Source organism: Haliotis rufescens, unplaced genomic scaffold, assembly GCF_023055435.1.
Source record: "Haliotis rufescens isolate VD_foot unplaced genomic scaffold, xgHalRufe1.0.p SCAF_13, whole genome shotgun sequence".
In the NCBI taxonomy this organism is placed as follows: domain Eukaryota; kingdom Metazoa; phylum Mollusca; class Gastropoda; order Lepetellida; family Haliotidae; genus Haliotis; species Haliotis rufescens.
The window spans coordinates 26841700-26897579 of NW_025963813.1; the positions used below are offsets into that span (position 1 = coordinate 26841700).

Below are 55880 nucleotides of genomic sequence, written 5' to 3' on the forward strand. Positions count from 1 at the left end.
ATAAATTTAGTATTGCAATCGTCTATAATGTCTGAATGATTCGTATCTTAATTGACTTGCGGTGCAATAGGAATGTGTTCTGGCATTACAGCCCCCTGTCTGAGACTTCGCCAGTAGTTTTCCCGTTATAGAAAGTTAATCTAAGATGATATTCTCGGAGTAGCGGAACTCATGTATGAGAGTGTGCACATTCATGTATGGAATATAAATTGTCAATGCCAGAGAATGACCAGTCCAGATTATCCGCTGAAATAAATTCCATTTGGCTTTCAGGGCAAAGAAGCTGTGATATTATATGAATGGACCACTGGAATTGAGTCATGACACCGGGTGTTCGCGGCAAGGAGTGGAAAGTGGTAGGAACGTATGCCAAAAACGGGGAAGGAGCTCGGCGACTGAGAGTTCAAACCCCAGTATCTTCCCCCATCTCTATAGAATGCTATATGTAAGTCATATATGTCAATTGTTTTTCTTGGGGGTTTTAAATAACGTGAATGCTGGGAACAGTTTGTTTACAACCGATGCTACAGGTGTTGTGCCGGATACAACAGAGTTATATCCCACTTCCCCGTCAGTACAGTTCAACGTTGTACCGAAATAAGGGAAACTATTGCAATAGGATCCTTTCTCAATACAAGTTTACCATAATTATTTATCAATATGTGCTGGTGATCATTTACCAATAAAGGTTTGGTATGATTATTTCTCAATAATGTGCATTATAATACTTATCAATACCTGCCCGCCTCCGTGGTAATCGACTAGTACAAGCACACACACACACGCATGCACACCCACACGCATGCACACACCCACACACGCACGCATGCACGCACACATACGTGTGTGTGCATGCATGTCGCTATATAAGTGCAATAATCTTGAAGAGGTCGTTAAACCCCATTTCACCTCACCTTTATCAATACATGTTCAGCATGATCAAATATCAATGCATGTTTTGTGTGATCATTTATCAATACATGTGCATTATGACCATTTACCATATATGTGTAGCGTGATTATTCCTCAACGCCTATTTATTAACATCATTTCTCAATACATGTTTAGTGTGATTATTTCTCAATACATGTTTAGTATGATCATGTCTCAATACATGTTTAGTATGATCATTTCTCAATACATGTTTGGTGTGATTATTTATCAGTTAAGATTATTTATCAATAACGGTGCAGTATGACCATTTACGAATACATGTGATCGTTTACCAATACATGTGTAGTGTCATTTCGCTGTATTTATTCAGCAAGGTTAATAGCTGTGCAGTTTTGCCATTTCTGAACACCTGTCCTGTAACCATCAACGTTTAATGTAGACGGTGAACTGTTCAATGATTATTCAATGGCGCATATAAATGACGAGTGTTACACAATTATGAGATCTTTTACAAATCTGAGGGATTTTCACAAATTCGGTCTGTCATCCATTTATGTATGTTAGAGTATCTATTTTCAAAGTAGGGCAAATTGTGGAGTTTTATGCACAAGTCACAAAACCCCGATTGTAATGTAGTCAATTTGCTGGACAACTGAAAAAGTGATTTGCGTTTAAGAAGATGTACATACTCTGTCAAATTCGTCTCGAGACTGAGTAGGTACCGAGCAAGATCGGCAGGTCCAGCGTAGTCGGCCGTGTTGATATAGGTGCCGTGAGGAAACAGGGTGCCGTATTGTGCCCCTCCCCTCACAACCGGGATAATGTCGGTGTGGAAAGTCTGGAAAAGTTCGTCTGTGATATAATCAACACATAAATCTTTTTCGAACGCCAGGTAAAATTTGTACTTTTGTTGTAACGTCATGAAGTTGGTTAATCCAGCATGAGATGCATTTGATTCACTACATGCAGCGTAAACATCGACGGTAATGTGTCGACGAAGTTGCTCTACGTACCTTTCTCTCATCGATGGAGTATTACAGTCATTTGTCACCCATAATACTTGTCCCGTTTTGCGTTGGAACATATCTCCGAAATCTTTCTTTTTAGTGGGATTATAAAACAGAACGTTACTTGGTATCACGATGTCCGAATCAAGGCGATAGGACATTGTCCAATTGAATTTGTCGTTCCACAGTGTCAGAACATCGGAAAAATCATACTGCCTTGGTGGATGGAGGCTTAAGAGCACCCACGACTGGTGGCTCGGTTTATTAGGAGGTTTCACACCACGTAAGGTCAACAGATCAAATACCACAGCATCTGCTGAGAGAACATCTTCTGATATTTCACAAGCCTGTTTTGCGCATGCGCCGAGACCTTTTTCAATATCCGTTGCCGATATCCAAGATGGTGCATCAAGAAAGACGATTCGTTTCTTTACTGAATATTTAAATTGTTTTAATTCCTCCTCATCTTCATGAACATCTATGTTGTATAAAACCTTCGCCCGGTATTCGCCATTGGGTCTGGATAGCACGGGGGAAAGAAAGAATGGTCCAATGTGGTCAGGGTAAAAAACCAAGGGTGGTAGTTCACCATCAATCTCGACAATGTGGTGGATGGTCAGATCATGATCAGACAATCTGGTGATCAGAAGTAATATAAACAGTGTTAAACCAGCCACACAGAGACACACGGAGAACCTTCCGGAACGATGTCGGCAAACCATCTGAAAATGTAGAATTAAAGTTTAAGTATTTGTAATATGTTGTTGTTTAACGCCTCAACACGCAATATTTCCGCTATATGACTGCGGTCTGTAAATAATCGTGTATAGACCAGACAATCTAGTGACTGACATCATGAGCAGGGATCTACGCAGTTGGGATACGATGACATGCATCAACCAAGACAGCAAGCCTGACCACCCGATCCCGTTACTCGCTTCTTACGACAAGCATAGTCGCCTTTCAAGGGAAGCATGGGATGCTAAAGATCTATTCTACCCCGGATCTTCACAGGCATATATAACATAAGTATATCTCCACACGCTCATTTTGCAATGAAGTTTGTCTAGTTATGACTATGCCTGTAATATAACACAATTATATCACAAAGTAATCAAGTTTATCAAAAATAATATCACAAAGTATGTTTGTTTTATTCGTACAACTTGGTAACATGAACAGCACACTCAATTGAAGGATGAGTGAGTGAGTGTACATGCCCGGACCTCAATGAGTTCTTTATATGTACATATTTTTAATTATCATAGTAAATGTATCACAGATTTTGTGGTCTGAACAAGACAATCCAGTGATCGACATCATGAGCATCGATCCACACAACAAACTAAACAGGATCGGTGAGACTGACAAACAGAAACTGGGGGCTTCGATGGCATCACGACTGACGAGTATGGGACGCCATACAGTAAATTGTAGCGCCTCATACCGTGCCCTCTGATATATAACAAGTGTTAACAGCAATTATCTGCCTAGTTTAACTGAGTACATTTCATGAAAATACGGATATTACAAACAATTATCAACGTATACTTTGGTGGGACAAGATACGATCGGTTAGACGCTTTCAACAATGTATGTTGAAATATCTATTTTCAAAGTAGGGCAAATTGTGGAGTTTTATGCACGAGTCGCAATATCCCGGTTACGCTCGTATTGACGCTTTCAACTTTTAAAACGAAGCTGTGGTATAAGGGAGACAACTCCTGAAAACACTAAATCGGCTTTTGCCTATATTTATTTACACGAGTTGGCATATGATTAACGGAAGGAACATAATCGGGCGAACCGATCATAGGTTTCTCGTGTGCCGAAGGGACGCAACTCTGCACAGCAATATCCTCACTCATCCATCTGCAGGCAATAACCACACTCATCGATCTACACGCAATAACCTCACTCATCCTTCTACACGCAATAACCTCACTCAACGATCTACACGCAATAACCTCACTCATCGATCTACACGCAATAACCCCACTCATCCATCTACACGCAATTACCTCACTCATCGATCTACACGCAATTACCTCACTCATCGATCTACACGAAATAACCTCACTTATCGATCTACACGCTGTAGCCTCACTCATCGATCTACACGCAATAACCTCACTCATCGATCTACACGCTGTAGCCTCACTCATCCATCTACACGCAATAACCTCACTCATCCATCTACACGCAATAACCTCACTCATCGATCTACACGCAATAACCTCACTCATCCATCTACACGCAATAACCTCACTCATCCATCTACACGCAATAACCTCACTCATCCATCTACACGCAATAACCTCACTCATCGATCTACACGCAATAACCTCACTCATCGACCTACACGCAATAACCTCACTCATCCATCTACATGCAATAACCTCACTCATCGATCTACACGCAATAACCTCACTCATCGATTTACACGCAATTACCTCACTCATCGATCTACACGCAATAACCTCACTCATCCATCTACACGCAATAACCTCACTCATCCATCTACACGCAATAACCTCACTCATCGATCTACACGCAATAACCTCACTCATCGATCTACACGCAATAACCCCACTCATCGATCTACACGCAATAACCCCACTCATCCATCTACACGCAATAACCCCACTCATCAATCTACACGCAATAACCTCACTCATCGATCTACACGCAATAACCTCACTCATCCTTCTACACGCAATAACCTCACTCATCGATCTACACGCAATAACCTCACTCATCCATCTACACGCAATAACCCCACTCATCCATCTACACGCAATAACCTCACTCATCGATCTACACGCAATTACCTCACTCATCCTTCTACACGCAATAACCTCACTCATCTATCTACACGCTGTAACCTCACTCATCGATCTCCACGCAATAACCTCACTCATCGATCTACACGCAATTACCTCACTCATCGATCTACACGAAATAACCTCACTTATCGATCTACACGCTGTAGCCTCACTCATCCATCTACACGCAATAACCTCACTCATCGATCTACACGCAATTACCTCACTCATCGATCTACACGAAATAACCTCACTTATCGATCTACACGCTGTAGCCTCACTCATCCATCTACACGCAATAACCTCACTCATCCATCTACACGCTGTAACCTCACTCATCCATCTACACGCAATAACCTTACTCATCGATCTACACGCAATAACCTCGTTCATCGATCTACACGCAATAACCTCACTCATCCATCTACACGCAATATCCTCACTCATCGATCTACACGCAATAACCTCACTCATCGACCTACACGCAATAACCTCACTCATCAATCCACACGCAATAACCTCACTTATCAGTCTACACGTAATAACCTCACTCATCAAGCTACATGCAATAACTTCACTCATCGATCGCAGAATACGCTCAACAATGACACAAGCTTACAACCCAAAAGACTTCAACTTTATTGTCAGACATAACATCATGCTGCTGAGACGATTGTCAAGTAAGTTCATTCGAGGTATTTCATCCCCGTACAACCATTAAGGCAAAAACGTAAAGGCAATAAATATATACTGAACAGCAAAAGAAACGTCACCATGGATACATATATAAGAAACCTTTTTTGTCCAAACACTGTAAACATACTTTGAGGTCTATTAAAAAGATGAAACTTGGCAAAACTGATCATCAAGGTTGCAATTAAAGTGTCAAATGTCCTTAAAGTGAAACATAACACAGTCTCTGAGAAAATGGTATCACAAGTCAGTATGTCGTGTGTCCGCCATGTGCATTGATGGCTGTCGTGCAACGTCGATACATGAAATGGATGAGGCGGTTGATGAAGGCCATAGGCACTTAAGCCCACATTATGAGGAACGCCTAATGCAGTTCAGCTGCAGTTGTCGGCCTTGGTCGGACGTCATTCAGCGGTCTTTGAATCTCGTCCCACAGGTGCTCAATGGGATTTAAATCGGGACTAAGGGCATGCCACTGCATGGTTCTGATGCCATTCTGCTGAAGATGTCTCTTGTTGCTCTCACAGTGTGGGAACGGGCGTTATCATGCTGAAACTCGTGGTTGAGGCGACGTGCCAAATGAGGTATGGCGTGTGGTCTCAAGACTTGATCAATGTACCGAGCTGCTGTGACACCATTGCCTCTCCCTGGACAGATGTTCTGGAAGACCACAGGGCCGACGCTCTGTGCAAGACCAATTCCACCCCACACCATGATGCTCCCCACGAGTCTCTCCCAACAACACAAGCATCCGAATAACGTTCCTCATGGCGTCGCCAGACTCTTTCTCTGCCATCTACTGTTGAGATACAGTAACGACTCTCGTCCGAGAAGAGGACTCTTCTCCACTGCTGGTGGCTGGTGTTGCCAACTGAAGACGGTCCCGGCGATGACGTGGTGTCAGAATAGGTCCTCGGTGTGGCCTGTGACAGTGGAGGTGTCTGCTCGTCAATAGTCGACGCACGGTGTCCGCACTAATGTGTCGCTGGTGTGTCCCCATGGTCTGTCGAGCAGTTTCCGCAGCAGTAAAATGCGATCTGGAAGATGCTGTCGCACAATCTGACGATCCTGGCGTCGGGTGTTGACCCTTGGTCTTTCACTACGTGGTCGGTCATCTGTTGTGTTGGTGGTCTGCTACCGTTGCTGGAGCCTGTATATTGTCCTTACGTAGACTTGTAATGCATTGGCTACTTGCCGGGCGGTTTGTCCAGCTTGCAATCGTCCAAGGGCTTGGTGTCGCTGATTTCCTGTCAATCCTGGCATGTGGTAGCAATTCAAAAACGAATGAATGTTATCAGATCTGGGTGGAATTTTATAGGGCAAGAAATGGGGGAACGCATGTGCATTTCAATTTGCATGGAACTCACGTGCATCGGGTTACCATAGCCGTTGCCGTGATGCGTTTGGGCGACCGACTTTATTGTCACCTGCTTTGTTTTTTTATCATCAAATTTCATTTCTCCGGACAAGGTAATGTTAAAGTTTAGAAACTTTGACAAAAATTACCCAGATATTTATATGACAACTTTTCATGCAATGTTACTTGTGGTGACGTTTCTTTTGCGGTTCAGTATATTAACTTATTACTCACCGGAAGTATATTCTTCTGAGCAAGAATCATAGTTGGAAACAAATTTCAAAGTGTCCTCTGAAATGTGTTCGTAACATTTTACGTTTTTCTGCAGTTTTTTTGCGTTGATAATCAGGATAACAGATATAGTACTTACACTTCGTAAAATTGATGAACACACATACTATGATTTTCCTTTCGTTTGTAAAAACAGATTTTAAAAATAATTCCTATCTTAAAATTTACAAGTAATTTCATGCCAACGCTTTTAACTGTTACTCTATTAAGAACTTTGAGCTTTATAAATCGGAATATTTCATTCAAATTAAAAAACAAGCCATTACACCACGCGGCCGGGTGGAAGGTGCATAATCTCTTGACATTGATTGATACCTTGCCAACACTGACAGGTATACGAGCTATGTGTAAGCACGTGAAACTCGTGTTTGTGGTTCAGGGTAGTCCTCGATATTCCATAATAACCCGTACAATGAAATTTTCAGCGTCATGAACCGAGTCTTTTTTTATTAACAAGACTGAATTTTACTCGTTTGCTTGTTGTTTAACGCCGCAATCAGCAGTACTTCAGCTATATGACGGCGGTCTGGACCAGACAATCCAGTGACTGACACGAGCATCCAACCACGTTACTGAGTGCAATAATATGTATCAGCGAGCCTGACCCCCGATTCCGTGAGTCGCCTCTAACGACAAGCATATGGGTTGCTGAAGACTGATTCTTACCCGGATCTTCACGGGTCATGGATTTTGGAGAAAAGATAAAAACATTTTCGTCGAGCGGTTGGTCTTGAAAAAGCATCATTGGTCATTGGTTGACTTGTTCGATCATTTCCTTGGGGACATTTCCTAAGCTGATATCTAAAAAGATTAAACCAGTTTCACACTTCACTTACCCGCGTGTTTATCCCGACGTTTCAGTGGACGTGGAATAAAGTCATCATCATTCCAAATAAGAACGAAACATTCTAAAAATCGATCGCCTTCCATTTCCAGGTTTCGTCCCAAATGTTGGCAACTTGAGACTACTAAGTCACTCTCCTCAAACCCCAAAGGAGTTTGAATCTGGTGCATAGTTCGGGACAACAAACCATATTCTCCATATTCAAATCCATGTTCGAAACATATACTGACACATGACTTCTTTTAGTTCCCTTACAATGCACGCTTATCTCGTTTTCCTGCGTTTCGGCAAGCTGTCCTCTCTTTCGTAGTCTTCTGCACTACTTTTAAAGGGATTTGACATAACATCTTCGTAGGTTTCATCAAAATATTGGATTATTTAAAATCGTGTTTCGTTATGTTTCATTTGACAAGAGTATAGTTTGGACAATGAAACCTCGGTAATTCACGGTTCAGAAACACCCCAGCCTCGGTCATTCTCACCAACACACCAACATGACAACACGTTCACACCTACCCGTTCAGTGGTATTAAGCGTCATATTTGTTTTTTGTTGTGTGACGTTGCACTCAGCAATATTCCAGCCATATGACGGTGGTCTGTAAATAATCGACCAGACAATCCAGTAATAGATATCATGAGCATCGATCCACACAATTGGGATACGATGACATGCATCAACCAAGTCGCCTCTTTTGGCAAGCATCGTCGTCTCTTGTGATTAGCATGGGTTGCTGAAGACCTATTCTAGTCCGGATCCTCACGGGGCAGAGACGTTTCTAAGAGACTGGTTGGTGATATTGATTGTTTCAATAGTCTGGTTAATCGATATTCGAGTACATTCTCTCCCTATCAGTTGTGAGTCCTCTGTACTGTATATTTTGAGTGATATAAATAGCAAGGTTAAAGAGTCTGACTTATACGTGTAAATAGCCCCATATTTCCCCATAAGGAACAGTTACTTGTATTTCAAAAGGATGATTGGGTGCTGCCAGCACAAGACATGTCAATATATGGCAGAACAATAATACCTCAACGTTTTGGCACACATGCAGTACATGACACAGACAACGACACAGGACATCGTGCCAAGAGGTGCTCGCTTTGAGAACGCTTGAGCCTCACATAGGTGACGCCTGGGTCATTCTTGTGCCATTGGTTCTTGACGTATTGCACAGGCGTGTGTATCGGGAGGTAACCGTGTGACATTCGTGTAGCCAGTGCAGATCAGGGAAACAAGCGCGGGATTTTGAAGGTACAAAGAGGCACTTGAATGAAACTTGAAGTCACCACATGGCAGTGTCAGAACTCTGTTGTTTCTAAGGCGGAAGTAAATGTTAAAACTGTCTTACCTTTCTGCACAGTCGGTGTATGGAAACCTGCGGCTGCTCGCCGCCATCAATCGATACGCAGGTCGAGTTCACTTGGTACTCAAGAAGTAGCTACGCATGGATGATTGATCTCAGAAGTTAGGCCTGAGGTCCTGACATATTATTTACTGATATATAGATCTGTGTCATTAGACTAACGTCTCTGTGTAAATCGTAAGGGTGTATAATTTCGTTGTTGTCTTCATTCAGGGGGCACAAATTAATCAAATGTCGTAGGTTTAATCGAAGTCAAGAAACTTCATGCACCTTGAATAATTATACTGCAATTATATTCTATATTGATTTGTAGATGTTGGATATGATAAAACCTGTGGGATTCTGGGGGTCTGAATAAATCCTCAGTAATGTATAACATAGTGAGTGAGTGAGTACGGTTTTACGCCGCTTTTAGCAATTTTCAAGAAATATCACGGCGGGGAACACCGGAAATGAGTATATAAGATATATAAGATAAGAACCGACTTGGGGATTGGTGGTTACAATGGATAGCCTACATAATTTGTGTCACCGGACCCCGACGGGACGAACACGGACGGAGCACTGGTCAAAGTGAGGCCCCCGAATTCCCTGTGCAGAGTTGCGTCCCTTGGACATGTTGATTATGATCCTTGGTTTTAAAGCGTCTACAACTTTGGTAACCCAACCGCCACCTGTAAAAGACTTGTGAAGATCTGGGGTAGAATAGGTTTTCAGCAAACCGTTAAACGGACTATGCAATGTCGTAAGAGGCGACTAACAGGAACGGTGGTCAGGCTCGCTGACTTAGTTGAGGCATGTTCCCTGGGGAATATGTCACTAGCTAAAAATACTTATATTATATATGCCCGTGAAGATCCGGGTAGAATAGATCTTCATCAACAAATGCTTGCCGTATAAAAGCGACTATGCTTGTCGTAAGAAGCGACGAAAGGGATCGGGTGGTCAGGCTCTCTGACTTGGTTAAGGCATGTCATCGTATCCAACATGCGTGGATCGATGCTCATGATGTCAATCACTTGACTGTCTAGTCAAGACTCGATTATGTACAGACCGCCGTCATATAGCTGTAATATTGCTGAGTACGGCGTTAAACAACAAACAAACAACCACCCGTAGAAAGTGTCCTTTGGGCTATTAAAGAAAACTAATTGTTATTTATTGTGTAATAGTGTAATTGTTTTCAGTACATTACTGCATTAAAAACATCTGAACATACAACGGATTAATCTCCTTAACGTGTAGTGTCGAGTTTTCCTGTATTGATATACAAAGTATAGCGTTACATACAGTACACCCGCGAAGATCCGGGTTAGAATATGTCTTCAGCAACCAATGCTTGTTAGAAGCGACCAGCGGGATCGGGTGGTCAGGCTCGTTGACATCATATACCAATTGCCTGGATCGATAGCTTGAATATTGCTGTGTGCGGCGTTAAACAACAAAAACACAAACAAAAGAACAAACAAACAAACGTTGCGTACATTCCAACCAGGCATCGAATTCCAAGTTTTGCTGTTACCGATGTCGAGGGATTTTACGTCCGCTTAACAGTATTCTCCGACATATCCGTCTTCTTATGTCAGACAAGCGATATTCATAAATACATATTGTAGGATATATGAGTGGTTACAGGTCTTGATCGGTTCCCTAGACGAACTGTCTCACTGAGCTCTGCTTTTGCATCTTGAGGAAAGTATAGGCGTACTGTTCCGGGCGCGATCCAAGAACCATAACTCTTCACGGCCTCTGTGGCCCTTGTGTGCGTCATGTGTTGGGCTTGACAAAAGAAAAATTATTTCTCGGGAATCGACGCGTCATTTATAAACCTGCGCGTTTGTCACATTTATAATCTCATTATTTAATATTTTTTTCCAATTTCCCACGTCATATGAAGCATTCTCCGTTATCAACAAAATGCCCGACTTGGTTGATACATGTTATCGTGTCCCAATTGCGTGGATCGATGCTCAAATTGTCAATCACTGGATCGTCTGGTCCAGACTCGATTATGTACAGACGGCCGTCATATAAAGGGAGCTCCATCACATTATAAAATATATATCTATACTCAACAACAAAAGTTCCTGTGACACCAATATTTTAGTGTATTTTTCAAACAAGTAAAGTTTTTCAATATTGTAGTACATGTATGGAATCAAGTCACAAAAACGCAACTGCTACAGAAAAGCATGCATTCCATGTAAAAGTTAAATGTTATGCAAGCCCAATGCATTTCACTACCCAAGAATGGGTATAAAAACATGTGCGTTAACGGGATTCCATATGCATTGTTTAGCATCGTGCTGACAACAACCACTCAGAAAAACAACAAAATTACGCAATTATTCAACATTACGAAATGCCACGCCTGTCCGAAAATGAGCGTCTGCGAGCCATTGGTATGCTTGAAACAGGATCGAGTCAACGTGATGTTGCAAGACAATTTAACGTCCACAGAAACACCAGGACAGGACAAAGGATATTCGACAGGACAACTGGATTCGAACAACACACCTACGAAATCGATTCCAGACAGCAACAGTGACTGCAAGAATCATCCCTGGCCTTCGATGAATATCTTCACAAACCGTACGTCGTCGCCTCAGATGTGCAGGGATTGTCGCCAGAAGACCCGCCAGTAGTCCCATTTTGACAGGAAACCACCGTCAAGCACGTCTACAGTGGTGCAGACAGCGTCTACGCAGGACGGACATGCAGTGGGGACAAGTTCTATTCACTGACGAGTCTCGTTTTCACCTCAACCACAGCGATGGACGGATTCGAGTGTACCGACGTCGAGGTGAACGTTAGGTCAATCATTGTGTCATGGAAGAAGACCGGTTCGGGGCTGACAGCGTTATGGTATGGGGTGGGATTACAGCAAAACAGAGGACCCGTTTGATAGTGGTAGAGGGAAATCTCAATTGACCGCGCTACCGCGACGAGATTATCAGCGCTGTTGTTCTACCGTTTTTGCGTCGTCATGGCCCAGGCATTACCTTTCAACATGACAACGCCCGGCCTCATATTGCTCGACTTGTTCAGGATTCTCTTCGACAAAACAACGTGAATGTCATCCCCTGGCCGGCCCGCTCCCCTGATCTCTCACCAATCGAGCACATGTGGGATGAGATGGATCGGCGCCTTCGACGTCAACCACGTCGTCTGCTCCAGCAGATATGGACAGATATCCCACAGGCCTTTGTTCGACGCCTGGTCCATTCAGTGATACGACGATGTGTTGCTTGCATCGCAACCAGGGGTGGACACACACGCTATTGATTTGTAAATTGACATTTTGGCATGTTCATGTTTTTTATATTAAATCACGCATTTTCTGAAGTCAGTTTGGCAAACTAAACCATTTGAACACTTACAGGAGTCTTTCATCTGTTGCAAACCGAAATTGTTTCAGATTTGGTAAAAAACATAACTTTGCATTAAATCTTATTCAATGTCACAGGAATTTGTGTTGTTCAGTATATTATAAAATGCATATCTATACACCGTTCTCATAGCCATAAAACCCATAAAGATTCGGGTTAGAACTGATATTCAGCAACCCATGCTTGTCGGAAGAGGCGACTAACGGGATCGGGTGGTCAGACTCGGCATCCTGACTGATGCATGTCATCGTGTGGTCGATTCGCATTCAGTCACTGTATTGTCTGGTCCAGATTCAATTGTTTACAGACCGCCGTCATATAGCTTGAATATTGCCGAGTGCGGCGTTAAACGACAAAACAAATTTGCCGTCATGTCGTATATATCTTCTGCTTTTGGAGATATTACGGAGGTAACTGAAATTGCCGAGTGGACCCGAATGTACATGAGCTATGTTGGCTCATGCGACACGTGCAGCACGAAAAAACCGCGGAGATTAGTCTTACTTCAGTCAGACGATGACCCGCCGAGGCACGTAGTTATGTCAGAGCACGAGAAGCATGGCATGGCATTACACAACCATGACCGCATGACCGCATGACCATCATTCGCAGTGGAACTTGCACCTGGAATTCGACACGCGGGTGGGAGAGTAGAGAGGGCTAAATAAATTATTTCTGCATTAAGATGCGTCATTCATCCGATTTGTATTAAATTAGTATATGATAGGTTCCTTTTGTGAACTTTCCATTCGTTTTCTGGTTGCATGGTCGCCTAAAATGATTGACCTTAAAGGTTGTATGTCATCGAAGCCTTATGGTGTGTATCCTCATCGTGCTTTGGAGCGACCCAGATTGACCATCTACAGGTTGCCGTGACGGAGCGACCCAGATTGGCCATCTAGCGACTGCCGTGATGGAGCGACCCAGATTGGCCATCTACAGACTGCCGTGATGGAGCGACCCAGATTGACCATCTACAGGTTGCCGTGACGGAGCGACCCAGATTGACCATCTACAGGTTGCCGTGACGGAGCGACCCAGATTGGCCATCTACAGGTTGCCGTGATGGAGCGACCCAGATTGGCCATCTACAGGTTGCCGTGACGGAGCGACCCAGATTGGCCATCTACAGACTCCCGTGATGGAGCGACCCAGATTGGCCATCTACAGGTTGCCGTGATGGAGCGACCCAGATTGGCCATCTACAGGTTGCCGTGACGGAGCGACCCAGATTGGCCATCTACAGACTCCCGTGATGGAGCGACCCAGATTGGCCATCTACAGACTGCCGTGATGGAGCGACCCAGATTGACCATCTACAGGTTGCCGTGACGGAGCGACCCAGATAGGCCATCTACAGACTGCCGTGATGGAGCGACCCAGATTGGCCATCTATAGGTTGCCGTGATGGAGCGACCCAGATTGGCCATCTACAGGTTGCCGTGATGGAGCGACCCAGATAGGCCATCTACAGGTTGCCGTGATGGAGCGACCCAGATTGGCCATCTACAGACTGCCGTGATGGAGCGACCCAGATTGGCCATCTACAGACTGCCGCGATGGAGCGACCCAGATTGGCCATCTACAGACTGCCGTGATGGAGCGAGCCAGATTGGCCATCTACAGGTTGCCCTGATGGAGCGACCCAGATTGGCCATCTACAGGTTGCCGTGATGGAGCGACCCAGATTGGCCATCTACAGGTTGCCGTGACGGAGCGACCCAGATTGGCCATCTACAGGTTGCCGTGATGGAGCGACCCAGATTGGCCATCTACAGGTTGCCGTGACGGAGCGACCCAGATTGGCCATCTACAGGTTGCCGTGATGGAGCGACCCAGATTGGCCATCTACAGGTTGCCGTGACGGAGCGTCCAAGATTGGCCATCTACAGGTTGCCGTGATGGAGCGACCCAGATTGGCCATCTACAGGTTGCCGTGATGGAGCGACCCAGATTGGCCATCTGCAGGTTGCCGTGATGGAGCGACCCAGATTGGCCATCTACAGGTTGCCGTGATGGAGCGACCCAGATTGGCCATCTACAGGTTGCCGTGTTGGAGCGACAAGGACACTGCCACTCACCTGGCTGATCAGCGGTTTATCTTGACCTGCTCAGAGGCCGAAATTTGTCCAAAGCCTGCAATAAAAGTTGGACTAATAAAACTGCCAAATCATGTAAACAAATGAAATCAATGCAAGGCTGTAATATTATGGTAACATATCTCTGAAAAAAGGGGAATAACTTCCTGAAAAGTCCCAATGTTGAACAAAATAATGATAGTTCCCCAATTTCCTTGACAAGGGTACTTAGTTTTGAATCCGAGAGTGCACGGACGCTGAATTCGTTATGTTTAGTTTGGTTCCTTTGTGTGCCAGGATCCGCTGATCTTAGGTTCGAATCCCATGTTCAACGGGATTAGGATCTTTGGTTCGTCGTTGTTTAACCAAAGTGATACACATCAATGGCTGTTACAACTTCAGGATTTCGCCCTTATCAATATGGCACGTGATATTTCAGGAAATGAAATTTTGTTCAAATCAGCGCTGAAACCAACTCACTTATCTAGCTGTAGTTGAGTCTTGAATAGCTACATGACCTTTAGCCTTATCATGGCGGAGATTACCGTTAATGGGCTTAACACACTATCCATATAAGGAGTAGAACCCGGATCTGTGACATGGCGAGCGAACGCTTTAACTTCTTGGCGACTAGAAACAACCGACTAAATATTTCAGACAAAAGCATCGTTTCTTTGTTTACTCTCGACAATATACATCTCAACAAAATGTCTTTATTAGGTTGTACATGTTTATTACACGACAGACACATTACGTACAATAACACACAATAGTCATGCGAAGGATTTGATCTCGCCCTACGATGGTATCCTCCATTGCACGCTCCATTGTATTCGGTGTCCCCTCACAGCCTGTTTGCTATATACCGCATACAAATTCACGTCGAGATTTAATCAGGCGCTTTTGTCATGGTCGTTTGAAAATTCAATACTGTAAAACTAATCTCATTGCAACGCTATTTTAACTACATCTTAATGTTAATTCTTTAAGATTTGTCGTAGTCGTTACACAATCTTCAGTGGCCAGTAGTATAGTGTGTGATGCCAGTTTAAATGATGTATTCACATCACTTCAAATCCAGACCATAAAATGGAGGTTGTTTTGAATATGTATCTGTACATGAGATCCGGTTTGTTTGAGCAAAGCAGTGGTACACGCGAACATGTGTCATCAACAAATGGAGACTCTGGTCAACATATCGGGCAGGATACAAGATATGAGCAGTTTCGTGTCATGCGCATTGATGATATCACGGCTGGTACTTTGTCAACATTTTGTCAAAGAACTTGTTACCTTATCAAATATCACCCTCACAAACATTTGCAATATAGACGTAGTATACAGGCTATTCCTTTGTCAAATACCGAGAAATACCGGTTTGCAAACAGTACCATCTAACCGATTTTGTACCTTTCAAAACACCAACGAATCCCTTGTCTCTTTGGACACTCCTGCGTTTCTAAGCTTCCCATTTCCAGTGTCAACATTTCTTGGTCAAACACCATGGAAACGGTGCCACGATACTGACGTTGGTAACTTGTTGAGGACAAACAGTACCTTGATCAAGGACGGATCAACACCGGAGCCTTAAGACACATGGCACATTTCTATAAAGGAATAGACAGTCGAAGTTGAAGTGTAGTTTGTTCTTCTTGGTCCCGGGATGTGCTGAAGTCGTTGTGCGTTCAATTCTTTCGTTGTGGCGACTCAAGTCACTCACGATATGGAAGAGGCGATTCGCAGGAGCCACGTGGAGGCGGCGGAGAGTTTGGCCTTGGATTCACACACCGCCACAATGATGATGCTCTTCGTCTTGCTGACAATCAGGTACCGTCCACCATTGAAGGCGACAACCTGTTCCTGACATGCGCTCTTCAGACAATACGTACATCCGCTGGCACGAATAGTTTCCGGGTGTTGGTCGCTGTGAAAACATTGACTGATTGCCTGGAACGAGAGTATTATACTGTAACACAGTTAAAGAATGCTGTCGTTGGAAAATGATGGAATGAATAAATTATGTTTAGAGGATATCATATCCAAACTTCATAACATGTTACATGGTCAAACAAAGTAATCTTTACACACAAAAAAATCGTATGTGATTTTATTCTAAAAGGATATAAGCAGCTGCCCTGATCCACAACCATCGCGTACGCATATCGAAATCCCGACTACAGGCAGAACTCTAGCTGTGACGTCACAGTGGAGAGGCGCATACTATTTCCCTTTATTTTCAGTGCATTAATCTCCACGATAATGAAGTGGTTTTCCGTTAATCTCGGAGTATGGAAGTTGTGATATTGTGGGATTTACTGGCATGGCTGCTGTATGACTACGTAACACTACGAACTTCAGCTTTGAACCCACGAACAGCTGACCCTGTCACGGCTAAGAGAGACAACTCTGTCAGGTGACTTAACCTTCAATGGTATGCAAAATCAGAGACCATATATCGGTATATGGTCTCTGGCAAAATTAACGATTATTTGTGCATTATCGTAAAATTCATATCGAAACGCCAAACTACAACCTGAGCTGAAGAAAAACGCAGAACTGCCAGTTCTCATTCATTGCTGATGGAGAACGCAGTTCTTCGGTCCATATCTCCAACGCACTCAATTGTAAATACAGACATGCCGCCCGAATTCCAAAAGACGTGGCAAGCTCCTGACAGCGATAGCCTGTTCGCGGAGCTCTCTATACTTAGCGCTGGCATGTCACAGCGCCCCACTGTGCTAGTTGCCCTGCAACCATGCATGGAGTTGAACAGCCGACTGACCGTTTTGTGTACAAACTAGTGGTGACTGTAGTGACGCCGAATACTCTTTCCCCCAACTAAATTAATTTGATTGCTTGTCTTTTTGAATTTCTATTTCATTTCAACTGTTACGTAGTTACTTCAGTGAGAGCGCAAGGAGGAAATTGAGTGTTGTTCCGTTAGTAAGCAATCTCGAACCAATCTTATTGAACAAACAGACGTAAAACAGACGGAAATAGTACGTCAGTGGTAAACATCTTCCCAATTTACTGGAATGCCATTTCCAAATACCTACACAAAATATGATTATCACATTTGGGGTTAGTGGGGGAAATTCTTGTAATGGCCGCTGGCACAGTGAAAAGGAGCTTGACAAAGTAGCTTCCGAAGTGACTCCCTACATCGACACCTGCATTTTTTCGTGTATGCATCTGCAGACGCTGGTGCTGGGGGTTCTATTTTAGTGTGCCACGGAAATCGTGGCAAGAATGTGGTCCAATGCAGATGGGCCGCGTATTTCTGTGTGTGCGATACATGAGGTGATATGGGGTTTAACGTCGCGTCCAAGATTATTGCACTTACATAGCGACGTGCATGCACGTGTGTGACGGGCTGCTTGTACTAGTCCGGACTGATGCCAAGTTATAGTGCTAGCCCACTGAGAAACCATGCCGCAGTTTAACATGAATACCCCCACTTAGACACAGTGTACTGACTCCGAGCCGACCAGTCCTTGTTTTAGTCCCTTAATGCCAAGCGCCAGATAAGGTTTCAACAAGTACCATCTTATGACGTATTTTGGTATGACTCGGCCGTAGATCGAACCCCGGACCTTTCGCTCTCCGGGCGGACGCTCTACCACTAGAGATGATATAACTGGGAACAAGTGGGTGACGGTTGAGTTGTTAGGTTCACTGAGAAACATTAAATAATATGAAACAAAATCCGGTGCGTGTGTAACTTGATGTTCGGGTACTTTCTTTTCTCGATTTAAAAAAAATATTAAATAACTACAATATACTGAAAAACATAAATTGTCAGATGTAAAACAAGTGAATCATTTCAGATGTATTTTCTGTTTCGATATCGAATGTTTGACTGTGTATTTGTTTGTTTGTGTATAACGCCGTACTATAGCAGTATTCCAGCTATATGACGACGGTCTGTAAATAATGGAGTCTGGAACAGACAATCCAGTGATTGGCATGAGCATCAATCCACGCAATTGGGATACGATGACATGTATCAACCAAGTCAGTAAGCCTGACCACCCGATCACGTTAGTCGCCTATTATGACAAACGTGGGTTGCTGAAGACCTAATCTACCCTAGATCTTCACGGTCCCGTGTATTTGGATAATACATGTGTGTATTGTAAACGGTCAGAAGAAAATAAGAGCTTACTGACTCTGAACATAAACTAATCATTCTCCTCACGCATAGGAGTGTGCGAATGAGTGAGTTGCATCTAACGCCTCTTTCAGTAAACATGTTTACCATGTGGGGAATCGAACGTTAACCATCAGTCTACCCAAACGCGCCTTACTTGTTTTCAAAGTGATATCATATTTCAGAAACGTCACGCGTGTATCCTGTTTTACCGGCGTGTTAGCTTTGTTTTTATACAGCATAAGACAACAGGTGTATATTTCATACCACCACACCTGAAGCGTGTGTCCTTGGGTGTGTAATCTATCAACAGATCCAGACGTTAGAGGTCAGTTCGGTATATGCTGACAATGTACACTCATGTTTTGAAGTGTTTAGCTTTATGTACAGTGTATATTTATGAGCGACACCGATATTTTGTCGTTTACTCGGTAAAAAAATTTAATTGATTAAAAACTCGGGCATATGTGAGTGAATGTTGTGTTTTGCCGCAATGGTGTAATCTTGCAGCTTTCAGACGGCCACCTGCGACAGGTCGAGTTTGAAGCGGATAAATCAGTGGTTGAACACCGGTTGGTTGGTTTGTTTGTTTGTTGTTTAACGCCGCACTCAGCAATATTCCAGCTATATGACGGCGGTCTGTAAATAATCGAGTCTGGACCAGACAATCCAGTGATTAATATCATGAGCATCGATCCACGCAATTGGGATCGATGACATGCATCAACCAACTCAGCGAGCCTGACCACCCGATCCCGTTACTCGCCTTTTACGACAAGCGTAGTCACCTTTTAAGGCAAGCATGGGTTGCTGAAGACCTATTCTACCCCGGAATCTTCACGGGTCTGAACACCGGTTGAGGCTCATCGGCCACTGAAACAAGCGTGATAACTTGGGACCTATTCTGTATCGGCATGCTTCGAGTTTGTGCGGCCTACCTGAAATAGGTGACAAATAGAGGTGAGGTGAGGCGAGTTGAGGTGAGGTGAAGTGAGGTGAGGTGAGGTGGACTCTTAACGTCGCCTTCGAGGTTATTCTACATGTATAACAAAGTACAAGCACGTATGTGTTCTAGCCCGGACTAATACGGTTTTATAGCAATACACCAACGAGATGCCAAGCAGCAGACACTCAGACACAGTATATAGAGTCTCCGAGACGGCAAATCCTTGTTTTATCCTCTTAAAGCAGAGAACCCGTGAAGATCCGGAATATAATAGGTCTTCAGCATCCCATGCTTGCCGCAAAAGACGACTATGCCTTTCGTAAGAGGCGACTAATTGGATCGGGTAGTCAGACTCGCTGACTTGGTAGATGTATGTCAGCGTCTCCGATTTGCGTGGATCGACGCTCATGATGTCAATCACTGAATTGTCTGGTCCAGACTCGATTATTTACAGACCGCCGTCATATAGGTTGAATTTTGTGTGCGGCGTTAAACAAACAAACAAAAACAAAATCTTAAAGCAGAGCGCCAGCTTGGTAATATTTATCACCTTTCAACGTCTTTTGGTAGGAGGCTTGCCTGGGATCGAACCATAGATAGCCCACTCCATAGGCACACGCTCTATCCACTAGACACATTGTGTAAGCTTACTGACGTGGATACGGCAACGCACAATGTTGTCAAAACGACAACTGAACCATTACGCTGCATGTCGGCCTGGTCCTGGGCAAACTGCTGGTCATGATGACATATGACAGCCCTTGACACATAAGGTGCAGATATCACGGGAATTACGTAGCAGAAATGGACTGTCACCACGCAAAGTCCGCAGGTCTTACCAAGCACGGGATTCACGCGTGTCATAGTGTTTGTCCCGTTCCTTGAATGATCGTTATCTCCAAGAGCTAGGATACTGAAAGTCACGTGTTGTTGTACGTCACTGAAATATCTGAATATAATAAGAAATGGCAATATTTACCATTACTTCTTCATCTGTAAGATTGAATCCTTTGCTGCGGATTAATTTCGACCCAACATCCGGAATGATTGCCGCTTTTTTCAGCTCCATAATAGCCCCTCCTTGCGTGATTAACTTGATCCATTTCTTCCAGGATGGCGATCGGTTAGCGGTTGGATTGACACCAAAACCGAGCATACTTCTACACACAATGTCGATCTGAAACGAAACGAAAGATAATCATATTTTATACATGTAAACGTGGCTGACGACTGGGAAAAAGCAGATTGAAGACAAATAATAATACATGTATGCGTCAACACTAAATAAATAAACACACAAATACAACAAACATAAAACTAACTCGAGCGACGATTCCTCAACTACCACTGATCTAATCCAACTGTTGGCAGTGTTGTTTGTTGTTAAACGCCATACTCAGCTATATGACGGAAGTTTATAAACAATCGAGTCTGGAACAGACAATCCAGTGATTAATATCATGAGCATCGATCCATGCGATTGGGATACGATGACCTGCATCAACCACGTCAGCGAGCCTGACCATACGATTCCCTTAGTCGCCTCTTGCGACAAGCATAGTCGCCTTTTCGAGCAAGCATGGGCTGCTGGAGACCTATTCTACCCCGGATCTTCACGGGTCCAGTATATTATTTCGTCCACTGATCCGCAACATCATATCCTCCCGAATATCCAAGGGTCAGCCCCTGACCATTTTGTGTTCAACCAACAACCTTCTGAATAGACAAGTTGGGCGGATTCCGAGGTGAATACTGTAAATATTGTTATCTGACAGGCATGTTAATGTAACTTACTTCGTTGTTTATAAATTCATTCCAAAATAGCAATGATGAGGGGGCTCAAATGTCGACCAACGTTTCCTCGTGTTCATTTTTGCCTTGTGTGACGTGTTAAATATAAAATCCCTCTATTGAATCATCCTTTATTTTGAAACTTTTTGTCGAAATATAATGTGCAGTATATGTAATATAAATACATATTTACTAATATTATCATATATATACTGAACAACAAATGTTCCTGTGACATTGAATAAGATTTAATGCAAAGTTATGTTTTTACCAAATCTGAAACAATTTCGGTTTGCAAAAGATGAAAAAGACTCCTGTAAGTATTCAAATGGTTTAATTTGCCATACTGACTTCAGAAAATGCGTGATTTCATTAAAAAAAACATGAACATGCCAAAATGTCAATTGACAAATCAATAGCGTGTGTGTCCACCTCTGGATGCGATGCAAGCAACACATCTTCGTCTCATGGGATGGACCAGGCGTCGCACAAAGTCCTGTGGGATATCTGTCCATATCTGCTGGAGAATGTTTCGAAGTTCCTGGAGTGTCTGTAGAACACGTGGTTGACGTCGAAGGCGCCGATCCATCTCATCCCACATGTGTTCTATTGGCGAGAGATCAGGGGAGCGAGCCGGCCAGGGGATGATATTCATGTTTTTTTGTTGAAGAGAATCCTTAACAAGTCGAGCAATATGAGGCCGGACGTTGTCATGTTGAAAGGTAATGCCTGGGCCATGACGACGCAAAAACAATAGAACAACAGGGCCGATCTCGTCAGTGAATAGAACTTGTCCCCACTGCATGACCGTCCAGCGTAGACGCTGTCTGCACCACTGTAGACGTGCTTGACGGTGGTTTCCTGTCAAAATGGGACGTCTGGTGGGTCATCTTGCGACAATCCCTGCACATCTGAGGCGGCGACGTACGGTTTGTGAAGACATTGGTCGAAGGCCAGGGATGCTTCTTGCAGTCACTGTTGCTGGCTGGAATCGATTTCGTAGGTGTGTTGTTCGAATCCAGTTGTCTTGTCGATTATTGGTTACGCGTGGCCTGCCACTCCGAGGATGGTCTGTGACTGCGTTCGTCTGTTGCCAATGTTGCCATAAACACCAAATGGTGCTTCTGTGGACGTTAAATTGTCTTGCAACAACACGTTGACTCGATCCTGCTTCAAGCATACCAATGGCTCGCAGACGCTCATTTTCGCACAGGCGTGGCATTTCGTAATGTTGAATAATTGCGTAATTTTATTGTTTTTCTGAGTGCTTGTCAGCACGATGCTAAACAATGCATATGGAATCCCGTTAACGCAGATGTTTTTATACCCATTTTTGGGTAGTGAAATGCATGGGTCTTGCATAAAAGTCACATTTTGCATGGAATGCATGCTTTTCTGTAGCAGTTGCGTTTTCGTGACTTGATTCCATACATGTTCTACAATATTGAAAACCAAACTTTACTTGTTTGAAAAATACACTAAAATATTGGTGTCACAGGAACTTTTGTTGTTGACTATACATGCACGTATGTGTAACCGGATAGATATAAACATGAGTCTAACTAAACAATCCATGCTTCAGTAATAAGGAGAAAATAGTAACCAACATTACAAATGATTTAGAAACAAATGATTCAACAGATTCTGTGGATTAAAGTGATATTACCAGCGACACTTACCTGCATGAACTACAAAATCTGTACGACAAGCCCACGTTAACTCAGTGACTGCACTGCACATATGCTTCAAACATGATCTGCCTTTGAATAAGGGAACAAGCATTTGATTTTCAGGCCATCGTTTAAACTGAATTATATTTACTTATTCCTCGCATTGTTGAAAACAATATTGCGCCCTTGAATTGCAGACGGGTTGTATTGAAATAATGAGAAGTCACAATTTAATTCAAAACTTTTTTATTAAAACTGTAAAACTTCACACTGTGAACACGAAATAGATTTTGTCTTTACAGTTCGCTATGTTAATTTATTTGTAAAACAATTAATGGAGCACCTGTTTATGTTGGAAACAGTAAACATCAATTGAGCTAAACAATATAATAAATGCTGATATCAATTCAAAATACCACCCACATCCCCATGAAAATTAAATAGTTGCTCCCTTACAACGCCGAACATCCAGGTCAGAGCGATTCAGTGCGTGATAATCTGAACGCACTGTCACATTTGTGACCAACTCGTGTTATTCCGGGACAAGCCGATCTTGCAGGTTACGGAGGCCGTAAGGGGCCGGGGGAGTGGCGACGAATGGCACCGTCAGATAAATGACCCGGGTAGTGAATGATTCATATGACCCAGGTCATACCAACGTGACATTTTCATGAAGGATATAAGCAGTAAATATGAATAGACAGGAATGATCGCCACTCTATGTTCAACTTTCATTGATTTTACGTCGTAGTGTATTTGTCTATTGTATGTGAATTGCTCTCGTGTGACGACTCACTGCGGTTGGGTTGCGTGCGATCTGCAGCCGTTCTGTGCGTGAATGACACGGTGTGGACTGTTTGTAAACACACACTTATAACATCCGGGTTTCTGGACCGAGGTTGAAATCCGTCACGTCACCACGTAAGGCTGTTTACACTATTTGGGACATTTGCAATACCTGGCCCATGACAGCACGCGTGTAAAAAGGACTGATGATAAAACTCGTGTTTTGTAATTATTAATTTTGTAATTTTCATTTAAAAACCTGAACGCGGTTTTTAGGTTTGTTGTAATTTGTTGACATTACATAGGAAAATGGTGTGCTTTATTATTTGAGTTTGAAAACCATAGCCATTTCATCGTCAAAATGAATCTCAGATAAACCTCCAAATGCAAAATTAATGTTCACCAGCGTATATGTGTGTATGACTGATAGCATTACATAGTGAATACACGCTATAACTCATCTGGATCACCAACAATTAAATTCTGGGAAACAAGTAGTGTAATGTGTAATTGCGTTCCTCGGTTCTATTCATTCTTTAAGTGGAAGGAATAATCTCTTCTCAACAATATACTGAGACAGCCAAAAACAAAATGGTTGTCCTGGACACCGACTGTGTGACTGCTATGCTCCTCATATCATGGCATTGTGATTCAGTGATATATGTCTTTATAATGGTTTAGCGATTTGCTATGGTTATATGATAATCACTGTCGTAGCATGTGGTATAGTTAAGCGTTGTCGAGTCTGTATGGCGGTATAGTGAAGCGTTGTTGAGTCTGTATGGCGGTATAGTGAAGCGTTGTTGAGTCTGTATGGCGGTATAGTGAAGCGTTGTTGAGTCTGTATGGCGGTATAGTGAAGCGTTGTTGAGTCTGTATGGCGGTATAGTGAAGCGTTGTTGAGTCTGTATGGCGGTATAGTGAAGCGTTGTTGAGTCTGTATGGCGGTATAGTGAAGCGTTGTTGAGTCTGTATGGCGGTATAGTGAAGCGTTGTTGAGTCTGTATGGCGGTATAGTGAACTACTGCTATCGCCACATGTTGGTTCAATGTGTATTTCACGCCCCCCAATTAGTAAATCGAATACGTTGGACGTGATACAAAGAGCGTAGTCACTCGAACGGTGACCTTTGAATACCGTGACGCTGAACACGAGGAAGTGTGTGCAAACAGACTCGTGTTTAAGGTCACTGAAGGCATATGTATTTAAATATTCTTTGCAACTGTTTTTCACTCAGCACTCAGTTTAATGAGTGAGTGAGGATGGGTTAATGCCACTTAGAGCGTGTCAACTTGATGAATATCTTAGACATTTACCGCTTTGTTGAAACCCATGAGCACAGGTATGGTTCGGACAGACCTATGAAAATAATCATTTTGAAACCCTGGATTCGGCGAACACAGTCATTGGTTTCTGGCGAGCCCAAGGGACACAACTCTGCACAGCGAATAGCATGGGCTCAGACCGCTGGGTCACCCGTGTCCCATCTTCCATAACAACATATAGTTCATAAAGAAAAATGATTAACTGAGAGTCTCTCCACAACTGAGCCTCAACTCAAGACAAGCTTCCACGTGTCCATGGAAAGGAAAAAAGATAATGCCATTAAATGTATAAAAACAGCTTCAGTTCAGCCGGCATGCCTGAGACACACAACATCTCAGTTTACTGGGCCATCAGTTCCCCGCGCTTAACTGAACCTCGTTGTATACATGTGCATGCATAGACATGTCTCGTGCAGCACACTACCTGAAATCGATTCGTTGTCAGTTGCAAAGAACACGAATAATTACGCACTCCAAGATTCATACTTAATTTATTAATTTATGTAAATTAAAAAGTTTATGGAAGAGTGAATACAAAATGGGTTTTGCAAACCTATGATTATTGTGAATATGTTTTTGCATGTTCTATACAGAGAGTTTCAGTTCAATATATTGCTGAGTGCTTTTATAACTCGAGAGGAAACTAAATTTAGAGTGCAAAGGACATTCCTCACCGAGACACCTGACGCAATTATCTGACGCTCAGATTTGACATGATCCGTGAAGATCCGGGGTGGAATAGGTCTTCCGCAACCCATTCTTGTCGTAAGAGGCGACTTTGCTTGTCGTAAGAAAACGACTAACGGGATCGGGTGGTCAGGTTCGTTGACTTGGTTGATGCATGTCATCGTATCCCAATTGCGTGGATCAATGCTCATGATGTCTATCACTGGATTGTCTGGTGCAGACTCGATTATTTACAGACCGCCGTCATTTTGCTGGAATATTGCTGAGTGCGGCGTAAAACAACAAACAAACAAAACAAATCGATTTGACACATTACTTTAACAATGTGATATGATGACGTAACAAAACGCGAATAATTCAGCATGCTGTTGAACCTTCTACAACTATTAATCAAATGAATGCAATAGTTTTGCAAAAACATCTCAAGCTTAGCTCTGTATGACTGTAGATGTACCTTCACTCTTTCAGTGTTGTTCGTTATGCCAAAATTTGAATTATACCATTTTTGTATTAAACTAGCGGTAAGACACCACTCCAGTGTAACAGTACTAAAAAAACCCACTCAACATTTCCCCATATCTTCGAAGTGAGTGATGCTTGAGGCCTCTTTAACAGTATTTCATCTTCCTCGTGTGTGTGTGTGTGTGTGTGTGTGTGTGTGTGTGTGTGTGTGTGTGGCTGCTTGTACTAGTGCGGACTGATACTAGTGCTAGCTCACTGAGAGGTAATTCCTAAGTGATACAGGTCGTTGACCTTTGCTAATGTGGGCGGAACGGATACGGTGCATAATTAGAATTGTTATAATGATAATAAGAATTCTTAATGCGCTAACAACACACATACATATGTACACTCAAGTCGTAAGGCTTAGTTGTCAGACCCAAAAAAGGATCTAACGGTACTGTTTCAAAGCGTGACCGAAAGGTGACCGATTAGGCAGTGGATTAACCTTGTGGTTAAAGCGTAGGCCCGTCACGCCGAAACCCTGGGTTCTACTCCCCATATTGGCACAATAGCTGTAGCCATTTCTGGTGCCTTGATATTGCTAGAACATTGCAAAAAGAGCGTTAACCTCAACTCACTCACTTACTCACTTGACCGATAACGCCTGTGGACGTACCTGGGTCATGTTGCCCGATGATAATGTGATCGATACTATACCTGTCTTGCGTCATACGACCTTGATGGAGCTATGCCCTTAACCCATGTTTCGTTTGTTGATAAGATTGGAGTCATGGTACAAGGTACAAATAACAACCGTCTTCGTTCACGAGGGCTTCACGACAACCAGGGAACAGCTTGAGGGTCAAAGTGGTACACTGATGATACATATAAATACTTATCATTCCAGAACTCCTCTTGGGGTTGTGCTCAGCTGAAGCTCCTTACTCTGTTGGTTGGTGAGTAAGTGAGTATGGTTTCGCACGACTTTTATAAATAGTCCAGCAATATAACGGTCGGGGACATAAGAAATCAAACCCGTGCATACGGCGTGACGAGCGAACGCTTTATTTTCAGGGCGACCTCACTATCACCAGAATGAGTAACAGACTGCATTGTAGACATTTACGACTGTCATTATTATACAAGGCAATATCAGATGCAAATCGCTCGAGTATTAATTGTATTCGGTCATCAACGAGGAGAAATTGATCGGAAAATGCCCAAATAATAAGCCAAATTAATAAATATGTGTATGTAAGTTCAGTCCCACTTCAAACCCACTACGTATCAAACTACACATGAATATATGCATAATCGGGGCGAACCGGGATTCGAACCAACGATCATAGGTTTCGGCGTGCCCAAGGAGGGACTTAGACGATTGGCCCCCAACTAAGTATAATGCAACTACTCTGCACCAAGCAACATTTAATTCATGCAACGAAATGTGCTACATATGTCATTTTGATGTTTTACTGCCAACGAGGGACCAGAAAATAATACCTTTCTCAATCGAGAAGTACCGACTCGAAGTAACTGAGGACCTTCCGCAACTGAATCTCGACAGTAGTAATTAGTACTAGGTCAGACGCCCGCATCCGTGGTCTTGTGATAGAGCGTCCACCCGGAGAGCGGATCGACCCCCGCCGCGTCATACCAAAAGACGTTAAAAGATGGTACTTGTTGTTACCCTGCCTGGCGCTCGGCTTTATGGGGCTTAAACAAGGACTGGTCGACTCGGAGTCTGTATACTGTGTCTGAATGGGGTATTCATGTTAAACCGCGGCATGGTATCTCAGTGGGCTAGCACTATAAAATTCGGCATCAGTCCGGACGAGTAAAATCAGCGACACTCACACACACACAGAGACACACACACACACACACGTGCATGCACGTCGCAATATAAGTGCAATACTCTTGGACGCGAAGCTAAACCCCATTTCACATAACAACTAACCGGTCAGATCAATCGCTTTATGCTATTCAGCGCACGTAACCAACTTACACGCTAAGCGTTGGGGTTACTTTTCGTAGCTCACATTGCAAGGTTGAAATGTATACTAGTATGTACTTAAAGAAATTCAGACCTTGGAAGACGGTTGGTATGTTGCCAAGTAGGTTGTGTATGGTACAACAAGATTATGGAATCCCGCAGCCAACCGTTTCCTATACTGAAACTGAAACCATAACTCCGTCCTTGTGTGACGACTGTGTTGGGGAAGATTGAGATATGTGCCTAGGTGCTTTATAAAAGAATATTACAGAAACGTGAGAGAAAGAATTTAAAAGAAAAGTGGGGATTTTTTAACAAAATAATTTCTCTAGCATTTTGGTATTTGAACACCTGAGTGAAACATGAACCGTTTTGGAACATATTGTGAAACATACACAACGAAATGTAATACATATATGCAATAACATAGGCACAAAACATATATGTAGATCAACATGTGGTAACACATAACTTTAGTTGATAAGAATTAGCACAAGATAACGCTTAGATTGAAATTTAAAGAAAGCGTTGAACTTAAACAGTATTGAATGCAGATTCAACATAATGATATATCTGGGTATGAAAGAAATATCAGTGACTATTTAGAACAACGCATTATAACGAATTATACGAAAAAAGTCACTTTGACACAGTGCACGTTTATTACGTCACGGTGTAATACACAACATAACTAACATCCAGATTTTTTCAGTATTTTTCTGTAATATATATCATATAAAATGTCTTTACCTGTTTATTTTCCTTGTATATTAGCTTGTAAAGTTATATGGTGTACCCCTTCCCACTGCTCGTTTGCCTGACAGCGCTCGACGATAGAAGCTCGCCGCGTCTCAACGCTCTGTATTTATAGGGAGAAGCGAGTTCAAGTGGGTCACGACTATTTTGGGTTGACAGCCCAAGGCTTCTGGGTAAAAAGCTCACCGCTTTACGTCATAACCAAATGCGAACGTTCACCGGTTGACTATGACATTGTTCCAGGGACAATTGTTACTGTTAAAGTATAGGGATGTTGGAGACCAACCTCTGTATGACCCTGGATTTACCTTAATGAGAACCTTTAGTTATGCCCGAGGATGGGAGCTATAGCATTTCACAGTGATTTAGGGGTGATATAAGCGGTAAGAACTTTGGGACGAGTGTTTTTACAAGTATGTTTTTATGACATATACAGGTATATGTCAGCTGCGTAGCCTATTAAGATAAGCAGGGGTTTTGCTATAAGTGTTGTTCAATGACGAATTGTTTTGTGTACGACTGATACTGCAGCTACTTATATCATATGTGTCGTTATGTGTACGAGGAGGTAGATGAAATGTTCTGACCCTCACCACGAAGTACAGTAAACTACGTTTATAACGAACACGTTTATAACGAACTTACAGATATAACGAACTTATTTTTTAGTCCCATCAATTTGTTGTATATATGCTGTTTATATGCTTATAACGAACTACGGTTATTACGAACTAAAATTAGTGGTCCCTTTGAGTTCGTTATACCGCAGTTTACTGTATATATAAATATATAGTACACTCTTATCAGTTTTATGTTTTAAGTACAATACTTCCCATGCTTTAAAGGCAGCATTTAAACCAAATTAACAAACAGGTAGCATATATGTTTTCTACAGGTATCAAAGTGACTAGATGTGTTTAACTGATGAAAATGGACAAGAGTGGCTACCGCGTTGTCAAGTATCTCCAACTGAAGGAAACCCCCCGTATGATGATAATTTCTTAACGATACAAGTATGTGCACGTAAAAGTGTGTATCATTGCGAATATAGGGACCAATTATATTATTGTTATTGTTTTGAAACATAGGAAGCTGTGGTTCACGTGTACCACAACTGTAGATTAGTGGGTTTTGGTAGATAGCATGTTGATGACCAGTACCTGAATACTACTCTGTAGTTCTGAAGATTAATTAAACAGTTCTCTTTCTGAGGTGCAGCATAACGCAGATGTGGAGCCCACGTGTAGCTTACATGTAACTAATTGCACGGTGTAAGATCTCATGTGCCGTAAGACCGCCTCCGTGGTCTAGTGGTAGAGAGTCCGGGGTTCGATCACTCCCATGTGGTACATCTGTGTTTGACATGTTCTGTGACCCAGTGGAGGTCCAGGTTAATGACATCCTTCCTGTGCAGAAACATGTAGCTGACTGTATTATGTACAGATAGCTTGCATACATGTCTGAACGTTTGCGTAATGACCCCGATATACCCCGCCTTGTATTGTGACGCTAATCACCTATAGCTGTTCAGCCGCAGGTTGACCCAGCAACGAGAGCTTTCATTATCCGATATAGTTTCCCCAAGTGATGGGTCAGGAGGTCTCCACGTAACCCACGGAGAAGGGCCTGGGGCAATGTAACTTGAAGATGTACATTAAAGGACTGCACAGTGTTTGTGCAAACCTTAATGATAGCTACTTCTATCCATTCGAGGTTAAGAGGAGCCACTGTGTTGCATTCATAACCGAGATACTAGGGCTGTCTCCCTGTAGTGTAGCTTTTGGACATTCCGGCTCAGAATAGGTCCCAAGGGACATCTCGCAAGAGCTATTTAGAATGGGAATCTGTTAGTCAAGCTCGGGGATATGTCACCATGGCATCGATCGCTTTTAAAATTATTTCGGTCATGAGTTTGCCTGGTCCTGATTCCTTATTTACAAGCCGCCGACATATTGTCAAGATATTGCTGTGTCTTCTGACATTCATTTACTTACGATGACAGATGGTGACTGAAAGATGGGTCTGGCTGTCCGTCGGTCGGTCGTTAACGTTTATATTTTCGACATCTCTTATACAACTTCACGACCGATGGACCGCAATCTCTAAACAGAGATCTGAGGACATCCTATTACGGGTCAAGTCAGTACGACCTTTAGCGAACTCTGATCGATCAGTGAAACGACCAACAAGAAGTCGACATCAGCCAATTAGAAAGCAGCTTTCTCGAGCTTTACGGCACTCGTTTCAACCTGGCGACTTCCATTTCAGACTATGCTTGAAAAATATGCTGACACAGTTCTCGATTAAAATTTTGAAAACTGAATGTCTAATATATGGTTGCGAGTGTGTAGCAGTGCTTCCCACGTACTGTGAAACTGTTTATCCCATGGAAGCGAGAAATAGACGATAATTCTGACGGAATCAGTCGTAGGGGCCGTAATAGTCCTGCACCATGACCGTGGAATATATTTATTTTATGAAAAAATAATAATCCAGAAATGCATACAAAAGCAAGTCTAGCCAGTTCAAGCTAGCTCTATTCCACACTCTGAAATCAGCATAGGGATTTTTTTTTATTTTTAGAGTCAAGAAGGATATTGTGTAATATAAAATTTCAGAGACTAAATGTTAGTCTAGGGCCGTAACTGTCGTTCGGAATAACCCGTGTTAACGTTTTCGAGGTTGCATGATCAGAAAACACATGCCACTTGTCACTTTCATGATTTGGTAAGCGACACTTTGATTGGTCGGATGAAAGGTCGCTCTGACGTGAACCGTAATGGGATGTCCTCAGATCTTTGTTTAGCGATAGCGGGAACTAAGATCTGATTTTAATGAGATTGGATGGACCGTGAATGAGTGATCTCAGCCATGTTGTCTCCAAACGTTGCTCATAGAATTCTGATACGACATTAAACCTGCTTCTCTTTCTGATCTGTAGCATAATGCAGATGTGGAGCTCGCGTGTAGCTCGCGTGTAGCTCGCATGTAACTTACTGCACGGTTTGTGTGTGTGAGTGTGTGTGAGTGTGTGTGTGAGTGTGTGTGTCTGTCTGTGTGAGTGTGTGTGTGTGTGACGTGTGTGTGTGTGTGTGTGTGTGTGTGTGTGTGTGTGTGTGTGTGTGTGTGTGTGTGTGTGTGTGTGTGTGTGTGTGCTTGTAATTTACCCCACTCAGACAGTTTACTGACTCTGAGCCGACCAATCCTTGTTTGACCCCCTTAATGACATGCGCCAGGCAGGGTAACAACAAGTGGCGTCTGGTATGATGCGGTCGGGGATCGAACCCCGGACCTTCCGCTCTCCTAAATGCGTGGATCGATGCTTATGATGTCAATAACTGGATTGTCTGGTCCAATTTCTATTATTTACAGAACCCCATATAGCCGGAATATTGTTGAGCGTGGCTTTTAACAACAACAAACAAATGCTATTCTGTACCACACCTGTAGTTCAGTTAAGCAGATCTCTTGTAGCTCAACCTTGTTGAAAATGTCGTATTTGCCCGTTACTGAAATTGAATATACAGCACCACGTGTTATGATGTATAACATACAGTCCGTTGTTTCGCATTGTGATGATGTGATACGTTGTCGTTGCTGCGTTTTCCATATCCCAGTGGAACTTTTGTATGAATGATCACAACCTTGTAGTTCTAAAACGTGCTCTGAGAATTCCGATTGGACTTTAAACCCGTCAGTCGCCCCTTACGAAAAGCATGGTAGTCTTTAACGACAAGCATGGGTTGCGAAAGACTTTTTTCTAGTACCTTGTTTCTTGAGCTCTGTGGAATAATAATAGTTGTAACTTACTGCCACATCAGCGTTCTACACATCTGACCCAGTTTGCTAAGGGGCCACAATTTGCTTGCAGAGTTGCCTGCTTTGATTCACTTATCGGGGTTCGAATCACATATTAACCCCTTATTTTGTCTGCCCCAAACCGATGAATGTGGCCGCTTATAAAGTCGTGAATGTCGAAGACCTGCATAGTCTTGGGAGTTTTCATGCATGTTCACCAATAAAAATGTCATCGTTAGACATACAGTTTCAGCTTTCTTTCCCCAAATTCAGCGTACCAAGCGACTATGGTCAACAAACAATGTCATGTGCATTTGTTTGTTTGGGCGATACTCCACAAAATAAGTAAACTTCAGTGAACCCTTATTGTTTGCTTGTTGGTTGATTGGTTAACGTCACTCTCGGCAATATTGCAACTATACCACAGTGGCTTGTAAATATTATGTGATATTTACGATCATGAGCAAAGTCCTCGACCTATGGGTATGATAACGCCGATCCTGACCACACGACCCATTAAGTTGCTTTGGTCGCCCCAAATACAAGCATGTATTGGGACTCGAACTCTGGCTTTCGGTGAGACGAGCTATACTTATAAACTAGGATTCCCTGTAGGGTTCTAAAATTGGTTATTGTAAGTATGAATGATAATTGTCATGGAAGCTATCTGTACAAGACGTGTTCGGTTACAATCAGGTCAAACAAAAGCCTGTCTGTTTACTGTATCTCCACAATATGGCCCTTGTTCGAAGATTAAAGTGCTTGAATGCCATAGTAATGACGACATTATTTACTTTGTGTCTTAGATCTGCTCGTCATCATTAAGTGTCCTACACACGAACTTGTGTCGAGGAATGAGGTCAGTGGGCTAATGGACAATACACCTGCTCTCAATATATCTGCTGTGTTTCTTGAGCTCTGTGGAATAATAATAGTTGTAACTTACTGCCACATCAGCGTTCTACACATCTGACCCAATTTGCTAAGGGGCCACAATTTGCTTGCAGAGTTGCCTGCTTTGTTTCTCTTATCGGGGTTCGAATCACATATTAACCCCTTATTTTGTCTGCCCCAAACCGATGAATGTGGCTGCTTATAAAGTCGTGAATGTCGAAGACCTGCATAGTCTTGGGAGTTTTTCATGCATGTTCACCAATGAAAATGTCCTCGTTAGTGGGCTAATGGACAATACACCTGCTCTCAACATATCTGCTGTGGACATATCGCCAACACGTGACCAGGGTGCAGGGTTTCGAGAAATCACGTGTATCTTCGTCAGTTTTCAACAAGTTCGGAGCCGAATACAAAATTCATATAAATTGTAAACTATTAAAAGTCTAAATGTCCTAAGATATAAGGTATCACTTGAAATGCTAGTTTTAGTTTAACGCCGAACTCAGTAATATTCCAGGTATTTGACAGCGTCTGTAAATAATCGAGTCTGGACCAGACAACACAGTGAAACAGGAGTATACAGAGGGTAACTTCCCCCTGCATCTTGTCTGCAGATTGTGAATGTAATATTCCATGTTTTTTGGCATGTTGATTGTACCTGCACGTGGTTCTTCATTTGAAACGACCTGAGGATACCGTGTCATGTTAATTCATGTTTTCATGGAATGTTATGGCGAAAGTAACTCTAACCTGCTGTCGACATATCGGTCAACACGAGACCAGGGCGTTGTTGTTCGAGAAATCACGTGTATACTCGTCAGCAGGCGAGACTGCATAAACACGTATAACGGTACATATTGACCTACAGTCAGAATGCTATCATTCGGTCAGAAGGAATTATACGTCAATAAATAACTCGGCAAATATGTTTGTATGTAAACGTCGCACTCGGTAACACTCCGACGATGGACCACCTTATCGAATAAAATATTTCATCATATCGAATAAACTAATTCATTATATCGAATAAACTAATTCATTATATCGAATAAAATAATTCATTATATCGAATAAACTAATTCATTATATCGAATAAAATATTTCATCATATCGAATAAACTAATTCATTATATCGAATAAACTAATTCATTATATCGAATAAAATAATTCATTATATCGAATAAAATAATCCGTGTGGTTTTTTGTGTGTGTTTTATTTTTATTGCTGTTAAACGCCGCACTCAGCAATATTCCAGCTATATGACGGTGGTCTGTAAATAATCGAGTCTGCACCAGACAATCCACAAGGGAAAATTCCAATATATACAAAATATACAATTCTGTATATATGGATAGATTTTACCTCTGCTTCACTCACTTTCAGACATAGATTCTCACAATATATGGTTGATATAGAAAATATTACTAATAATACCGGACAGTATTATTGCAAGTGGCAATAATATTTTAATACTGTTTTCATTATGACAACTATATTTGGAGTGTTTTATTCAATAATTGGCACTGATTCATGTTGACAGCATTTTACATAATAAAGAAATAGAACATTTGAGCAGACTTTTGTAACAGTTAGATATAAACTGAACAACAATATACTGAAGTCAGTATAGCAAATTAAACCATTTGAACACTTACAGGGGTCTTTTATCTGTTGCAAACTGAAATTGTTTTAGATTTGGTAAAAAACATAACTTTGCATTAAATCTTATTCAATGTCACAGGAACTTTTGTTGTTCAGTATATATGAAAAAGGATGTTCGTTTTGTCAATTGACAGCGCTTCATTGTAAACAAGGATTAGTGTGACAGGATAACTAAGTATGTCATCTGGTATAATCCACTTCCTCGATTAGCATAATTAGAACAGAGTTTGTAATTAGTTACATCCGGACTCCAATTAACCAACGCAGTTGGCATCAGTGGAGAGTGTGAGCAACTGGAGAAGAGGCGAGCAAATCAATGTGATTTATGAATTTGTGGAATTTTAATAAATAAACGAACACCTGTCACAAAAATGCAGTCGAATATTGAACACACAGAATCGCAGATTTGAGGGTAAGCGTGAACGAAGCCGTGCAGGATGCCTTACAGAGATTTGACTTCAGAACACACAGTGAGCTCAGGTAAGTTTATTTATATTGATATGTTCATTCATTCGTGCAAGAGATATTGCAATCATGAGCGCTGACTCTATATGTGTTCGCAATAGAACATTTGGAAGAAATAAAATTTACTTACAAGACTAGTACACAACAAAGTCATTAAGTGTATATTAAATAAATTGATTCACAATATAACAACATCAAATCCAATATTTGTTTAATGAAACAGGTTTTAAGAATTCAAAGTTGTAAATCATTATTATAAAATACAGCATGTTAATAAATGTGTGTCGCTACCCCTCTCATGTCAAATACATAAATGTATAAAAATGTTTTAATATAATTCAAAATTACTCTTAATTTTACATTATAACTAAAATTATGGAGCCTTGCATGTCGAGCCAACAAACTATTGTATATATTTTTCACCCTTAGAATTCCTGTTTACTGTGTTTGCGGCGGGGTCCAGACGATTCCCCAAATGGACAATTCCAAATACGTAAAATATTAATGCCAATTTGGATAAAATTACCATGAAATATTGGATGAAAGCAAGTAACGTTTAATCGTAAGAAAATAGAAACTATTCTATTTTAAGTCAAAGTCTGCCTTAGTGCAAAACATAATCTTAAAATGAAAGGATTTTTTATTAATGACTTTGGGTATAATATTTCAGTCAGATTGTTTATGATATATGACATTCTTATATTGTCGTTATAGTTAAAATGGTACGCCCTATGATTAATTGCCTTAGAAGTCTTAAATACCTTTCCGGTGAACCCCGTCGTGAACCATACTCACTCACTCAAGTTAAATACCTCCTTTTACATAAGTCGTTAGAAGTTATGAACAAGCATATATTGCCCATATTTGCCCATATCCTATATATGGGATAATTGTACCAAAGAACAAGAATCAATCCCAGAAAGTGTACACTTAGATTCATTACGGACTCTTTGTGGGCCGACAAGGGGCTCCGTGGGGAATGTCATAGAGAAACTGACATAGCCAAAATTAAACACTATTTTACAAGAATGAAAACATCTCTTCTGTTAGTGATTACTTTTAAAGATATCGAACCAATTTACAGGCTAAAAGTTGTAGAACAGAATGCTATGCCAAATCGTTCTTTCCTGATACCATTAATAATTGGAATAGTCACCTGATAAAGAGGATAATTAAACTTGGACAATGTTACTAATATTCAGTTAAACCATGATACCAGATTTTGTCACAAAATCCTTTATCGCCCCGGACTCGGTTGTAGTGATTTAAACTCCATCGGCTTGAAAGACACATGTGATTTAAACAATATTTATTTCCAAGAAAAAGGAATGGGATTGGTGAACAGGTTCAACCTATTTAAACACCTCTCCCTACAAAGAACATTCAACAATTGATAAGAGTAAACAGTACATAAAATAATAAATTTAGATTGATTGTGCCTACTGTTGCAAATATTAGGATGATATACAAGTCACACACCAATACACGCATACATGTATCGGTACATAAACAAACAGCATACCAGCATATCACACATACAAACAACTATTTGATCGATGTAATCGTTATGAAGACATATTTAGATTTTAATTCTTTTTGATTTTGCAATGAACATCAGTAGATGTTGTAGCATTACCATATAATATCCTCAAAATACCAATAACAACGAAATGTAGAAATTAACAAACATGACCAACATTATTATTCCATGTTAATCTGTTTGCCCTGCATGTAGCTACATGTATAGCTATAAAAACATATGTATACTTTTTTCAGTTTGTGTGAAGTCGTGCATAAATACATTTGATTTTGAAATTCTTTAATCAAGGGTTTTTTTTGTACTTTTGTAAAAGTTTCACTTTTATCCTCAAAAGCGCAAAAATATTCATGTTATAAGTCAATTTTTGATTTAATACGAATTACGTAACATTCATGTTACTTTGATTTTATAAAGTTGTTACAGGCCCATGGACTGACTAGGTTCATTAAATGTCATAAAATTGCCGGGACATAATGTGGTGGCAATACATTCTCTAATTAACACCTGTCACAAAGGGACGGGCCATTTTGGTTTGTTTCGCAATATGTGTATTCACGAAACAACATACAACAATCTATGTACTTAGACCTGTGATGTTGGTGTCCTTTGGCATTAAAGAACATATAAGTAGATACAACGCGGGCGGATTGATGCATTTGTACTTGGTATGAATAAATGAATTACAATTCGTTCTTAACTGTGTGCGAAATACGCATAATGTCGGAAAGCGCAAGTTAAATCCACAGTTACTGACTTCGTTCTTAAATAAATCAGAACTCGCTATTTATACTTGTATCACTGTGTAGATTCTTTTATATCTTAATGATGTAAATCTAGTCACTTTAATGCAAAATACGTCACTCAACCAATTCATGTACTCCACCATTTCCACTCTTATTTTCACAAAAGATCTAAGATAAAAACAGTAAAAAACTATTATCAAGATATATTGTACATAGCTTTAGAAATACTTTACATGGAAACTGCCATCTTGATGTACTATTCTGTATTTATGACATTAGATATATGCTCCTGTACCGCCGCTGGTGGTTTAATTTATGAGAAATAAACATAATTTGGTTTGCACCCAACCATGCACATGCTAAATTATACAGCGCCAAGTGTTCAGAGCGCCAACGAAGTTTTTCAAAGAAAATACGCAAACCGAATATCTATCAAATTTCTTATTGCTAGAACATATGCATGAACACCAAGTACTATAATCGGAAATATATTACATGTTATATAGGCACCCGGATGCTCAAAATCACAATACAATCCTAATATCCAATATTTGTGTTCCAGCGAGTGAATACCAAATAGACAAGGACCATACCAGCTCTACAGACACAGAATCTCTCAAAGGCTACAAGGTGCATTATACAGTTAAATGAAAATTGGACTGTATCGCATCCGACACTGCTCGTGACTTGATAAAAATGTCGGATAACTATAACATATATAAAAAGGTATCTCGTCTATTCTGAAGTTATTTCAAAAGACTTTGATGATTTTATTCTACCAAAATACAATATGTCAGGTGTTATGCATCTCATTCATCGTGGCAGGCTATACTCGTATAATGCAGGCACGGCCCGTTATGTATCGTTCAATCTTTAGTCATCTTTCTCACTTTCTTATTAAAAATTAAGGCATATGATGGATAATCGATTGTCTTGCAGTGTGGAGTGCTAATTTATTGTGACTAAGGCTAATCCCTTACTTCCAGATATTAATTGACATGTCTCAGTCACAAACAATTCACAAGGGATCAATCCTTGTTTAAACGCGAAGGGATACGGTATAAAAGGGTAAAATGACATTGTTTACTTAGTGCGTGATATAATCCGTTTTATGTCTTATTAGAAAGAGTGAATCTTCAAAAAGGGTAAGCATGCCCAACACTACCGGTAGCGCCTGCCATTATTGAAAAGTGTTGTTTTAATACATTAATCAAGCTATAACACTCACACGCATGAGTTCCAAAGTGGGGCAGGTCAGCCGCAATATGCTGTATAACACTTAAAGAAGCAACAACAACAAAGGGTTATCGGAATAAACTTGAATTTGATTTTCCTCCTTTGCTCATGAGCATATAAACTGACGCCCAAAAGAAACTTTACCAGAGTTTGAAATCACTCTTGCTCAAAAACAACAAAACATACATGCATGAAGTAAAGTGTATTGAGAAGATCCATATATCAACATAATCAACACTGAAAATGACAATCATACCGCGACCGAGAATGACGTCAGAGCCCCCCAAAGTTGGGTGTGGTACAAAACTCGAGCTTTCTGAATCGTGTACAATAGGCAGAGTACATAAACAATCGCTCACGTTCAATTAACAAGTCATTAGAAGGTGTGTGACCACCAAATGCCTCAATACATGCAAAAACTCTTCGACGCACAGAAAAAGTCAGTCGTCTGATGAGGTCACGTGGGATTTGACGCCATTCTTCTTGGAGGGCCAAGATCAGTTCTTGCCGGTTGGCTGGAGAGTGTGATCGTTGTCGAACACGACGATCCATCAAGTCCCAGAGGTGTTCTATGGGGACATGTCGGGTGAGCGTGCAGGCCACGGCAGGGCGTTGACGTTGTTGGCTGCGAGGAAGTTAGTGACAATTCTGGCTCTACGGGCTCTAGCGTTGTCATGCTGATAAATGACACCACGTGGCTGCTGTTGGAGAAATGGTAGGACAACTTGACGAAGAATGTTATCCATGTACCGTTGAGCTGTCAAGTTTCCGTCAACGATGACCAGCGGTGTCCTCTCCTGCCCACCCACAGATCCCTCCCCACACCATGACACTCCCTCCACCATATGGGTACGACTTCCTGCACGAAACACGCCGCCGTTCGTTCACCCCTTCGGCGGTAAACACGTTGTCTTCCATCAGCCCTAAACATACAGAATCGACTTTCGTCAGTGAAGACAACCCTCTGCCAGTCACGTCGTTGCCAACGTCGTACAGTCCGGGCCCATCTCAATCACAGACGACGATGTTGCGCTGTCAATAGCTGTCCTCTGTATGGTCTAAAAACCCTGATTCCATGAGCCCTGAGTCTCCTGGCCAGTGTCTGTCGACTAACGCTGTGACCTAAGGCATTTGTCGCCGATGACGTCACTGTCAGGAAGCGATTTCGGAGGTGCAAGGTACGCAAGTACCGGTCATCATGGGGCGTGGTCACCCTGGGTCTGCCTGTTCTTGGCCTGTCAGCGGTCCGCCCTGTCTGTCTGTAACGTTGCATCAAGTTGGTAACGGCAACACGGTAGCAACCGAAGGTTCGTGCAATATGGGCGTGGGTGGCCCCCATCTGTACCATACCCAAGGCTCGTTCACGTTGTTCGACTGTGAGTCGTGGCATTTTTTTTGTGTGTTTTTTTATCACTGTGGATGTCTGACTTGCCGTTGCAATCGTTTTATAACCTTACCCGCACGTGCATTTGCAGTTGTCCGTGGTGCACGTGTTTTTCACTTTTTCGCGTGTTATCTCGCAAACATGTAACAGACGATTAACAGGTTATTTAGGTATTTAGGTTATGTGTTCATCGAAAAAAAAAATATACTTTGTCTGAAATTTATATTTTCAGTTGGTAAAGTTTCTTTTGGACGTCAGTTTATATGGATATACATGGATGTGCATTATGAATTTGAAATGCAATTGTAAATAAAAGATAATACGGAAGTACAAGGAAGCATTGAAGAAGGTTCAGTTGATGTCCTCCGAGGAAAGCAACTTTGACAGGGACGGCATCGAGATTTTTACAGTACGGCCAAAGAACTTTGAGTCGAGGGAACTTCAAATGGCGAAGACCAACGCAAATAAGCTGGACAGTGCAGCAGCCTTCCCTAAGGCAAGACGTGTCTGTTGACCACCGTCAAGAAACATTCCTTGACACGAAGAAGGATCTGTCATGGGTCAACACAGAGTATGAAATGCTGTAGACATTGGGAGTGGGTCTTATATGTCAGGGTATTATGTATGTATGTATGTATGTATGTATGTATGTATGTATGTATGTATGTATGAATGTTCTGATTTAAAAAAAACTAAATTACCATTTTTAGTAATGTAATATATGTTGGTGGATTAGTGACTGTGACTATATTTACGTAAGTGTGTATTCGTGGTACTTCGACGGGTAAGTGTGTGTTCGTGGTACGTCTATGGGTAAGTGTGTGTTCGTGGTACTTCGATGGGTAAGTGTGTATTCGTGGTACTTCGATGGGTAAGTGTGTATTCGTGGTACTTCTATGGGTAAGTGTGTATTCGTGGTACTTCGATGGGTAAGTGTGTGTCCGTGATACTTCGATGGGTAAGTGTGTGTTCGTGGTACGTCTATGGGTAAGTGTGTGTTCGTGGTACGTCTATGGGTAAGTGTGTGTTCGTGGTACTTCTATGGGTAAGTGTGTGTTCGTGGTACTTCGATGGGTAAGTGTTTATTCGTGGTACGTCTATGGGTAAGTCTGTGTTCGTGGTACGTCTATGGGTAAGTGTGTGTTCGTGGTACTTCGATGGGTAAGTGTGTATTCGTGGTACTTCTATGGGTAAGTGTGTGTTCGTGGTACTTCGATCGATAAGTGTGTATTCGTGGTACTTCGACGGGTAAGTGTGTGTTCGTGGTACGTCTATGGGTAAGTGTTTATTCGTGGTACTTCTATGGGTAAGTGTGTATTCGTGGTACTTCTATGGGTAAGTGTGTGTTCGTGGTACTTCGATAGAGAAGTGTGTATTCGTGGTACTTCTATGGGTAAGTGTGTGTTCGTGGTACGTCTATGGGTAAGTGTGTGTTCGTGGTACTTCGATGGGTAAGTGTGTGTTCGTGGTACTTCGATGGGTAAGTGTGTGTTCGTGGTACGTCTATGGGTAAGTGTGTGTTCGTGGTACGTCTATGGGTAAGTGTGTGTTCGTGGTACTTCTATGGGTAAGTGTGTGTCCGTGGTACGTCTATGGGTAAGTGTGTATTCGTGGTACGTCTATGGGTAAGTGTGTGTTCGTGGTACGTCAATGGGTAAGTGTGTGTTCGTGGTACGTCTATGGGTAAGTGTGTGTTCGTGGTACGTCTATGGGTAAGTGTGTGTTCGTGGTACGTCTATGGGTAAGTGTGTGTTCGTGGTACGTCTATGGGTAAGTGTGTGTCCGTGGTACGTCTATGGGTAAGTGTGTGTTCGTGGTACGTCTATGGGTAAGTGTGTGTCCGTGGTACTTCGATGGGTAAGTGTGTGTTCGTGGTACGTCTATGGGTAAGTGTGTGTTCGTGGTACTTCGACGGGTAAGTGTGTGTTCGTGGTACTTCGATGGGTAAGTGTGTGTTCGTGGTACGTCTATGGGTAAGTGTGTGTTCGTGGTACTTCTATGGGTAAGTGTGTGTTCGTGGTACGTCTATGGGTAAGTGTGTGTCCGTGGTACTTCGATGGGTAAGTGTGTGTCCGTGGTACTTCGACGGGTAAGTGTGTGTTCGTGGTACTTCGATTGGTAAGTGTGTGTTCCTGGTACGTCTATGGGTAAGTGTGTATTCGTGGTACTTCGACGGGTAAGTGTGTGTTCGTGGTACTTCGACGGGTAAGTGTGTATTCGTGGTACGTCTATGGGTAAGTGTGTGTTCGTGGTACTTCTATGGGTAAGTGTGTGTTCGTGGTACTTCTATGGGTAAGTGTGTGTTCGTGGTACTTCGACGGGTAAGTGTGTGTTCGTGGTACTTCGACGGGTAAGTGTGTATTCGTGGTACGTCTATGGGTAAGTGTGTGTCCGTGGTACTTCTATGGGTAAGTGTGTGTTCGTGGTACTTCGATGGGTAAGTGTGTGTTCGTGGTACTTCGATGGGTAAGTGTGTGTTCGTGGTACGTCTATGGGTAAGTGTGTATTCGTGGTACTTCTATGGGTAAGTGTGTGTTCGTGGTACTTCGACGGGTAAGTGTGTATTCGTGGTACGTCTATGGGTAAGTGTGTGTTCGTGGTACGTCTATGGGTAAGTGTGTGTCCGTGGTACTTCGATGGGTACGTGTGTGTTCGTGGTACTTCGACGGGTAAGTGTGTGTTCGTGGTACTTCTATGGGTAAGTGTGTGTTCGTGGTACGTCTATGGGTAAGTGTGTATTCGTGGTACTTCGACGGGTAGGTGTGTGTTCGTGGTACTTCGACGGGTAAGTGTGTATTCGTGGTACGTCTATGGGTAAGTGTGTGTCCGTGGTACTTCTATGGGTAAGTGTGTGTTCGTGGTACTTCTATGGGTAAGTGTGTGTTCGTGGTACGTCAATGGGTAAGTGTGTGTTCGTGGTACTTCGATGGGTAAGTGTGTGTTCGTGGTACTTCGATGGGTAAGTGTGTGTTCGTGGTACGTCTATGGGTAAGTGTGTATTCGTGGTACTTCTATGGGTAAGTGTGTGTCCGTGGTACTTCTTCGGGTAAGTGTGTATTCGTGGTACGTCTATGGGTAAGTGTGTGTCCGTGGTACTTCTATGGGTAAGTGTGTGTTCGTGGTACTTCTATGGGTAAGTGTGTGTTCGTGGTACGTCGATGGGTAAGTGTGTGTTCGTGGTACTTCGATGGGTAAGTGTGTGTTCGTGGTACGTCGATGGGTAAGTGTGTATTCGTGGTACTTCTATGGGTAAGTGTGTGTTCGCGGTACGTCTATGGGTAAGTGTGTGTTCGTAGTACTTCGATGGGTAAGTGTGTGTTCGTGGTACGTCTATGGGTAAGTGTGTGTTCGTGGTACTTCGATGGGTAAGTGTGTGTTCCTGGTACTTCGATGGGTAGGTGTGTTCGTGGTACTTCGATGGGTGTACATACACATGTTTATGTGATGGTGTGTGAATATGTATTTTGTTCATTTTGTGGTAGATACTGGTTTGTAAGTTTGTTAGGCGTTCATATGCTATCAACTGTGCTTTTTATAAAACGATCCTCTATATATTTTACCGTGTCTCGTAAGCCAAGAAGGCTGTGACACATAAATAAACTATTCTTCATCTTTTTGTTCATTTTCAAGATGCTGTGTATAACTTCCTAAATTGCTGACATATGTTATTTGTGAATTCTGGTGGAACAATCATTTAATATCTAATTTAGTAAACATTAAATAAATTATCTTCCCTCACGCAGAAAAAAAACATGGAATTCTCCGTTCGTTTTCGATAATTGGGTTTGCATAAAAGAGGCGATTAATAAAATACGAAACGAGCCTATGTGTAACACCATTTTTTATGAACCTAGCGAAACCAAACAGTTGATACCAAACTGTTCACTCGTTTCCTGGAAATGGTGCGACACGGGGGATCATTTAGTATCCCATATACGAAATGAGCGATACTGTTGTTCTCTGATCTATTTTAATCATACACAATATATCTCATCTAATATCTTGAAGCTGCCAATGAAAGCATGAACTCAACCACTGTGCAAATATCAGAGTTCATTTTGTATGAGTATAAGTATGAAGTTATCATTTTTTAACTTCAAATACTACGATGTATCCACTGATACCGTCATTATGTTGACGGCCTGATTGTTAACAACTATGACTTGCGATATGTCATATGATTGCTTTGTCATGCATGCTGTTCACTTACATTGGTACTGGATTCTTCTTTGCGCAATAAACAGAGTATCTCACTGATTGATTATTTCTTTTAAATTTAAGCAAGTTTTGTGCCTTGTGGAATTGTAGATGAAGAAACACAAAAAATATTCGTATTTACATAAGTAATGAAAATATAAAATATCAATTAAATCTGAATACGTCAATGTGTCAAATCCGTGTTCTTAAAAGTACAGGTATTAGTATTCATATTCCACTTGTTAATAAGTTGCATTTGTAACATTTTTTTTATTTTCTTGCATCGGTTGTACAATACATTTACAGTCGTAGTCTATTGACTTTGCAAACGATATTAGGCTGAGCCCCCAGAATCTTTTCAAACATTGCATTTTTAGCAATTTCGTGCCGTTTGGACAATATTCATGCCAACAAATGCAATAAGTCAGTGGCAAAAGTATATAAGTCAAATCAACAAAGATGGCGGATGCAGTAAAATTTCAAAGTTAAATCAGTACATACCTACTGTTGATATTTCAATTCCAGGTTTTCATTTGCCAATTAGAAAAGATCGACCAAATCGAGGCGGGGGTGTAGCTGTATATGTAAGAAAACAATTTATATGTTAAAAACATGGATCATCTGTGCGTAAATGGACTCGAAGCATTATGGGTACAGGTAAGATGCAAGACCAGTAAATACGTAGTAGGGACATTCTATAGGGCAGTTAAAAGCGAGGCGTACTGGGAGTTGATAGATCAGTCAATATGCAATGCAATAGATTTGAATATACCAACTATTATAGCTGGGGACTTTAATCTAGTTATTCTTAGAGAAAGTAAGAGCAAAATAGATCACTTACAAGCAATATATGGGTTGACCCAAATTATAACTGAGCCCACCAGGATTACACCTACCTCCAGAACTCGTAACCTGATCGTAACTAATGCAGACAGTGTGTGGAGTTCCGGTGTATCCGATCCTATATGCAGTGATCATTGTCCTATATTCGTAAAACTTAAGGCAAACATACCTAGCAATGCAAATTTTAAAAGATAAATCTATAATTACAACATGGCTGATAATGAAGCAATTATTGATAGCTTAACTGAGACAAAGTGGGATCATTTGTTATCATCCAGAAATGTTGACGTCGTGGCAGAATGTTTTACCCAGACAATTACCGACGTATGTAATAATCATATTCCTAACAAATATGTAACAATTAGACCTAATGATCCACTATGGATCACTAGTGAGACACGTCGACTGATCAGGAAACGTAACAGAATTCATAAGGTTGCTAAAAAGCGTAACTTAGAATCTGACTGGACTAAATTTCGTCAAATAAGAAACCGTGTTATCTCCTATGTTCGCACTGCAAAGAGAAAATATGTACTCAAGATTTTTAGTAAAATTAATGATGCGTACGGTGAAAAAGTATGGTGGCAGCTTGTTAAAAAATATCTGAGGGGCACCAGTAATACAAAATGTCCTACCATTAATTACCACGATAAACTATATGATGATACAAGAGATATTGCAAATGTGAAGAACAATTATTTCTCTGACCAGGCATCTGTTAAATATGCTGATAAAACTCTCCCTTATCTTAAGCTTAAAACAGAAAAATCGCTCTCTACTATCATTCTAACAACAAAGGAAGTTCAAGATGTTCTTCCTATCTGTTCATGTAACTAAAGCAACAGGGCCCGACGGTATCGGCAATAGATTATTGAAATTAAGTGCTTCAGCGATATCATATCCACTGGCTAAATTGTTTAATGTATCCCTGGATAAGTCTATTTTTCCGGTAAGTTGGAAAGAAGCGTCCGTTGTTTCCTATTTATAAGAAAGGTAATATTAATGAATGTAGTAATTATAGGCGTGTTGTGTGGCTAAAATATTCGAAAAATGCGTTTTCAAATATGTTTTTAATTACTTAAGAGATAATAATTTGCTTACAAATCTTCAATCAGGTTTCATGCCAGGAGATTCTACCGCTAACCAGCTGACTTACTTATATGATTTTATTGCTAGAGAATTCGATAAAGGCAAAGAAATCAGAGCCTTCTTTTGCAACATTAGTAAGGCCTTTGATAAAGTCTGGCACAAAGGCATTATCCATAAACTCAAATCCTATGGTATTGAAGGGAAATTATTGAGATGGTTTGAAAGCTACCTAAATCATAGATGCCAACGGGTTGTTATCAATGGGTATAGTTCAGACTTACGACCAGTTACGGCCGGAGTTTCACAAGGGTCAGTTTTAGGACCGCTACTGTTTCTAATTTTCATAAACGACATTATAGACGATATTGATAGTTATATAAGATTGTTTGCCGATGACACATCCCTTTATGTCGTGGTAAATGACCCGAATACAGCAGCACATTGTCTGAATAACGATCTAAGTAGAATATCCTCTTGGGCGGAAAACTGGCAGGTCGATTTCAACCCTAATAAAACAGTTCATTCTCATAAACATCTAGGACTTACTCTCCAAGAAGATTGTATGTGGAACGATCACATTGATAGCCTAGTCAAGAAAGTCAGTCCAATGATTAACTGTCTCAGGTGTTTCAAATATCGTTTGAATAGAAAAACACTGGAAACTATGTATAAATCTGTCATATTACCGATATTTGATTATTGTTGCCACATATGGGACAACTGCACAAAAGAACAGGCGTTACTACTTGAAAAACTTAATCTAGATGCACTCAGAACTATTTGTGGGGCTGTTCGTGGCATAAGTCACGGTAAACTTTATAAAGAAACAAATCTTACGTCATTAGAAGAAAGATGGCATTTTCAAAAGTCAAATATTTTTTTTATAAAATGGTTAACAATCTAGTACCGGATTATCTCTCATCTTTACTTCCAAATAGAGTGTCGGATGCAAGTGATTATAATTTGAGAAACTGCTCACAGCTGCAAACCATAAAGTGTAAATCAAATAATTATGCCAAATCATTTATTCCAGATACAGTTAATATTTGGAACTCACTACCTATTGAATACACCAGTGCCAGTAGCTTAGGAAGTTTTTTAAAGTTTTATAAAGGGCAATGATAGGAATGGTATATACTTTGATACAAATTATGGATCAAGATTCTGTCAGGTTATACACTCCCGTCTCAGGCTTGGCTTCAGTGATCTTAAAGGGGCACTGATCTAACGCAATTCCCCGGGACTGGTTGTTGCCTTTGTTATTGTTTTTTCCCAGTGAATACCCGGATGTATAGCAGAAATCTAGACTAGTTCGCGACCTCTGCTGCGCCATTCGTAAGCGCATTAGTCACTTTTATGGGTAGTAATAAGGGCGTATGGTCACATTGATCAACAAAATGAAATACAGTTTTCGAGATAATAAGGAAATGTAGGTATCTTTGTGAGTAGCATCGGTAATGGTGACGAAGTTTTGATAAGTCACTAGCTTGGTAATTTTGCGATTTTCGTTTACACTATTTTGACTTGCAACACAAAGTATATATTTCACCTGAGCATATGCTTTTTTAAAGTGTGTATATTTTGTTACTGTCAAATGTGTAACAAATTTATTAAACGTCTAAATATTCAGTTATTTTACAAAGTGACTGAAAAACATTTCCATCTGTATTATTATGACAACGAATTCCAAACATTTTGATGTTTAATGTCATCACCAAGAGACTGAAAATGTAACGTTGAAAAGTACATTTCTAAGTTGTTTGGCTTTTAATCCTACATAATAATCTGTTGTGATGTTTGTAGGCCCTTTTGATCGTCTTAAACAATCTGGACAGATTTTTTAGTCAAAATGACTGAAATATTTACACATTTTATAAATTGCCTGAGAGAATCACATTTTACAAATTGACGGTAATATATACACGCTTACAAAGGAAAAGACCTGTGACAACAACGTCTATCGCGCATTGAAGAATTTCCCAACCAAGACGTAGAGAAACAAGAACAAATCGGTTCAAATGAAGGAAAACAAAATGCAGATATCATAATTACAACCTACCAAATTTATGTGTATAAGTTTTAGGCAGCTTCCTTGTTCGAGGAATGTATCCGTGAATATCCACACAAAGGAACAATATCCCACTCGTCTGCAGCTGTACACAGAAACTTATTCGATGTCACGTGTCTCAGTAACAATCAAATATTTTAAAAGATATATATCGTTTCGGGATATTATAACCCGTGTTCGTTTCTCAACTGATCGCTTGGATTGTTTCAGGTGTTTTACATAGGTGTCAAGTCTCAATGGTCGGCTGAGAAAGCCCACGTGACAACTATTTTCATAGCGATCACGGTTCCTAAAAATTCCATTGAGTGATAGATAACAATGATCAATCAATCAACGTATTATCAGTTAACCCTTTGAACAAAGTATGTTGTTTTTACATCGGCACTTCGCGCCATGATATGAGTGTATTCCCTTTGTTTTAGTAAACCTAGACATGTAAACACTCACTCTTGACATATCCACTGTGCAAGATAACAGTGATTAATCAATCAACGTATTTTCTGTTAATCCTTTGATGACTAGGAACGATCTGTTGATTTACAAAAAAAAATAAATCAAGTGATCATTCATCTCTTGCTGGGCTGCCACGTGCATATTACATAACACACATTTCACCTTACTTCAAACCTGGATTTAGATTGAATAATTACCCCAGACACAATAAATGCCAAATGGGAACCTTTGTCAGGTAATATAAGTGGTGCTACCACTAATTGTACCTGTAATAAATTCATTAACTGAGCATCAAGTGAATGACGACAAATACACAAGTGTAGGGTTATACAAGAAAACGTGGATGACAACAAGGGAGTAGTAATCGTATTATCGACGCAAGCCGAAATCCGAAAATGCTTTCACTGCATGGATACTGTTTTTATAGTATTAAACTATAACCATCTGGGGTATTTCCAAATGACGACATCCGATGAGCTCCCTTGTTCTTTTTGTCTGTTTGTTTAGGCTGAAGAAATGAATTAACATGCGCCCTTTGTCGAAATCTTTATAGATCACAGTTAACCAATCAGTGTTCAAAAATGCGTAAAACAAATATTGCCTCCAGCCTCCAAGTTTATTTAGCTGTCCTTCCAGACGGTACCCCAGTCTCTGGTCACGCTCAGTTGCGTTGCGTATCATCCGGGTACTCACGGGGGAAAAACAATAACAAAGGCAACAACCAGTCCGTTAGATCAGTGCCCCTTTAACGCCGTTACTTACTTACTTATATTTGAGATTTTACGTGCGCTTTCCGACTGCAAGCGTATGTCGCACACGGGCCCGCCAGGCCTTTTAATGTGTTTCCGAAAGGGGGAAAAGGAAGTGGTGGTGCAACCCAGGAGGGGGGTTTAAGGGTTGCTTATATAGTAATTTTGAGATTTTGAGATTTGGAATGAATGCCAAGAGTGGGAAGGGGGCGAACTAAGGGAGCTGTGTGTGGTGGGTGGTTTGTTAGTTTATGTGATTTTGGTTTTATGAGTGTATTTGGGGTTTAAATGCGACTAATTAGCCCTGTTTTAATTAAGTATATGCCTAAGGCTTTGAATCTTTCTAATTTATTTTGTGGATTTAGGTGTAAGTGCAGTATTAAGATTTAGGGTGGTTTGTAGGGTGGTTCGGTGTGTTTGGTAGTGTGTGCAGTGTATGAGAACGTGTTCTGGTGTTTCTTGTTGCTTGCAGTAGGGGCAGGTTCCTGTTGCGTGTAATTTAGCTATTTTAAGGTGGTTATTTAGTTTGGCGTGGCCTGTTTGTAGTTTAGTAATTATTCTATCGATTTAGATTGCTGATTGTGTAGGGCTGAGGCCATGCCCATTAGTTCGGCCGTGAATATGGATTGGTTGTTTGGGAGTCGGTAGGATTGGGTGATTTTAGTTGGTTGTGCGTTGTGGACTCAGAAACCTGTGTGTTTGAAGATCGGATCTGAGGAACCGGCTGTGTATTTGGGTGTTTTGGGTGAAGATATTTGATTGTTTACTGTTTTGTTTGAGATTATTACTTATTTTGTGTTCATTTAGGTAATTGATTATTCTTTGGGATTTTGGAGTAAGTAGTGGATGTTTCCGGGCTAGGGTTTGGTTTCTGACGCTAATATTGTTGTGTATTATGTTTTGGATTAGAGGGTTTGATTGGGACGCGGCCAAGAAGTTTGGGGTTGGTTGTTGAGACGACTTTTTTAGTCACCTGACCGACCGTAAGCCAAAAAATTTACGATTTGGAGCAAGTCATGTGGGGGTGCAAAGTGACCACAAGCGTCATTTCGGGTCAAGGTCGGTGAAAACGTGGCCTCAGGGTCAAGGTCTACCCGCCTGCAAAGTTTCAAGGCGCTGTGACAACTTTCACATCCGAGTCGCGTTTCACTGCAGGGGGTTGGACTTAATGTATGAATCACATAATACCAATTGTGGGAATCGCATAATGTTTGGATTTAAACAAGAATTCGTTTTTGACAGTAGCGCAAATATAAATATACCGTTCGTGTACACCGTTCATCGTCACGGCTAGTAGCTACACATACCGACTTGAACGAACTGTTCGATGAAATAGTCAATGCGGACAAGGTGTTTAACAGGCAGATGCTACGCAGACTGATTCATCAAGGGCAAGTTTCACCCTGCTACAGGCAGATCCTACGTTCCACGTGGGTAACGTCCATTAATCTAGATGATGAGAAAGTAGATGTTGGATTCAGTAGGGGTCGGCCGAGCAGAGGGCGTGGAAAAGTGGGTAACGGTAATTTAACCGTGCATAGATTCATGATGGCCACTAATGTACTGAAAATAATGTCCCCACCCTCATGTTTTGGAATGACCCTCCCATCTTCTTGTCAATTTGTCATGACCCTTCAAAGATTAAATGGAAGTGCACGCTCAGTGAAAATCAGTGCTTGCGTTCGATTTTGAAAACCCTGGACAACCCAGGTGACCGCATGTTGATTAAGGGATAACCCAAGTTAACCCTGACTGACCAATGTCAGCTCACGTTAACCCATTTACGTCATACGTCGGTTGACCTACGTTGCCAAAACATACTGAACCTTTGGGGTGCGGTATTCTGGTTAGCAGCCTCCGTGTGACATCATCGGTAAATAAAATTAGTTTCATTTATTGATTCAATCATGCATAAAAGCATTTTAATGAATAAAACTAACTGGGTATTGACAGTATGTGTGTATTCTGATATGCGTCAGGCAAAGGGAACTTTCAGTTGTTGATATAAAAACTTCAGAAATGATTATGCAACTTGATGTTATACGTGTTATTTTGAACGTTCTTGAATAGACAAGATACAACGACAGCTTTGTCAAGAAATGAGACACGGGTTATCTTCTCGACCGCCTCCGTGGTCTTGTGGTAGAACGCTCCCGGCCGCGTCATGCCAAAAGACGTTCAAAGATGGTACTTGTTGTTACCCTGTCTGGCGCTCGGCATTAAGGGGCTAAAACAAGGACTGGTCGGCCCGGAGTCAGTATACTGTGGCTGAGAGGGGTATTTATGTTAAACTGCGGCATGGTATCTCATTGTGCTAGCACTGGACTAATAGGCATCTGTCCGGACTAGTCACACACACAAACACACACACACACACACACACACACACACACACACACACACACACACACACACACACACACACACACACACATAATCTTGGACACGACGTTAAACCCCATTTCACCTCACCTCACCTCACCTTTTAACTTCTCATTGTTGTGTGTTGTAGCTCGTGGTTGTTGTGTTTATCCGTCTCCTGGCAACCATTATTAAATGTATGTTTGAGTGTTAGGCGTTTTATTTGTTACCCTTAAGTTATCCTTGATTAGCACTGGTTAAATATAGTCAACCCTGGTTGCCAGAAATGTGGTAAACCCATTTTAATAATCGAAAATCTGAGTCATCAGCTAGAATTGCAGTCGTGTGGACAGTGTAGTGCAGGTAACATTCTAGTGCCAATAATTGCACTTACACCACTCATAAACAGTGATAATGTGTTTGTGTCGAGACGGTAACCTGTTGCCAGTGTTGGTCGCCAATTTGGCCTCATGTACACGTGCAGACACTGATTGTCTGACGCCGTCAGTCTGAAACGAAAGGTTAAGCATGATGAACTTTACAAAAATGTGTCAAATTTACAATTCCCTTGCTGTCAAGAGAACTGCATCCGGCCATGGGGCACCTTCGCAGCATTTAGCAGCCTTGTACTGAGCGATCATAGTGTTTGTCATTCAGTAAGAAACGCAAATGTGCCTGCCCGTCGTAGGTCTAGATTGACTTTAATTTGTAAGCACGACTTTCATAATCCTTTTCAATCATTAGATGGTCTGCTGAAATATTTGAGACAACCTGTAGTGAAAGGGGAGACAACTGCATATCTAAATGTTATTGATAAAGACATTTCTGCACATTGTACAGTGTGTAATCAGCTTAATAGTGTGACTCATTTTTTACTGCACTGCCAAAAGTATGTTAATCAGCGTAAGGCAATGGTGGCGTCTCCAACAGTTCTCAATATTGACTTCTCATCGGCTGGACTTTTATGTTCTAGGAATATTGTTCGCCATGACGTTCAGAATGTCATTCTCGCTTATTTTAAGGCGTGTGACAGTTTTACTGCTTTATAAATATCAGGTACTTAGCAAACCTTTATTACGGGCAAGGTGTAAATGGTCCTTATTGCCCGAACACCTATAAAACTTTAAATAATCACTCAATCGATGGTCTGCTGAAACATTTGCGACTCTATGTCTATTTCCACATCGTGATTCACAATTTTGAAAATTATCATTTTCATCACACTTAGCAAGGAAACATTAACATTAACACGTGAACCTTTTAGCTTCCGATTTCATCATGCGACACATGGGGAAAACAGTTCCTGGTTCCATGTGTCAGGGAATGACGGTACAACCACAGAACAGGAGACTGTTCTTGCAACTTGCAATAAGAAGCCAAACACCTACTTCCTGTACCTTCAACTCAGGCAATTGTATTGTGTTTCAATCTCTGCATGATTTGAGTGGAAGCATTGTACTAAAACATATCGCTCTAAAGCTGAAATGTAACTGAATTCAGGAAAACAAACATGCATTTGAGTGAGTGAGTGGTTGAGTGAGTGAGTGAGTGAGTATGGTTTTACGCCGATTATGTACGGACCGCAGCTATATAGCTGGAATACTGTACTGCTGGGTACGGCGTTAAACAACAAACAATCAACATGGATAAAATACATATTTCATTAACAAATTGGCAACAAAACTTACTTCTATTGTCTAGCTACCGTTGTTAACATCAGTGCTCAAATAGCCTTCTATTGTACAGTGAACTTTCTGCAAATTTCATTTAATTCTGATGCTGCATCATGGGATCGTCATGGGCTGCGTGTTGTAAGCCCTTCCCCAAGAATATTAGTGAGTGAGTATGGTTTTACGCCGCTTTTAACAATATTCCACGGCGGGGGACACCAGAAATGGGCCTCACACATTGTACCCAAGTCGGGAATCGAGCCCGGGTCTTCGGCGTGACGAGCGAAGACTTTAACCACTAGGCTACCCGACCGCCCCTATATGCGTTTGACTTGTTGAAGCGGCGTACGTTGGAGTGGGGTTGTTATAGCAGGTTATAAATATCACGTGAGGAACAAGCTGGGTGAGCAAAACAAATTCAGTTCGTGTTGAATAAAATGTGTTTGTGACTGAATGTTCGTTATTTTGTTGTTTTTTCTATTTGTTTTTATCTCCATGATCAATGAATGCGATAGCATTTGATTACGACGATGACAATATGAAAAGATTGCAGTGACCATGTACAATCGATTAAGTCTACTTTGGCCAGTATTGCAATAACTGAAGCATGGCTGCCAACCCTTTACCGTAAAAAAACATAATAAGTGTTTTACAGTGTATCATTATCTGGCCGAAGATAAGTCAAATCGGATGTGTCGAGTTTATATTTGTCTAAACTTTGTAGTCCGATATGATGAAATCTCGTTCGGGAAATACAAGAATTCTGACACTCGTTTCGTAAAATCAGTATGACACACATGCTCGTATTATCATAATCTCTATGTTCTTTTCTTGGTAACATGCAGTTATATGGCACGACTTGAGATCACGGATATATTCACTTGCGTCATTCACCACCATACTCCTTGTTCACACGAGGAAAGATACAGCAGGAGAGATACAGCAGGAGAGATACAGCAGGAGAGATACAGCAGGAGAGTTACACCAGGAGAGACACAGCAGGAGAGATACAGCAGGAGAGATACACCAGGAGAGATACAGCAGGAGAGATACACCAGGAGAGATACAGCAGGAGAGATACAGCAGGAGAGACACAGCAGGAGAGATACACCAGGAGAGATACAGATGGAGAGATACACCAGGAGAGTTACAGCAGGAGAGATACACCAGGAGAGATACAGCAGGAGAGATACAGCAGGAGAGATACACCAGGAGAGATACAGCAGGAGAGATACAGCAGGAGAGATACACCAGGAGAGATACAGCAGGAGAGATACAGCAGGAGAGATACAGCAGGAGAGATACACCAGGAGTGTTACAGATGGAGAGATACACCAGGAGAGTTACACCAGGAGAGATACAGCAGGAGAGTTACAGCAGGAGAGACACAGCAGGAGAGACACAGCAGGAGAGTTACACCAGGAGAGACACA

The 55880-nt window shown here is 41.5% G+C and overlaps 2 protein-coding genes across 2 annotated transcripts; both read right to left on the minus strand.

Moving 5' to 3' along the window:
- Window positions 1-1155: 1155 nt before the first annotated feature.
- On the minus strand, window positions 1156-9309 carry LOC124152478 (3-galactosyl-N-acetylglucosaminide 4-alpha-L-fucosyltransferase FUT3-like). Its single transcript, XM_048394769.1, has 2 exons — window positions 9263-9309; window positions 1156-2623 (listed from the first exon to the last, which is right to left on the minus strand). The coding sequence occupies exon 2, from the start codon at window positions 2621-2623 to the stop codon at window positions 1403-1405; it is 1221 nt and encodes a 406-aa protein (XP_048250726.1). The 5' UTR covers window positions 9263-9309; the 3' UTR covers window positions 1156-1402.
- Window positions 9310-15443: 6134 nt separating this feature from the next.
- LOC124152511 lies at window positions 15444-29400 on the minus strand. Its single transcript, XM_048394360.1, has 3 exons — window positions 29290-29400; window positions 20820-21017; window positions 15444-16691 (listed from the first exon to the last, which is right to left on the minus strand). The coding sequence occupies exons 2-3, from the start codon at window positions 20994-20996 to the stop codon at window positions 16461-16463; spliced, it is 408 nt and encodes a 135-aa protein (XP_048250317.1). The 5' UTR covers window positions 20997-21017; window positions 29290-29400; the 3' UTR covers window positions 15444-16460.
- Between the last annotated feature and the right edge of the window lie 26480 nt (window positions 29401-55880).

Coding starts and splice junctions, on each gene's coding strand:
- LOC124152511 (XM_048394360.1), bottom strand. CDS start 20,996: ATGCTCGGTTTTGGTGTCAATCCAACCGCTAACCGATCGCCATCCTGG. Junction 16,692..20,819: donor TTACAGATGAAGAAGTAATG/GTAAATATTGCC, acceptor CTCTCGTTCCAG/GCAATCAGTCAATGTTTTCA.
- LOC124152478 (XM_048394769.1), bottom strand. CDS start 2,623: ATGGTTTGCCGACATCGTTCCGGAAGGTTCTCCGTGTGTCTCTGTGTG.